The sequence below is a fragment of the Rattus rattus genome, chromosome 3 (assembly GCF_011064425.1).
Source record: "Rattus rattus isolate New Zealand chromosome 3, Rrattus_CSIRO_v1, whole genome shotgun sequence".
NCBI lineage: Eukaryota > Metazoa > Chordata > Mammalia > Rodentia > Muridae > Rattus > Rattus rattus.
The window spans coordinates 24,491,212-24,563,300 of record NC_046156.1 but is presented as its reverse complement, the minus strand read 5'-3'; the positions used below and the strand labels follow the sequence as shown (position 1 = coordinate 24,563,300).

The following is a 72,089-nucleotide window of genomic DNA, read 5'->3' as shown; positions in this document are numbered from 1 at the left end:
TTTTTGATTTTATAACTTTAAGGTATTTTCATCTGTTTCATTCTTTACTGCTCAATACTATAGGCTATCTAATAATTCTAATCTCTGTATCGTTACATATTACTGTTTTATTTTCTCTGTCTTTTGTGGTGATCTTTAATGGCATGCGAATACTGCTTACTCATAACTGATATGAGTCTTGGAAGCTAAACGATGTGTTCATTTCTCAAAAGAAATTATATTTGCTTCCAGAAAGAAGTAAACACTAGTATCAACACAGGCTCAATTAAACACCTCCCCCCCAACATCCAGACTTCTGAAGATTTTGTTTCCACATAGATCAAAGGAGCAAGGTAAATTTAGCAGGTATTCTTAATATTTCTAATTTGCCTATGAAGCAAAATTGTTCCTAAGCAGTACTGAAGTGAGTTACTAGTCAGAGATATTCGGCATAAGTTTATATTATATTTAAGCAGGTAAAATCTATAACATTTTAATATCATTGTCAAAGAAAAAAAGAAACTATCTCTACAAGCCATCTATTTGTATCATTTGTTGTAGTGAGTGTCATGTGAATAACACAGTTAAGGTTGCTATACTCCAAGCCACAGCATTACGTGAATCTTGTCACTAAACACATAATGGTTGGCAAATTGAAAATACATGAGCATTATTTTCCAACAAACCAACAATTAAATTGTAAGAGTTCTGTGTATTATTCATTTTTCGTTCAACTGTACTGTCTATTTAGCATTTTACATTGGTCCCTTATTTCAATGCTTTTGCCTTTTGAAAAGTGGGTATCTTGCCTGGGTATTTAATTCCCAGTAGAGAATCCCTTGTAGTAACAATCTTTAAGTTCTTAACCATTTAAGACTATCATTCGTTTGAAAAAAATGCATGATTTAGGAATAAAAATTTTTGCTTCCATGGTACTTCTTCAGGGCCCTTTTCTTTCCTGTATTTGCTATTGGCTCTGTGTCTCCGCATCCTTTTGTCCTGATCTTTTTCTATTCTCAGTGCAAGACTTGGTTTTACAAGTTCCTAGAAACAGTTGAGTGTGGGGAACTTACAGAAGCCACACAGCACAAACAAAGGCCAAGGGAAATCACAGAGGGTTTAATCGGGTCAAATATGCAGCAAGTGCTGGAGATCTTACTCAGAGGGGACTCTGCATTTCCCAGGGCACACAGCTTCACTAGAGCATTGGAACGCATTCTGATGGTCAGCAACAATCAGGTCAGCCCAGAAAATCTAGGATCTTCTGCCCAGGCTACTGCCATGAGGCTGTGAGAATGAATATCTTGCTTTCATTGTCCAAAACCTCTTCTAATCCAAGGGGCTCTTGACACTCGGTATGTTTAAATCTCAGAACAGGAAGTAGTCCTGAAGGGGTGCAGAAGGAGAGAAGAGAAAATGTAGGGGTGTTTTTTAGAGTATAAAACAGAAACTAAGCCACTTGGATTTAAGTTATTGAAATTCCTGACACAATAGAGTGAGCAGTATTTATCCTTCCTTCTATTGAAAGGATTGAAGCAAACCATTCTGACGTTGTCACTGGAAAATATTAAAATGACAGCATTTAGAAAGGCTTTAGAAATATTACATTGTTAACATATTTTCAGGAAGAAATACCCAAGAAAGTGGGGAAATGAGAAAGGAGAAAGTGTAGGAGGACAGATTATTATCTTAGAACAGCAGCTACTGAAAAAAATAAAATAATAAAATAAAGTAAACCAGCTAGTGTTTCCAAAACAGATTAAAAGACAGAAGATCTTTGAATGTCCTTTTCTTAAAGGATCCAATGAAAGTGAGGGGCAAGTTTACGTAAATTCAAACTCCTAAGTACAAAAGAAACTGAAATCTTAATATGTAAATATTCTCAAATGATTTATGATTTATTTAAACTTGGTACCAGTTAAACATGTGACAACATAGTATTAGTGACGTTTCTGCACTATTAATATGTATACATGTGATTGTGTTAATAGTCTGTTTTCAGTGTTTAGGGAGTTTTCATCCACTAGTTGTACTTGAGTGCATACTGCCCTTTCACCAAAAAAACTTTGGGAGTTTCCCATTTATCTTAAGGATGTCATTCCCCATGGTAGGCATTAATTATAGCTATTTCCAAATGAGTCCACAAATTTAAAGGTATAATTTACTGTTTACTTGTTATGATAGTGTTCTAGTTTTGTTTCTCCTTCTGTGATAAAAGATCTTGACAAAAAAAGCAAAATGTGGGTCAGGGGCTGGAAAATAGATTAACAGCTAAGAATACTAGCTACTCTTCCAAAGCACCTGGGTTTGATTCCCAGCACCCACATGGTAGAACACAGCCAGGGGTAACTCCAGTTCCAGGGGATCTGAAGCAATATTCCAACTCCAGCAATCAATTTGAGAATTAAAAACACGCTTTAGCAATTGTTTCACTTATTTTCCATTACATAGAAGATTATAAAGTCTTCCTTCACCAAATGTGTTTTATATAACTTCCAACAAAAGGAAGAGGAGGGGTTCTGAGACTAAACGTTTATTATATAACTGCACAAGTTATTCAGTTTACTGGAGATAAGCTACTTAGGTTGGGTGGCCCCATATATTCTTTATATGTCTCAACACAAAACATTCGCTACCCTTCCTCCCTTTCTCTCTCGCACTTTCTCTTTTTTCCAGGACATTTTCTATGACATTCTTAATTACTTCACTCTCTCCATGGGCTTCCATTTCTGTAACGATTTTCAAGTTTTTTTTTTTTACCTCATTGAGTTCAAGCCTATTCTTTCCATTACTTGACACTTAATGTAGTTACTGTTTTGTGTTTCCCAACTACAGATTCTCAGATTGGTTCTTGAAATTCCATGTCCACAAGTTTCTGCACATGCATTATTGTGCTCTTCCTTTCGTCATTAGAAACACCATTTTTTTTTTTTTTCGGAGTTGGGGACAAGTTAGGGCCTTGTGCTTATAGGCAAGCGCTCTACCACTGACTAAATCCAACCCCTAGAAATCTCTTTTTCATTCCTTCCCATGATACATGTTTCTTCCAGAAATTTTGAACTGACCATCACTATGCATCATTCAATCCATCATTGAGAATTCATGATCTGTTTTTGGAACTGCTCCTTTGCTTTTATTTCCAACTGCTTAACACACATAGCTGGGAAAGACAATCAAATCTAAGTATGTCTGAATCTCTATCCATCCTTTTCACTGGACCGTGATGGAAGCAGAGTCAGGCCCACACTTGCTGGTCATATTCTGTAGGCACCTCCTCCAAACATCAAAGGTTCCTTAGTTTATTCAGATAATTTTTACACAATTGTTTCTCATGGTCCCAAGAACTACAAATACCACCTCCTCCCTTCTCAAATCCCCACCAATTCTTCTTTTCTTGATCCTTAGACAATACCTTGATTTCTTGTTCTACTTGAAAATGAGAACGCAATCTTACAGAGAATTCCACACCCTACTTTAGTTGGTATAATTCTATAATTCTCCATATCCATTTTTTTCTTTTTCCTTGGACATTAGTTCTATTTTTAGCACATTAAGAAATATATTAAGATAAGAATGAAGTTCTTGTTATACAGATCTTTCACTTACTTGGTTAGAGTCACACCAAGACTCTTGTATTTTGTCGAAGGCTTTTTCAGCATCTAACAAGATGATCATGTGTTTTTATTTCTTTGAGTTTGTTTATATAATGGATTACCTTGATGGATTTCTGTATATTAAACCATCCCTGCATCCCTGGGATGAAGCCTACTTGATCACGTTGAATGATGGTTTGGTTTTTTTTTCTGTTTTAATATTCTTTGTATTTATTAAAAATAGCAGAATCAAGTGAATGAAAAGTATTTGTCATAGTTGGATCTCTCTTACTTCTATATATACTAGAAATACTCTCAAAGTTTTGAGGGTAACTTCCTTGCTAACTTCCTTCTGTATAAAAAATTGTACTGCTTACTTGAGAAATAAATGATATTACTCTTTATATTAAAAATAATCTGATCATTTATATATACTTTCCCTCTAGTCAATCTTCAGGGAGTTGTGTTTCAAACAGGTTTGGAATAATAGACTGAATTGGATATTGTTAGTAAAGAGTGAGGTTGCTTGCTAGTGAAAATGTTCTTGACTATGGCCGGAATATTGACACTTGCTATAGGTTTGTTGTAGCTGTCATTCTGAATGATGGTTTTGATGCGTTCTTGGATTCTTTGATTGGTTCTTGAATATTTCCACATTAATATTCATAAGGGAAATTGGTCTGAAGTTCTCTTTCTTTGTTGGGTCTTTGTGCGGCTTAGGTATCTGTGCGATTGAATAGAAATATGTATCAGTGAGGGATAGGGAACTGGTGGTAGCCACTAGAAAGTCTCAGACATCAGGGAAGTGAGAGGCTACCAGGACCCAGTGGGGATGACTTTTAGCAGAAATACATAACAAAGGGGAGATAGAACCTGCAAAGACCACCTCCAGTAAAGAGGCCTACAGTTGAGGGATGGGGCCACCCACCCATCTCAAAATTGTTAACACAGAAGTGTTCCTGTCCAAAGGAAAGACAGGGACAAAATATGGAACAGAGACTGAAGGAGAGACCATCTAGAGACTGTCCTATCTAAGGATCCATCCCATCTGCAGACACCAAACCCCTACATTATTGCTAATGCCAAGAAGTGCTGGCTGGCAGGAGTCTGGTATGGCTGTTCCCAAGAAGTTCTACCAGCATTTGACTAATACTCATGGCTAACCATGGAACTGAGGCCAGGGATCCCAATGGAAGAGCTAGGGGAAAGACTGAAGGAGCTGAAGGGAATTGGAACCCTATAAGAAACATAATATCAACTAATCAGACAACCCATAGCTCCCAGAGACTAAGTCACCAACCAAAGAGTACACATGGAGGGACCCCTGGATCCAGATACATATGTAGCAGAGGATGACCTTATCTGACATCAGTGGGAGGGGAGGCCCTTGGTCCTGTAGAGGCTTGATGCCCCAGCATAGGGGGATGCTAGAGCAGTGAGGCACAAGTGGGTGAGTGGGTAGAGGAGCACATTCATAGAGGCAAAAGGAAGGGATAAAAGGGGGGAAGAAATAGGGGTTTGTGAAGGGGTAACCAGGAATGGGTATGTCATTTGAAATGTAAAGGATTAAAGTGATTAATAAGAAATGAAATAATTAGGGCTGGGGATTTAGCTCAGCGGTAGAGCGCTTACCTAGGAAGCGCAAGGCCCTGGGTTCGGTCCCCAGCTCCGAAAAAAAAAAAGAACCAAAAAAAAAAAGAAAGAAATGAAATAATTTGCATTAGGTTACTAAAAGACAATTGTCTTTTATCAACTTTTCCATTTCCTTTGTTGGACTAAATCACACAGCCTTGCTAAATGAAACACAAAGATACTTGGTAAATATAGTAATTTATTTCATTTATCCAATGGTAATTTTTTGACTAAAAATCTTCAGCAATTCTCATACTTGTTTTTGAGGTCTGATTGATTCTAATCCAACATTCTATGATGCAGCACCTTCTGTCTCCATGCTCAGTCTGCTAGTTTCTTTTTATTTGGGAATCTCAGAGCATCAAATTAGACAATGGATTTCAACCAGCTTCCAACTTATCCTATCCACAAGACACTATCCACAGTGTTTTGAGATAATTCAGCATACTTTCTGAAACCCTCTTTTTGTCTCATTCCTCCTCACCTGTATGGTGATAGAGAAACTATTTAAGGTGATATGAGGCATAAGCACAAGGCTTGAACTGGGAGAGATTCCAAATATACATGTAGTTCCGTCGATTTGCTCAGCACTAGACAAACCATTCAACTCCTTTAATTCCTAAAATCATCTTCTCTAGGTTGAGAATGATGTTATCAGTAATAAGGTTAATGTGGGATAAAAAAAACTAATGATTATGAATATTATTTAAAACTTTAATAGAATTAGATATAGAGAGTTTCATTGGGTAATTAAATCTAATCTAAAATCATTACCTGTGTGCAAAAATGTTGGTGTCCTGCTTTTTGTAATAGTTTCATTGAGATACAAGTTACATACCATAAAATATTCACCTTTATAAATCACTTAATTCTGTTCCTTTGTTCTTAGTATTACCTTGAGTTGTCAAACCATAATTAATATCTAATTTTAGGACAACTCCGTTCATCAAACAGAAATCTCCAAGCCATTAGTAGCCATCCCCCACCCTTGTTATTCTTTCTTTATAGACCCACATGCTCTGGCAGTTCACATAAAAGGAGTCCCATGACATATGCCTCACTGTCTCTTCTTCTTGGAATGTCCTCAAGATCTGTCTTTGCTGCCTATAGGTAGCTGTTATCTATTCATAGGAGGTACCAGAAGCTCCCGCAGGCCAGCCTCATAATATTTCTTTTTAGTCTATGTATCTTCTTCTCTGTCTTCAAAATCACCCTACTCACTAAATTTTCTCCACAGAAACACAGGTCCTGAGATGATTCTTTGTACAGAGTTGAAAGAAGGCCAACACTAATTGCTGTGTCATCAAAAATAGAGTAGAGTGAAATAAATGTACTCTGACAACTCCCAAAATGGCCTTTAAGAAATTTTTAATATCTATTCCTCGCCCTAGGCTATACAATTATTGATCAGGAAATTTTATAATTTTAGATTTGAAGGGTAGAAAAATACATTTCACAAAAGAAATAAGAAATAAAATAATGCATAGTTATACAAAGATACAGTCGACAATGTGTATTTAAAGTTAGGATTTGCAATGTCTGAAACCCCAAAATGTTTCATTTTTTTCATGACATCTGGTCAATACTATGTATTAAGTTATTCACAAAAGCAATGACTTTTCCTTAACCAACTATTTTATTTATGAGTAAGATGAAAAAAAAAGGCCTGTGAGATGCATACTAAAAATATATTGCCTGGTTGCCATGAAATGTTTCTTTGTAGGGAATTAGCTCTTCTTTCAAAGAATGTCTAGAAATTATATATGAATTTCAATTTAATTTCTCTCACTTTCTTCTCTAGCTGTCATTATTTTGCTTGCTTTTGGCAGTCTCTTACACTCCCTGATTTTTTTTGTTACTTTAGTATATAATGTTCATGTTCTAACACACATTATACCACTCAAAGGTTCACATTTCCTGAATTACAATTTTTTTCTAGTTCACATTATGTTGTGGTATACAAAGAACATTTTATTGATAACATGCCAGGAATAGTGATTTATGATTTTGATAGATGCTAAAATGAAGAAATGTTTGTCATTTGTCTTAATGACACTTTCACACATTTGGGTGGATGTCATCCTTATTTTTCTCCTCTTGAGTCTGTAAGCTACATGGATAGTTTCAGTTAAAATAAAACTCTTATGCAAGCAAGAGTGAATTTTATCATTTACTTTCATAATTATTGAAAAAGTGGCTTAGCTCACGCAAAGGGCAAATCTAGATTTGAACTACGTTCAACGTTTTCAAAGCTTTACCCACAGTTATGTAGGGATATAGGCATGCATTTCTTTGTTTTAGTGAGAGATATGACTGGGAATAAATTGAAACACCATTGAGTAACACAGTTCCTAGGATATTTATATCTTAAACTCAAACCTGGAAGTACTATACCTCCTCTGGGACAAATCTGATATTTTACAATTTTCTCCAAAATGAAACTCAGAATTATTTCTATGTAAGTCATCTATTTTCAGAAGCTATGCCTCCCCATAACATTCAGTAATTTTTATGCCTAAAACAATCAGCAGCTGGTAGAAACATACTGAAGGGGCACTCATTCACTTTATAGGTGTTCTAAAGTTTTAAGTTCAGCATTCAGTACCTGTAATGTTATATTATTATGAAGATGGTAAAGGATGGTTTGAACAGGTTTATCTGAATTCATTCAATTTCAAATATCATGGAGAAATTTGAGGATCATATTTCATTAAGTCAGATTTGTAGAATTTGTCTATAGTCACTAGTAAACAGAGCAGCTAGAATATGGGCCAAGTCAATAATTCCAGCATGTTGAAAATTCCATTTTGGGTTGCTTTCACTTGCTCACTTCGTGAAACTTTGCAGAATAGTAAATGCACCTTTGTAAATGGTTCCTATGTTTCAAGCATCCCGAAAATATTCCCTGAAGACTACAGTAAAAAAGTGTATGCCGACATTTAGAATAATGTATTGGGATAAATTCACGAAGCATAGATTAGGCAAGAAATGGTGGAAAAACTAAAAGCACAAAGTCCATTCTGGTTTAGATTATAGAACACTCAACATGGAAGTAAAACAGTCCTTTTATTTCTATGAATGTAGCCTCTAAATCGGTGCCCATTCCCCAACTCATTTTACTTCGTTGTAAACACAGTTGCAGAGGTCAACTTTGAAGGCTTTTCTTGAACCACATCCTCCAAACTTCAAGGCACTGGCATCTGTTTTTGGTGAGGCTGTAACATACAGCTTTGGAACGAGCATTGCTTTAACCCGCTTATAGACCATCTCCCATAGCTGGTATCTGCTCACTTGAGCCAGTAAAGTAGATAAATACCTCTGTCCACTTACCCAACCTGCTCCTGATAGTAGTTCCTATTTGTCCATCCTCCAGTCATACGGAATAGAGAGAAAAAATCCTAAAATTTACTATCCTCAATTGTGATGTTTCTGTTTTGTTTTTATACAAATTATCTCCTTAACTTCTTTCTCTCTGGCTTAGGTTTCCTTTAACAGCATTTTGTGGCATTTCCTATAACTCTGACATTTCTTCCTTCCTTACATGAACACACTATGTGGTTTTGACTGTTACCTTTATAATTCATTAGAAGTTTTCCGGTTATAAGTTTAACCTACATAATAGTCTATAAATAGGTCAAGGTTGTGAATGGGACTTTATTTTTGTGTCTCTTCCACCTTGCTATTCCGGGCACATTGTAGATTTCAGTAAATGTCTGTTGAATGACAATGGACTGGTTCTGTGAGACTTGCTTGTTATTCTCCAGTGGATACATGTCCTACTGAGAGACAGCTCTTTCTAGTTTCTTATTTGCTTTTCAAGTTGCTCTTTTTCAACTCACATGTATAAATATATATCATTTCAGATCCCACCAAGGAAATCACTTTCTGATTAAATCAGAATACCAGGGAAAGGATTTTACAGGAGAAATAAGTTCATCAAGGAAGACAGAGAAAACAATAGAGATTGTGTTTTGCAGCCAGATACACTGAAGCCTACAAATTCTGATGGAGCAATTCTGCCGTCCAGGAAAAGTTCCACCCCTAGCAGAGTCTCATTCAGTGGGCCGGGGGCTGGTCTCACACTGTTAGGAACTTAGGAAAAATAGGCAATCACTAATTCCCCTGTAGTTATCCTACACCACAGATAACAAAGGAGACACAGAAGATATGCGTAATCTTCATCACAAGCCCCCCTCCCAACCCCAACACAACCGTACAAAATGATGGCGGTTAAAAGACTGGTAATTGGTAAGACATAGGGCAGAGGATGGCCTAAACTTTTTCTTGATGTCACCTGTTCCTATTTACCTTCATCTTTGCTCTGTCCTCTGTAATCCTGGCCATGATTTAGTCCCCGACATTAACAATAGATTACTGCTTTGGAATAAAAAGTTAGTGTCTCACTTTGTAATATAATTACTTATCATTCTGGATTACTCATTTATATCCATAAAATCTACTCCAGCTCTACTATAATGGCAATGCCTGGTGTCCTGCCATCTCTTGTGGCTTTGGTTTCATGCCCATGACTCTAGCGCTATATGTGCTTTCATTTGAGTTTTTACTTAGTAACAAACCCTTATTATTTCATCTCATTGCTTAACTTCATTCATTCTCTCTTCTTTCCTTTCTTTCTTCCTCTTCCTCCTCATCTTCCTCTTCTTCCTCTTCCAACAGAGAAGTTTTCTATTTTAACTGAGAAGTTGTTCATACTCATGGTTGGGAGAGCTTGCAACTCAGCTTGTTAACTGAATAGGTCGGGAAACCGACAGCTAGCCTGTAAGAGGTCAGTCTATGAGCCTTGTGACCTGCCATTATAGCTGTCTGTCTACCAGAAACACCATTATCCTAAAGTTTTGCAACTTCCCAAAATAGTACTATCCCTAGAGTCCAAGAGTTCAAATGTGAGCTGGTGAAGGACTTCTATACCCAAACCATACCACTTTCTTCCCTCATGGGCTCATGGCTGTCTAATAAAAAGTTTACTCACTTCAACTTACAGAATTCCCATCTCTTGGATGTTTCCAACCTTCCAAATCAAGTCTAATTCCAAATCTAAAGTATTTTCTGAGGTTTAAAAAAAGCAATAACAACAACAAAAGCAACAAGAAACAAAACCACCTTAATTGTGAAATCTGTGAGATCAAAAGAAAAAGATATTGTTACAAAATAATTAATCTCATTCCAATGACAGGGAAACAGGCTATCAAAGACAATAACTAAAGCAAGTCCAAAAGCCAGCAAGGAAAATATTAAATCTGTTTCTCCAAGCCCAGTATCTTGGGTACTCAAGACATCACTTGATCTCTATTTGGACTGGAAGCCTTAACTCTGAAGCCCTACCAAGTGTGTGTGGCCTCTCTCATGGGGCGGCTTCCCCCTGTACCTACAGCCTTCCTTGGCAGTCATTCAGTTGTGAGTCTCTCTGTTAATTCCCATCTATTGCAAACCGAAGCTTAAGTGATGTGGGTTGATTGAGACTCTGACCACCAAGTTCCAAACTGTGAGGCAGGCTCCATGCTCAGGGATAGGTGGCTTACACAAGATGAGCCCAATGCTATCTTTTGTACACTATTGTTTTGATTTTCTTTGATTCTTCTTGGTTGTTGTTAGTTTTTTGTTTTGTTTGTTTGGTTGGTTGGTTTCTTTTTTTTTTGCCTTGACTCATATCTAGGTTTCTACCAAAAGTTACATTTTATATTGTCATATGGAAAGAGCAACTGTAATGTAACTATTAGAAATGATTCTCATATGAAATACCATATGAATGCATTTTTAAAATTATAAGCTGCTATAATTAATTTGTATAAATTATGATATAGCAATGTAGTTTTCACAAAATTCAGCTGAAACATAATGCCTGTTGACAGTAATAACTCTTTTGTACATATTTTGTACTTGACTATACAATTACACTAGGCCTATTTTTTCATCTCTAAGTAAACATTTGAACAAGTATATTTGTTAATGTCCACAGTATGTTTATTATCATGGCTGGAGTAGTAGACAAGGAAATTTTTTAAGACCTCAAATCTTATATTTTATTTTTCCTTTCATTGAAAATAGATTCTTTCTTCATATAATACATCCTTTTAAGGTTTGCCCTTTCTCTACTCCTCAAAGTTCCTCATCCCTCCAGATCTATGTCTTTTCTGTCTCTCATTAAATAAGAACAGGCTTCTTAGAAACAGTAATTTAAAAATTGTAATAAGGTAAAACAAAAACTATTAGATTGAAGTTGGACATAACAAACCAACAGGAGGGAAAAAACTTAAGAAAAGGCACAAGAATCAGAGATTCATTCATTCACACATTCAGAAACTCCATAAAAACACTAAACTGGTGGTCATAATACATATGCAGAGGACATAGTTGCAGACCCACACAGGTATAAATGTCTCCTATTTTCTCTGACGAAGGAATGAGATAAGAAATATACCCAAGCTGTGCCAATATGTGGCTTGGGCTGAGCCCAGAATGTTTCTATCTAACTATCCATAGGCCTAGGCCTGAAAGCTTCTAGTCTCTGTACCATCCAATATTCTGCCAGCCTAGACCTTGAAGGTTTCAGTCACCAGCCTTTGTTTGCTACCTTAGGCCTAGAATGCTTCAACCTCCAAGACTTACTGCTGAATAAACTCACCCTTTCTAGCTCTTTATAAACTCTGGGTGGCTGGTTCAACCCTGATATTTTAGATCAAATTCTTCTTGAAGCTGACTGGTTCAAATTGGCTTCTCTTGGCTTCTGACTCCATTGATCAGCTTGAAAAACTGCCTCTGAACTGAAGTGAATTAAACTCATTGCAATGATTAAATAGAACTATAAAAACTGAACTGAACTCAAATGCACTTAACTGAACTCAGCTGAACTCCCCTCCACTTCACTCCCTGCACTGATCCTAAGTAGCCTCTCTTTTTCTGTCTGTTCTAGTGAGCGTTGGGCATATCCCATATTTGACTCATTCTGTCAAATCTTTTTCTGACTCATCACTTTATCTGCCCCTCAAATAGGAGTTATTTTGGGGGGATTAAAAATATGTAATAAGGGCATTCCATTATCCTAGCCTATATTCATGTATTCCTATATTCCTGCATTCTGGTATTCCTGTATTCCAAAATAATCACCCCGACACAGGTCTTTGATGTTGTCACTTGCCAGAGTAGCCATGATGCTGAATTAAAATGCCTCCACATCTAGGCCCTGTACATGCTGCTTCAGTCTTTGTGAATTCATTTGAGCTTTGCATATGTTATTTTTCTTGGTTTCCTTCATCCCTCTGGCTCTAGTAGTTTCTGATTCCTCTTCCTTGGGTTCCCTGAGCTCTAAGTGAAGGATTTGATGAAGGCATCTTACTTTGAGTTTTTCAATCTCTCTCATTCTCTCTCTCTCTCTCTCTCTCTCTCTCTCTCTCTCTCTCTCTCTCTCTCTCTCCTCTGCGTGTGTGTGTGTGTGTGCGCGCATGTGTGTGTTTCTATGCATGTATATGCCTGTGTATGTCCATGTGATGTCTGATTGTGGGTCTATGTATTTGTTCCCCTCTGTTGTATAAGCAGGCTTTCTGATGATGACTGAGCAAAGCACTGATCTATGAATATTACAGAACATCACTGGGAATCATTTCATCACTAAGGTTTTGTTTGTCTGTTTGTTTTAAAACAAGTAGTAGTTGATATTATCCTAGATTCCTGGGATATCTGGTCTATGGTTCTTAGTCACTCAAGCAGTGTCAGGTATGGATTTTATCACAATTATATGTTGGTTGGTTACTCCCACAAACTTCTGACACCATTACCCTAGCATGTCTTACAGGCAGTGGTTGAGGCTGGATTAGTGTATGCTGCTTTTTTGTTGGCATTAAGAGTATCCTCCTGCACCAAAGACTCTAGACTGTAGGGGTAATGTTGTGGTTTGCCTTGGGGTTATCTGTATTTTGATGCTAATTCCACTACCCCATACAGCTGCCTAGTCACTACTCAGGTGACCTCACCAGAACCTTCTCCCCATTGAATTTGTAAAATACAGGTGAGGGGCAGGTACAGGATAGAAGGAGGCCTGTCATTGAAGGAGAAGGAAGGATGGGTGGGAGAGAAGTTTGAAGGAAGAGGAGGAGACTGAAACAGAGAGGAGGAGAGACAGGAGGGAGAGGGAGAGAAGCCATGGCAGGTGATGTTAAGATTCCACTCTGTGTATTTACAGTTGTTATTAATGTTCTTAAGGGATGGATGGTACTGGGCTTTATATGTTTAGGTGGGCAGTTATATCTTATCAATTGGGTCAAAGATTATTGTATTGTGTGTTCTTTTATGTGACAGTTTGAGTGTAGGAAAGTGTGCAGCGGCAGGAGACACTGGGCCACCGTGGAGTTGGGATGTGTTTCCGCCAAGATATCTAGCAGATATCTTGGGGCACTGCAGTGCCGGACCTAGTGCGGATAAAAGACAACCTTACTTTTTTATTTTTTATATTTTTACAACAATAGGGTAAAGTTTCTATGTAGAAACGAGTTTGACTTCTCCATGATCAATGAGCTGCGTAAGCTCACTGGGGACTTGCTTAGACAAATTATTGAAAAAATTTAAAACTGTTTGTAGACTTTATCCTCTACTTAGAAACAGAATACAAACAAAGGCAAAAGAAATAGGATATGAGGTCATAGTGGTCATACAAGCTTTCTTTTAAGAGCAATGGGTGTGGATTTAATAAGATGAAACAAAGCGGAAACAATTGAGAAGACTAGAAAATAGCAGTTGGAGTCCAGCAAATGAGAAGTGGTGAGAGTTTAAACCTAGGATGAGATGGTCAATACTAGGAAACTAAGTTCTTGGTATATAGTTAAAACAATCCAAAATTTTGTCCTGATTGACAAATTGGATGTACACTAAGGATGTTGCAGTAAAAATTAGGAATATTTTCTATCAGTTCCTGAGAGCCAGATCTGTTCGCTCCAGCTGTTACTCCACCATGTGGTCTGCAAGCCACCCACTCCTGGCTGTCTCCCTTTTAGCTGCTTTCTCTGTGCTGTCACCTAGGCAGTAGTTACCACTCCACACACACACACACACACACACACACACACACACACACACACACACACATCGACGCACACTTGTTGCTCTCTCACTCCACTCGGGCAACAGAACCAGATCTGCATGCTCCAACTGCCTAACTACTTCTTTCACACACAGTCCTCTTTAACCTGGTAAAATCAGAGTTCCAGAAACTTTAGCAATTTAGCAATTTTTCCAGTAATTTAGCAATTAGATTTACATGTTAAATTTTCAATCCAAAATTCATCCACACAATAAATTCACTGCCTATCAATCAACATATAAACCACTCACCCAGACAAGAGAAAATCGATCTCGTTCACCTACATCTGAACTCTGTAGACTCCATCTTGATCTCCCTCCTTCGTCCTCACTCCTGCCTTACAAAAATGTTGTCCCGGCCGCACTCTACTGTTCAATCATGTATTGCCTTGATATCAACCTATATAAGGGCATAAATAATATTTCAATGTCTAAGCAAACATTTGCTAGGGTCTCTAAACTTTATCCATATCAACAGTAGAGAGAAAAAGGTTGAATATTGATGAGAAAAGAGTAGATGCTGAAAAGCACCTGTGGCAATTCTGAGCATTTAGACACACACACACACACAAACACACACACACATACACACAACACACACACACTCACACACACACACACACAATCACACACAAACACACACACACACACATACACACACAGACACACACACACATACACACACATACACACATATACACACACAGACACATGCACACACACACACACACATTTAGAAGCATACAAAAAACGGGAGAGAGAAAGGGGGAAATATCATGACATAATTGCATAATTGTTGGGGTATGACAAGGAGGAACTACATTCAGGGGAGTACAGCAGGTGTTCTCAGACCACTGGAAGCTAGAGTAATAAAATTAATGAGAAAAGGAAATGAGAACAGTAAGGTGAATTTAACAATTTGGTAAGTGTTGTAGAGAGTAGGTAATAAGTTGGATATAAGTAGAATTGATATTGCTCAAAATATATAAATATCAGATATTCACAAAATATACTTGAATATGATCAAAATGGCTGTTTGCCCGAGGAACTGAAAGTGTACAAGAGGAAAAGTAATCACGAGTAGAAGTCAAAGTGAGAAAAACTGGTAGGAATAAATGGTTGTCATCCTCTAAGTCAACATGTGAATAAATTAAAGGATATCGATCTCATCTTTCCAGAGAAAAGGAAGCAGGAAAGTGAAAATGACTTCCCTTGGATCCATCAAAGAACTAAAGTTGTAGCAAAAAATGCCACCTCAAAACATGTACAAACAAATACATGCATAAAATAATTGAAGAAATTTGCCTTCCTGAAGCAGAGGGCAATGGAGTAGTGCCTGGGACCCCAGTGTAGCAAGCACAGAGGGACATTGGAGTCAGTCACAACACAGAGCTCAGCTATGACACAGATGTTGGAATAGCTAAAGAGAATTTTAAGTCACCTAATATGTATGGTATGTATGCTAAATGGGAAATATACAAGAATAGATGTAAAGTTTAAGCAGATATAAAATGTCTAAGAGAGACAAAAGGAAATATGGTGGGAAGAACACACACCATAATAGAAAATAAGCCCTTTAGTTGAGTAATCACTGAGTTTGAATCAAGAATTTAATGTGCATAAGGGTTTGTGTGCATAGTAACTCTTAGATGGAAATGGAAAGAGGAAAGAGAAAATGAAACAACATATCGACATGGGGATGTACCTCAGTGCTGCAGACTCATGTGGATCTAGGATTTGTCCTTCACCCTGCAAGGAAAAGAATCAAGTGAATAAGAAAAAAACACCCCCAGAAGAATTTTAACCATAAAATAAATTTGTTTTAAGTCATACTCAATTGATAGATTTTATTGGGTCTGTAGTAATATGGAAGTGAAGGCATTAATAAGGGAGTTGGGGCTTTACGAATGCTTAATATAAAATTCCAAAAAAAGTCATAGTTATATTCCATCCTTGGAACATAGTTTTCCTCCCTCTTCTTAGGCCACTTCTGTACAGAGTGATTCCCTTACACAGAATGGGGAAATAAAAAAGAACTTCATAGTGAAATACCCGATAAAATATTCTAAGTTGGTGTCCTGGATAGTTTCATGTCATCTTGACAGAAACAAAAGTCATGGGGAAGGAAAGAATCTCAATTAAGAAAATGTCTCCATAAGATCTGACTATAGGCATGCCTATAAGACATCTTCTTAATTAGTTACTGATGTGGAAGGGCCTAGCCCATTGCAAATGATGCCATCCCTGGAGTAGTCCTGGGTGCTATAGGGAAGGTTGGACAAGACAGAGTGATACTGTTGGGGTTTAAATCTCAGCTCGTGTCTGAACAGAACACACCAAGCCAACATGATTCCACATGGAGAGGTTTAATGAGAGAAGAGTAGAAGAGGGGAGGAACAAAGGAAACCAGCCATGAGCACATGAAGGGAAGGGTCTGGGAAATGGGGAGAGAAGGAAAGAAGGGGAAGAGGGCATGAGAGCAGAGAAGAGAAGAACAAAGAGAGTGAGGAGGTGGTGAGCAGCCCCTTATATAGTATCAGGCACAGCTGGCCTGGTATCTGTGGGTTGTAGAGCATAGACAGAATACCAACATTCCCCCATTTTGGTTTAATGCAAAAGAAAAATTAGAGGTGATGGTGCAACAAGAATAGGGTCACCGTGATCTCTGACTACTTCCTGCTTGCTCTGGAGTGATGTGTCTCTAGGGAACCTAGAAAAATGGGTATGGGATGTTTGTCCAGTCATAAGACTTGGCTGATTCCTTGTTGTCCAGGGTCTGTGGAACCATCTGAGGATAGATCAGAAAGAACAGGTCCAATAGAAGTGTCTGTGTCTGTGAGAGGAGATTGGACATCTGGAGGTCACTGGAACTATCCCAGGTGTAGTCAGCACCCAGACTTGACAAGATAAGATGCTGGAACACACACACACACACACACACACACACACACACACACACACACACACACACACATACATATATATATATATATATATATATATATATATAGAGAGAGAGAGAGAGAGAGAGAGAGAATAAGATTAACTGCATGAACATTCTTTAAGATAAGCTTTTTTGTGGAGCAGAAAGAACAATTTGTTCTACAGAACGTGTCCTAGATGTCTTAAAACAGTTTACCATGACAAAAAGACAGATAGAGAAAGCAGTTTCCAGATCCTATTTTGAAAGACTGTTTAGCCACAGACGGGTTCTGGACCTCCCAGACTTGGGGTTCTGCCTGAGAAGCTGGTAAAGGAAGCAACATGTCCGTGTTAGTAGGTTGGTTGGCTAGGAGAAGGAGAAGGGCTGTAGGCGAGCTTGAATTTAGGCAAATGGGTGGAGCAAAATAGAGGCTCCCAACTTAGCTAAAAGATCCCTTCCCAATAAGGGGATAGGGCATGTTGGTACCACCAAAAAGGAAGTGGTGAGAGGTACACTCCTAAAAATGCAACTAAGTGGTGGGGTTTGAAGATAATGTTGCCCCCCTACCCAACAATGGGGAAACGGAAGAGAGAAGTGCGCCCCCAAAACTCCGTTGTCCTCCCCACTGTCCAAGAGGAAGGAGATGGACTGCCCACAAACCATGACAGTTACCTAGGGCTCCCTGCTGGTGATGGCAATGATCAGGTCAAGGGAACTCAGGCCCCTTCAGTTGTCCATAGCCAAGCCTAGGAGATTGGCTAGAGGGTTATCTGGATATTCTGTCGCCCTGTCCTGTGCTACTGAAGGGCAATAGACAGCCCAGTGGCCCTCTTGATGGCACCTAGAACATAGTTCCCTTGGCTTGCAGAAGTTAGGGCAAGCATTTGCTCAATGACGTTGTTGACCTTGTTGATTTGTAACAGGGGCCTAGTGGACTCTTAGCCTTAGAAGACCAGGAGTTCCTGGCAGGGGCTGCGGCTGGTTTAGTCTGTTAGCCTTCTCATCTCTCCCATGGTACACTTTAAAGGCCGGCACCAAAATTTCTGCCTGTGGAGTTAGGGGCCCCCTTTCTAGTGTTTTAAGTTTTCTTTTAGGTTGGGGTAGCTCTGAGAAAAGAAATAGGTCATCAGAAGTTGCTTACCTTCTGGGTTTTCAGGGTCTAGATTAGTGAACTGTGATAAAGCCTTGGAAAGGCATTCTAAAAATTGGGATGGATTTTCTTGTTGTTTTTTTTTCCTGGATGACTTCTTGTATTTTCAAAATTCACTGGTTTTAAGACTGTCCTGTAAAGACTGGCTAGGAGACAGGTCATGAATCTATCTCTGGCTAAAAATCACCCATGGAATTATAATTCTACTGGGGATCTTGGTCAGGTACTGCCTCAGATCCAATTGGGTATGTTCGTCTGCATGTATTCTCGCCTGCTCCCAAACTCACTAGCATTCCTCAGGAAGTAAATTATTAGTAAGGATCATATGTCAAGACAGGATAGGAATGAAAAATCTAGAGCAAGGGAGACGAGCAAGTGTGTGTGTGCAGGCACACAGCTGGGACACTGGCACATGGGTGTTGGTGTGAACACATTGGAAAAGACAGTGTGAAAGCTGTTTTTCTCGAGGCTGTGGTGCCCTGAGCACAGAAGCAAAGTCCCAGACAGAAAGAGAGAACTCGCTTGCACACCGGTCTTAGCAAGCAGAATACCTGGCAGGACGCAAGGGACTTGGCCAGACTCGCTTTTCCTGCTGCTGCAAACCATGAGCTGCAGCGACAGTCAGAGCACAGAAGTGAGTGAGCAAAGTGTAGGGGTTGCATGCATGTGGGAAAGCAGGTCTCACAGAGTCCCTGACAGATGCAAGGAATGGGGCTGGATCTGCTTTTTGTGGGCAGTGAAGATTGATAGACCCATGGGTGAGAACAGGGATTTTTAGTTGCCCCTATCAGTGCTGGGGCTACACTCAGAGCCAGTGCTCCTGAGCCAGAAGGCAGTTTATCCAGGCCCAGCCTGGCATTTTAAACTGTCTCAAAGAGAGGGAGGAAAAAATCTCACCCAAGGGAAAAGGTCCTAGAACGAGGGTCAGTGAAAGGATCCATTCCCAGGGGCAGCACAAGGGTAGCTCCAAGCTCAAGAATGTTCCCCTGAGACCATATGTACATCATGGAAAGTCAAGCTCTGAGGTAAAGAAAGCACACAGAGGTCGAGTAGGTACCGCTGACATGCTCGAAGAGGGCGCTCTCCTTGGCAGGCAGCTCAAGCAGGGTATCAAGGCAATGAGGAGGCCTGCTGGACTGACCAGCCAGTACCCAGGACACAGGTTACCTCAGCAGGACGCCACAGGAAGCAGAAACACAGAAAGGTATATGGATATTTGGGCATAAAGAACCTCCTTTCATTTACCAGACTGCTGGTAATAATTATGAAGATCCCATAAAATTGAGGAATTTAATGTGCTGTTATGTGGCCATTTTGAATTATTTTCTAATGAATACTGGGTCCAAACATTATTGTAAGGGTGTATCAGTTTGATGTACTCAGGTGAAGCATTAGCTTTAAAGTTTTGAAATACTCCAGAAAACATAATCTGGAGATACTTTCAAAGACAATCAATAACTCATTGGGGGAAGTCACCAAGTAATTCGCACCAGAGTCCTAGGAGGAATTAATGGTAACAGTAGCACTCTGCCAGTTCAGGTGTTTGAGTCATCACTTAGACTCCTGGAAGATATAAACGACAGATCCCAGACCCGCCAGAAAGCGTTCCTACCCAGGCCTGGGATTCGTGATCGGCTGCAAGAGCCTGGAGGGGAAAGGGAGCGAGGAACTGCTTTCAAGGGAATCTCTGCCCAGTGATTGAAGTCCTATCTTGTATATTAGCTAGGGGCATTCCCTTTTTCCCACGAAGGCTGGCCAAGCCCTATCTGGGAAATCCAGGGTTCTCCTTGCCAACTGGAATAGACCTACCAATTTACCAGTGTTTGCGCAGAAATTGTAGTTGCAGTCTGGTAGCAGGAGAAGAGGCACTGTGCGGTTGATGGGGGCCTGTCTAAGTGACCCATGTGGCAAGAGCTGGCACCATGTGGTGAGCCATGAAGGGCAGCAGCTCACACAGAAGTCTGCATGTTTGCCAGCTGCAGCAGCGACTCACGTGGTGGAAGTCCTGAATCCCAAAGCAGATAGCATGCGGCAGTATCCAATGGTGCAGCGAACATGGTGGATGCAATGGTGGGACGTGCAGCAGTGATCAGGTAGCATGGGGCGGGAGTGGCACTCATCTCCATCCCTCCTTGCCACAGCCCCATGCGAGCTCACAGCCCATGCCAAGCAACCTCGACTGCTATGGTGGGAAGGGCCTATTCTCTGCATGGAGCGCCAAGCCATGTAGTCAGGGAAATCAATCACTGTGTGCGGGTCACCAATTTGGTGTTTAAATCTAGTCCCGATTCTGAACAGAACACACCAAGCCCACATGGTTCTACATGGAGAGGTTTAATGAGAGAGAAGAGGGGAAGAACAAAGGAAGCTGGCCATGGAGGGAATGAGGGAGGGGAATGGGGAGAGAAGGGACAAAGGGGAAGAGGGCACAAGAGAAGAGAAGAGCATAGCGAATGAAGAGGGGGCAAGCAGCCCCTTATATGGTGTCAGGCACAGCTGGCTGTTGCCAGGCAACTGTGGGGTGGAGCATACCTGCCTGTTGCCAGGTAGCTCTGGGGGCGGAGCTTAGACAGAATACCAACAGAGACCGCCACTAAACAGTACACCTCCTTGACTTCTGCATCAGCTCCTGCCTACATGTTTCTACCCTGTTTTAGTTACTGTCTTGTCTTCCTTCAGTAATGGACTACAATGTGGACGTATAAGCCAAATAAACTCGCTTCTTTTGGTCATGGGGTTTCATCATAGCAATAATAACCCTAAGATACAAGGCAATTCAAGGTACCCTGAAGAGTGATAAGTCACATTCATACTAATTACTCTTAATAAAATGAAAAAAAAACATTTTAACTTTGTGGTTTTCTTTCCCTCCAATAGTAGCCTCTGTATGGTCAAAACATTTAAATAAATTCAAGGAAGAGACAGTCTATAACATTCCTGTCTAATAAATCTCAAACCTGCGAAAGTTCTGGTGTTACTAGAAGACACAATGTCACCACAATTCCCTGATGCTCTGGCTCTGACAATTTTCCATGCTTACTTCTGCAATGATCCGATATTTATGTGGCAATAATTCATGAAAAGGTGGGTTGCGGATTGGAACAAGAGCAAGGAGGTCTATGTGAGAGGGTTTGGAGAGAGAAAAGGAAAGGGGAAATGATGTGATTTTATTATAATCTCAAAAATAAAAGAAATCGTTTAAAGAGGCCTGTTAAGGTCATCAGAATTAAGGGAACCTGAGAAACTGGCAGTCTAAAATATAATGTGGTTTCTTGACTGGAAAACTGGAGCACTATAAGTCAGCATGCTTTCCCTCTTGTTGAGTGGGTCTTAAGAACAATTAGAAGGCTGTTATTTACCACCAAGGTATGCATGCTACTACTGCACAATTAGAATTCTCATACAATGCTGGTCATGGTTGTGGTTCATAGGCTCATAGCTAGTGTCCTAATTAGGATTCTATTTCTATAATGAAACACAATGACCAAAACCAACTTGAAAACAAAAAGGGTTATTTGACATATACTTCTCCATCACTATCCATCACTGAAGGAAGTCAGAACAAGAACTCAACGGGGCGGGAACCTACAGCTGGATTTACGGAGGCATTTTCTCAATGGACGTTCCCTCCTTTCGGGTGGTTCTAACTTGTGTCAAGTTGACATAAAACTGACCAGCGTAGCTGGTACGCGTATATATTGTGTGGGTGTTTGCACAGGGAGCAAGGTTTAGGGAATGCTATAATTCTATTTCAAGCATTGAAAATATTAACTTTTTAGTACTGAGTTCTGAAAATCATTTTACAGTCACTAAAGAGAAAATGTTCGTGAGAATAGCTGAAAGATTCAGATTCACCGAATGTAGCACAGAATTTTAATTTCCCTCAATAAATGAGGAGCTGGCATTCAATCTCTCACCTACCTGTATTGAAGCTTCTCCGTCTTACATAGCCATGCTAAGGGCGTCTATTGTTCGGTTCAGAAACCTCAAGTGCATCTTCAGTTTCCTTCTAGCATTTCAGAAGCTCAGCTACGCTGCATTCCATTCTGCATTGTATTTAAAGGTAGAATGTGGTCATCAAGACTCCCTACATTGACCGACTTATTTAGCCTACTGCATGAATATATTATACTGTCTTTAATCGAGAGTCTCATAGTCCAGAGCTTCAACAAAGCATTACATTGAAAAGATGTTTTGAAAGCCCAGGTAAACGCCTCATTCATAGCCGCTCCTTCAATAAGGCATAAAAGAAATAAAGTACAGGTGTGAGCTTGATGCTGACCAAGAAGCCCGCTCACTACTGTCACATGCTTGTTTTTGTTTTAGATGCTTACATCAATCAAAACAGCTTTTAAAGCAACATTTTTTAAAAGGACGTGATCATTATATAAACAGGAACTTCAAAAACCAAAGTATGCCAATGAAAGTCCTGTTATTTCATATAATAAAATTTGACAAAGTATCTTATGGGCAAAGAGGAAGGTTTCATTGTTACTTTTGACATCTGGGACTCCAGGAGGGCTATATCTCATGCAGAGAACACACTGCAGAGGGATGAGGGCATAGAATCTATAAAATAGCCTTGTGTCAATAATTATTGAAGGAACCTGGGATGCATGTAGAAGGGCATCCTGGTTTTCAGAACAGAAAGATTTTAAATAACAACAGCCACAGAATTTAGTAATACCACAAAGAAAATTTAACTAGAACTTTAAATATTATCAGTTCAAAGCTAGGAAAATAACTAATAGTGAGCAGAACCAGGAGGAATATAAGAAGTGCAAAATAACACGAACGGATCACATTTCATCGAGGATCAGCCAGTATTGCACTCCCCAGTGGAAGAGGATCCAAGACTCAGGTTCTCAGTAGAAAAAGGTGAAAATGTCATCACTTGTGATGAGGTTACAGTCATGAGAAACTCATTACAAACTGAAATTACCAAAAGTCGAAAGAGGCAGCAATCTTCCTAGCAGACTTCGCAGCTAGCCAGACACCATGCCATAGCTGCACAGTATCCTGCAGCAGCCTCCCTGCTCACCCTTGTGACAGTGTGACTGCCTGGGAGATACAACACTGACCAACAACCCGAGGGAGCTCCTACTTTGCAGGACTAGCCCAAGAGGAGAGGATACTTTAAATTTTGAAGTGTGATTTCTAATGAAAGCTCATTGCTGTTTTACTATTCAGATGCTGAAAACATTGGCAAAATATTATGTCTGGGGCAGTCTATTTTGAGAATTCAACAGTAACCATGTAGAGCTGGGAAATATTTAGCAATGTCATGAGAATTTAAAGGTGTGATGCTTCTGGGTTTGTCTTAGGAAGCTAGTATCTTGGCAGGACCTTCTGGCCTCTAGTTTTCCTTACAAACCAGTGACTGAACAAATGTCTATGGAGGTCTAATTCTGGTAGAAATTTGTCCTTTCAACCAAATGAATTTTCAGAGAAGGACTTTATCTATGACCCATCTGCAGTTGGCACTTTTGATAATGGAAAATACAAGTCAAGTTGGAGCATTTATATAAGAACTCTCTCTCTCTCTCTCTCTCTCTCTCTCTCTCTCTCTCTCTCTCACACACACACACACACACACACACACACAAACACCACATAATTTTCAAAAGTTCATATATATATGTGTATATATGTATATATATGTATCTTTTAAAAAATAACCTGTTGATTTGTTAAGATTATAACATAGTTATGTCATTTCTCATTCCTCCCTCCAAACCACTCCAGATAATGTCTTCCCCTTTTTTTTTTCAAATTTATGAATTCTCGTTTTTTAATTATTGTTATATGTGATATGGAAATGTGTGTGTGAGCATGTGTGTGTGTGCGTGTGTGTGTGTGTGTGTGTGTGTGTGAAAGAGGTGGGGGACAGACAGAGACAGAGACAAAGAGAAAGAGAGAGAGGGAGAGAAGAGACAGAGACTGAGATACAGCGGGGAAGAGAATATTCCTCATATAAAGTTCATACAATGTTACTTGTATGTGCATGTATGTGCTGACAATTTGACATTGGATGATCAGTCAGTTTTTTTTCTTTTCTGAGAAAGATTATTTCTCTAAGTCTCAGGTTTCCTTGGCTGCCCCTAGCTCTTTATCATACATCTTTAAAACACATAAATGAGATGTTGCAAAAGCAGCAGAGTCCACAGTCTAAAAATAGAAAACTCAAATAGAACCTTTAAGAATCAACATTTTCAGATTCTGGTAAACATCTAAATTTGTTGCAAGTGAGTCATAATTTTTTAAAAGACAACTTATCTATACTCATCAGAACAGATCTGTGGCAGTATCCTTTGTCCTGGCCCTCCACCTCTCTGGTGCTTGCTATCCTGAACTGTGTAGCCACTGCTGCCCAGACAAGGCCCTGGAACTAAACTCTAGAAGCAGGGGCAGACCTTAACATCGAGAAGCTGCTTTTCTGTGTTCTAACCTGCCTCACCGACAAAGTGCTTTCTTCTTTTCTGTCTAATTCAGAATTCAGAAAGAGAGGAAAAAAATAGAGACTTTAGTATGGCCAGCAAACTACCCTTCCATTCTTTAGAAAGATTCTAGAGCAGCAATTCTCAACCTGTGGGTCCCACCTGCTAGGAGGGTCTAATGAAGTTTTCACAGTGGTCACATATAAGATATCTTGCATTTCAGATATTTACTTTATGATTCATAACAGTAGCAACATTAAAGTTATGGAATAGCAACAAAAATAATGTTATGGTTGGGGTCACCACAACATGAGGAACTGTATTAAAGGTTCATAGCATTAGGAAGGGTGAAAACCAGTTCTCTATACTGACAGATTAATGATTTATATTGATTTTGTTTATTTAACACGTGTTGTAAAATTATTTCCCTGTTCCAAATACTTTGATCTTATGACCTAGGCATTTCTAATACTTTCTCAGACACTGTGACTTGAGCCTTTAGTTTCATTAGGTAAAAGTCCCCACTTTCAATAAAATAGCATGTATTCATCACTTTATAGCTGATGTTTCAAGACATAGGACCTATAACAAATCCAAGAAGAGTTCGTCTGCAATACACTCAACCTCTCTGCTCTTTGATCCTTTCATGTTTAGAGCCAAACTCTCACTGAAATAGTTGTTATGTGGCATAAAGTAAAAGACCAAACGTCACTTTGCACCTCGTGGGACATCCAGCTCCACTGACTGAAAACATCGTAAGTTACGAAATTAGGGATCATTAATTAAACGTCCAGTGCTACTTTTCTGGACTTTAAAAAATAATGTTCCAATGCTCTCCCTTACCCAAGTTGAGCCAAAAATCATCTCTAGAAAGCTTCCTACAGATTCATCTTCCCTTTACTCTCAGTAAGCAGTCGTCTTCATCCCTGTACCTCAGGGTAAGTCACATACATGTGATCATCTTAATTCCTATGCAAACTAACCTTCCCCATACATTCTTTACCAGTTACTGAGAGATGCCCATAAAATCCCGTGTTCTGTTTACATATTTATATATGTTCCCTTTTAGTTTTTCTTACACGGGATTTACATGTTTTTAAAATTGTGCTAGAACATGATTTAAAATTTATAATTAAATGGTAAATTTCAGGCTCATTTATAAAGTCTTTCTTCAGATTTATTTTTGTCTGAATGTCTATTTTTCACATATTTATTCATCTGAGCAATTTTATTTTTGTTTGTACATGAGATGAAATATGCATCTATTTACTCTGCTCAACTTTTAATATTTATTTCAAATCTCTATAGTTATTGTAAACTTGACATTAGATGTCCATGAACTCTTTTGAACATGATATTTAATCCATTATTCAAGAATTAATGAACTTGGAAATTTTTACCTTCATAAATAGACAGTAGGGGTATTTTATTTCCCATTGGAAACTTTAGAAATTCCCAAAATTACTTAATCAATTAATTGATTTTTCATAGAGTTGCCATTTGGTGAGGCTATTCTCCTTTGTATCATTTCTTTGTGTGCATGTCTGAACGTTTGAAGAAGTAGTTAGTGGCTCTCCAGTCTTTGCTGACTGTCTTTATCTGGAAACACTCTTTCCCCAACACCCCATCCCGACATGCTGATAATGGAGCATGGTGCAAAGATTAGCTTGTTGCTGGGCTCTTAGTAGATTGGCCTTTTGCCTAAATTCATAGGTGGGTGAGTCTGAAGTCCGTTTCTACAGAAGTCAGTCCTAAGCTCAGAACCACAGGGTACACCCCTTGCAGCTTCAGAACTGGACTTGGATCGCTATGATGAGTACAGTCCTGGATCCAGCCACCTCGGGGCTTCCTGAAGCCTGATTCTGTAGAGTCTTAAAGAGAAACGAATTTAAGAACATAAATAATATCCACTTGTTAGTGAGAACATACAGGGCAAGTCCTTTTGGATCTGAGTTACCTCACTCAGGATGATATCATCTAGTTCCATCCATTTGCCTGCAAAACTCAGGATGTCCTCATTCTTACAGATTACCCAAGATGTAGTCACTCAGAACTCAACAAGCTGAAGGGCCCAAGTGAGGACTCCTCAGTCCCACTTGGGAGGGAAAATAAAGCAACCACAAGGGGGGAAGGAGGAAGGGAAAGAGGAGGGAGGGGGTTGGGGGAGCACTGAAGCCCTGAGGGCCAGCAGAAAGAATGAAAACAGGCAACCTCGGGAGGAAGGAGGTTGGGAAGATCCTCCAGAATGTACCAGGGACCTGGGAAGTAGAAGCTCTCAGAACTCAAAGGAGAGGGTACCCTAGATGAAATGCACTACAGTGAAGAGAGAGGGAACTTGTTGATCCCACCTCCAGCAGAAAAACAGGACATCAAGTGAGGAATGAGGTTGCTATCCCACAGTCAAAACTCTGACCCATAATTCTTCCTGTCTGAAAGAAATGCAGGGATGGAAACGGAGAAGAGCCTGAGGAAAGGAAGCTCCAGCGACAGGTTCAAAGTGGGATCCAGCTCAAGGGGAGGCCCAAAGTCCTGACACCGTTACTGAGGTTCTGGGGCACTCACAAAAAGGGACCTATCATGACTGCCCTCCAAAAGACCCAGCCAGCAGCTGAAAGAGTCAGATGCAGATATGTGCACCCAACCAACAGAGGCTGCTGATCCCTCTGGTTGAATTAGGGAGGGGAATAAAATCTGGAGTGTAAAAGTAAAAAAAAAATAGTAAATAAAAAAGAACATAAGTAAGCCCTAGGAAGGAGTCATTGATAATTGACAGCAGCTAGGGGAAGAAGGGTCCATTCCCCTTAGGGATGGAGCTCAGCCTATGCACACAGGCGCACTGTGTAGACTCGGGGGTTTTCAAATGATCACATGAAGTTGGCAGTAGAAAGCAATGGGGATAGGAAGAATTAAAGGAGTAGTAAAACACATAATATTGCAACTATAAAATTATTGAACAATAAAAACTTAAAAAACAAATATTTTATTAGCTAATGTTTGTGTAGTGTATTCAATTGTTTTGAAGGTCTTTGCATATGAGACGGTAATCATGAAGGGAAATCTCTAACAGCAAAAGTAGTGAACGAATTTAAACTCACACTCCTTGTTAAATAGGATTCTTAAACTAGAAAGAATACATATATGTGTTGTTTTGTTTGAAATGGCAATTCAGTGAAGATACATTATAAAATGTTATTTTTTTTTACACTTTAGACATCCTGTTTTGGAAAAGAAGACCATAAAAAACACTATTTGGAGTCAGGATAGGAAATAAGGCGGGTCACTGAACGAGTAACATAAATTTTATTACCATTATTATTTTGGGGTGGTGAGGTAAAGAAACGAGAATGTTTGGCAAGTGTTCTACTGAGCTGTACCCCTGGACAACAGAAACCTAAATTCTGCTTAAAATACAACTGTCATAAAAGAAGTAATCTTTTATAATTCAAGAAGTCATCTTAAGGTTGATTCTAAAGTACTGTGTAACTATAGCAGAACTAGGTACACGAAGGCAAGTACTTGTTTAAACACATTTGCTTGAGGAATTGTGGGGAAATATCATTTATGATTTTATCAATATCCCTTCATAGTTGAAGGCAGAGAATTTTCCAAATCCATTTCAGACAGAATATTTAGCAATGGGGTGAACGATAATGTTCCTGCATGTAAGCCTTTAAAGTGGAGTACCACAAAGCTGTTGGCTAGACACGGGTAACTCTGTCTCGTGGCCAAAATGTTCACTCACATCTCAGCTTAACACTAATAAAATTACTACCATTTTTAAACTCACCAAAAAATAATTCTTTTAATTTGTCTGATAGATTGGAATTGATCTTCACATGTATGAAGATATTTATCTGCTTTTAGTTTAATCAATCTTACCATTCACATAATGTAATATAAAATATGGACTTTAAAATTTATTATGAAAATAGAGGGCGAAAGGCTACTTAATAATGGTTAATAACCTAGGTATACATGATAAAAGAGAAGAAAATATTCATTATTGCTAATCATTCTTAGAGCTAGTTTTGAGAGCATCTTGGTGTTTTAAAACCTCTGATCTGGGCCAGAGAGCAGACAGTTAGCTTAGCTCTTAGCATTTGTTGCTCTTATGGAAGACACAGGCTCAGTTCCCAGCACTGACATGGTTGGCTCACACACATCAACAATTCCTGCCTCAGAAGATCTGAAGCATTCCTCTGACCTCCAAGGAAGACACACACACACACACACACACACACACACACACACACACACACACACTGCACATGCATATATGTAGACAAAGCACTCATCACATAAAAACAAATCTAAAAATCCTTTACCCACAATTAATTCAATATTCCATTCACCTTTAACCAGGTCCAGACTGGTTGACAATTTCCACTATTAGGAAATTCCAAAATGTACTCTATTGGTCACCAATTATTAATTATTTTTATTACATCCTAAAAAAAGTCTGAAAACCTCTCTGAAGAAGCTCCTGGACTCTGGACTGATTGTTTTACACCTTCAGGAGGCAGCAATTAGACCTCCCACTGCTCATAGCCAGTGTGCTTGTCATCTGACCATGGTTTGATGGGACTCCCAATGCCCAGACATTAATTCCAACTTTCAATTCAACAGGACAATTAGTTGTAAAGTCTCTGGGGGTCATTTTGTTGTTGATGAACTTTTGTTTGTTTGTTTGTTTAGAGTGTACATCATTAAACATGCAGGAAAATAAAGGGCTAGGCATAGCTGAAGGTCTCCAATCTCAGAGTGAGATTTCAACTGATAGGTTAACATTTTAAAAGTATAAAACTGCTTAGTCGAGGAATTTAGAATGTTAAATCATTCTACGTGTAAACCATAAATTATGTCAACATTTATATACTTATCAAACCACTCTTGTTATACAAACTTATTCTTGTTTAGTTTAGTTCACACTGTCATCAGCTGTAAGGCTACATTGTAATAGAAAATAATCACACTGTACCAGGATGTATGTGTGTGTATATTTGTGTGTGTGTGTGTGTGTGTGTGTGTGTGTGTGTGTGTGTGTGTGTGTGTGTGTGTGTTTGATACAGGGTAATGGTTTGGTACAGAAATATGGTTTTCACTTTCACAGAGTACGAAAAGACAGCAGCATGTGCTTATTAAAAAGGCAGAGCAGGAAGCACCAGCAGGCTAAGTGAGCGGCTGTAAAACTACTGTTACTTCAGTGATGTAAGAAATGGGCAACCTGACAGGTCTGACCTCAGAAGTCATCTACACATGAAAAACTGCATGCAAGAGGCATGTCTGAAATTGAAAGCACATGCTGGGTGCAGTGGGCAGATTTGTTTCTATTCTTGCTTTAAAGACGTATTGTAATTTGACTACAAATGTGAGGAAAAAAATACTCTGTAGAAAGCTAAAGAAGCAGGGTGGGGACTTAGGTGGAAAGAACAAACACGAGGAGATGCTTCCTTGTTCTAGTTAATAATGTGGAACGTGAGCTTCTTTTTCCATTCAACCTTCTCCATACTCAACCCACTGCCAGGTACCTCAAGTGATTTCTCTGCCCTTACGAGTTGAAGTATTCCGCTGACTCCTTAAAACTGAAGATACTTCCCCACTTTAAAAACTCAAAGAACTGAGAGACAGATCTGTTAGTAGGAGTACCTTGTGTCCATTGTAGGAGCCATTAGAAGTAGCAATCGTTTAGAACAGAGGCAGAAGGAACACCCATACAGAGCCTGCCCCACATGTGGCCCATACATATACAGCCACCAAACTAGATAAGATGGGTGAAGCAAAGAAGTGCAGGCCGACAGGAGCCAGATGTAGATCTCTCCTGAGAGACACAGCCAGAATACAGCAAATACAGAGGCGAATGCCAGCAGTAAACCACTGAACTGAGAACAGGACCCCCTTTGAAGGAAACAGAGAAAGGACTAAAAGAGCATGAAGGGGCTCGAGACCCCATATGTACAAAAATGCCAAGCAACCAGAGCTTCCAGGGACTAAGCCACTACCCAAAGACTATACATGGACTGACCCTGGACTCTGACCTCATAGGTAGCAATGAATATCATAGTAAGAGCACCAGTGGAAGGGAAAGCCCTGGGTCCTGCTAAGACTGAACTCCCAGTGAACTAGACTGTTGGGGGGAGGACGGCAAGGGGGGGAGGATGGGGAGGGGAACAACCATAAGGAAGGGGAGGGGGGAGAGGGAATGTTTGCCCGGAAACTGGGAAAGGGAATAACAATAGAAATGTAAATAAGAAATACCCGTTAATAAAGATGAAAAAAATAAAAGTGAGAATTTAAAGAAAAAGAAGTAGCAATCGTTAACTGCCATTGACGATAGGTGAATTTGAGGAATCAACATAACATGTCTGCTTTTACATATGTTTAAAAGTCCTTAAATAAAATACCAAGCACTAATGAACAGAAAGGATGCTACTACCTAGGTGAAGAAGTTGGTCAGGAGTAGTGATACAAATTTACCCAGGATGATGAGTAACTACTGAGTTTGACTCTCAGCAAACATGGCCCAGGCCATGATGCACATCGATATGTGTGTGTGTGTGTGTGTGTGTGTGTGTGTGTGTGTGTGTGTGTGTGTGTGTGTGTGTGTGTATGTGTATGTATATGTATATATGTCTATATATATGTGTGTGTGTGTCTGTATATGTATATATGTGTATGTGTGTATATATATATTTAAACAGCAGAAAAGCAATATACCGTACCTCTACCTTTTGTTTGGTGCTATTTCCATTTACTTCGACAAATCAGTTTATTCTGTTTTGCTATTTTATCTACAGAAATAAACTAACAATGCTTTCAGAATTATGCCTGAAGAGTAAAAGGAAAATTTTACTTTTGAAATCACTTTTCTAAAAATTGTTAATCAACACAAATGTCCAACAGAATAGAGAAGCCTCAATGCTTCTCTAGCTATAAAGATTTTTGCATGTTATTATAACAATAGATCATAGCAAAACTAATTTTTAAGTCGCTGATCTTGAGAGATATTGGTTAATGTCTCCTTCTTCTTTGAGAAGTTGATTATTCCTTATGGGTTGGTGGATATGCTGCTAAGGGGAGGAAAATCCTGTTCTGACTACACACTCATAGTCACGCTCAGGTCATAGACGGCAGCACACAGTAAATGACGTCATTGCTTCTCATCTTGTTTAATTCTGAATGTTTAAATGTGCAAACAAGAAGCAATTACAACACAGAAGTACTATTTTCAATCTCTAAGTCAGTGATGAGGCAATCCTTGGTGCTGGGTTACTTTTACTGTTCTGGAGTATTTTCTGAGTTTAAAGCAGGTACGATTTTAAAATAAACTTCCTATTAGAAGGGACTTAGATACAGATACATTGGGAAGACATTACAAAGGGTCTTCATAACTTTACCCTTGGTGTTTTCAGTTACGAATGCTATATTGGTGTACACACCCTCCACAGCCAGTGAGTCAATATGAATAAATTGCTATTTTGTTTTATTATATTTAGTTAATATTTTTGACTAAAGTTTAGAGTTTCCTCTTGTTTTACCTTTGTGTTTTTTCTGTTCCATAAAAAATACCAAGCTGCATGTCTTTGGGGATTCTCTTATGTTAGAGTTTCTTAAACTTTGTGTTTAGATGACCTGTCTAATACACTGTCCTTCAGATGAGATTCCATCTGGCATTTTTCTCATGACAAGAGGGGCAGTATGCATATTGTCACAGAGAAAATAATAAAAATTGATTAACTTTTCACATGATATGAAGGGGTTTATACCACCAATGTGATTCACCAGTACTGACACTGACCCTGGCAAGTGTCTAATTTTGTTCACTATAAAGTCAATAGCACCCAGCATATAGAATACATGGAGGGAAAATGATTGGCAACCTTATTAAAACCTTTCACTGTGAAATACTGAGAACTCCTAAAGGATAATAAAATAAAAGTGTGAGGGAGGGCATATTTACAAACCATGACCCAACAGAAGAATGGGTAAATAACACACAAATATGGAAAGAAAAAGAATAAATGAGAAAATTAGTGACAAGTAGAAGACATCAAGAGACAGCTCAGTAAGAGGAGTATCCAGTAGGTACATGAGGAGTTCTGAGCATTTTTGCCATAAGTAGTGCAAGTTCCAAGTGCAATGCCAATTGCCACTCACCATTAAATGAATAAAATAAAGTGATGCTACCAAATACATTTTTGGTAAAAATTATATATATATATATAATTATATAATATAAAATATATATATATAATATATATATTACTGTATACAAGTATATAAAAAATTTTTGCAGGTTCTTTAAACTGCTAAGCAAGCAGCTACCAAAAGAGCCATCAATGGTCACCTGAGCAGATATCATGAAGGATTTAAAGCTCACTCTCATCTTAAATGGTGCTTAGATCTTTAATAGATTCTTGAGTTAGTGTATTTATTTTCTTTAAACCAGACATGCAAAGATGCTTAATCATGGGGGCTGTGTAAATAGGTGGTGATATTATTAATACTTCCCAGGCCCTCCCTTGTCTACTGTAGTTGTGCTTGCCCATGAGGAGAACATGAATTGTACCCTAGATGTCTAGACTCAATGATGGATGGGGTTCTACAGTTTCTCTCCACAAATTCAGCACCAAGTCTGTCAATCAGAGACTGAACACAAGTGAGTCAGTATTGGAGGCTGGGAAAATCCTTTCAGATGACAGAGCATGTGAATGCAATGGGGTCTAGTCCTTTTCTAGGCCCCGGGAAAGAGGCTGTAGCTGGACCCATGCTGTTTCTCAAGCCTGTCTCAGCCTGCACTGGGACAAGGAACCATAGAGTTCTTTGGTCTGGTCCTCACAGGTGCTTATGTCTGGTGTTGAGCTGAGGATGGTGGGAACCTGATGGGTGACAGCTTTCAATGCTAGGAATCCATCTGAGATCAACCCTACCTTGTGGCTCAGGAAGCAATCCCTCTGAGAGCTTAGCTTTTGAGGTCGGTGTACTTTGTTCCCCTCTACGTCATACCATCCACTCTACAGTACTTGTGGTACTCTGTGCGCTTGTGTCTGACTTGCCAATGAACCAGATTTGACTCTTGCACTAGCTTTCTACTGAATCAGTTCAGCAGATATCTGTGGATTCTCAGAGATAGGCATGTGTAGGGAGCATACATGCAGAAGAGTTAAAGATGTCATCGAAGGATATGCCATGCATCCATGTTTGTTACAGCACTATTCCCAATAGCTAAGATATGGGACCAGACTTGCTGCTCTCAAGAGATACACAGGAAAAGAAGAAAGCACATGTATACACATGTAAATATATACAGATATAACAGAGTTTCATTTAATGAAATCATGCCATTTTCTACAAAATAAATAGTAGAGGAATCATGCTATGCACAATAAATAAAAGAAAAACAAGTATCACATGCTTTTGTATGTAGACATAAACCCAAAATGAATGGGAAAAAAGAAAGTAAACCCAGCACAGAATAATAATTATGCAGGAATGTAAAGGATGCTCGCAAGAGGTTAGGACAAGAAATGAAAGACGCCTGGATGGTTGTGACCAACGCTCACTGTATTTATGGAATACCAAGTGATTCCGCTAATGTAGATGTTTTAGTCAAAAATGGATGTTAAAACACCTTAAATCTATACAATGTTTTATCAATGCCACCCCCAACAAGCTAAGTAAATAGGCTCGTGGGCTCTGAGTTTTCCTTGGCAACAGATTCTACAGAAGGGATTCAATTGCCATCTTGTTTCTAGCTGCCAGGAAGGTGGGACTTTCTTACACACCGTCTTGCATGTATGTCCTACTATACCTTGATCTTCTTGACAATAATAGGCTGAACTGTTGAAGAAGCCTCTCCCTCCCCATATTTATAATTGAGCTTAATGCGAGGATAAAATTGAAAAACAGAGATGTTTGTGGAACTTCTGAAAATGTTTCTTTGATACTAAGCATGAGGGAAGTGAATTGCTAAAGTATTTTGGAGGAATGATTGATTGCTAATTCGTTAGTGATAACATTTTTCTCACTTGTAGGACATAACTACCAATGGGTGGAAGTGGAATTTTCCTCGGCAGGTTACTGTACAGAGAGGGCAGAACCAGTATGTAATTTTCAGGGAACCATAATCACATTACATTTTAGAGATTGACTTTATTCAAGTTTGTATTTGAGTTTGTTTATAGCCAGAAACTAGAAACAATCTAGATATGCCTCAAATGGAAAATGGATAAAGAAACTATGGAAGATCTATATAATGGAGTCCTATTCCACTATTAAAAACAAGCACAGCGTGGATGTTTGCAGGGAAATGGGTGGGACTTGAGAATATCATACTGAATGAGGTAACTCGGTCCCAAAGGGATATATGTGGTATGTGCTCACTTATAAATGGATATTAACCAAAACATACAGGTACCGTGCTACACTCCACACACCCAAAGAAACTAAGCAAACACTAAGCTTATATTCTTGAAAATTTGGGGCGAAACAATGAATTTCAAGTCCTTCAGAATTACAAAATTACATCAAAGTTTTTCTTTTTATTAATTTTTATTTATTTATATTCTAAATGTTGCCCCCTTCCCAGTCCCCCTCCCATTTGCCTCTGAAAATGTGTTCACTCACCCACCCATCCATTCCCCCTTTCCAAACTACCTAACCCTACATCACCCATCACCCTCCGCCCAGCATCCCCCTTCCCTGGGGCATCACGTCTCTACAGGATTAGGTGCATCCTCTCCCACTAAGGCCAGACAAGGCAGTCCACTGTTACATATGTTCCAGACAGGCCATGGACCAGCCTATGTATGCTCTTTGGTTGGTGGCTTAGTCTCTGGGCACTCTGAGGGGTCTGGGACTTGAGGGCTCTCAGGGACAAAAATAGAGCAAAGAAAGGCCATCAAGTGACCAGCCCAACTTAGGATCCATTCCATGGACAAGTACCGAACCCTAAGGCAATTACTGCTGCTGTGTTATCCTCTTTATTTAAGCACAGATGAAACTGAACACCATTGTGCTTCAAGTTAATCAGTAGCCTATGCAGTCTGTTCACTAAACTACTTTCTAAATTCTAACAGATCTAAACAGTGTCCAGAATCCAGAATCCAGACTGAGTGTACCCTGCTACAAGTTGAAGGAAATAATTTTCATTTATCGGATAACTACTTTATATTTCGGTGAATTTATTTTTACGCAGGCATGTAAGGATCATTCTGTTTTCTATTAATCTATATCTAGTCTTTCTGAATGTGTAGATGATAGTGACTGATGTACTCTTCAAACACAGATTTTCACACTATAAAACCTTCAGCATCACTTCTTACTATATGGTCACACAGACCCTCCGTGATACATTGTTTTGCACAATACTTGGGAGGTTGCATAGGTCCCCTCCTGATAAATACTATTAAAACATTTTATCTGGTAATTGTCTAAATTCATTTTGAAGCCAAAACTATGAATAAAGTTTGGAAATATTAAAAAGCTATTTTTATTAAAACTTTGAGAATCGTAATGTATGTGTGCAGTAATTGATTAACAATTTATGTATTTATTGAAGTCAGTATTAATAGGATATTATAAAATTGATTTCAGATTTGGGCTGCTCTGGGATCAAATGTCAGCCCCCACTGTCCATGTTTGTAGATGTATATTCACCACTAAGATGTATATGCATATATACATATCATCATTACAAAATGTACACACTAAAATAGTAATATCAGTTCTACGCTAAGAGATCACATCCTTGTAGTGCTAAGTATTTGAAATGAATAATAAATAAATAAATCTATCAACTAAATGCAAATCTATGTTTTCTAAATAAGGCTTCATGGCCTTAAGCAGTGCGCAAGGCATCATGGTGCACACGCCTGATTAATGCCAGTAATATAATCTGCCACAGCTTGAAACCAGCCATTGCCTGAGGACTCCTGTCCATGCGTCTCTTGCTGCCATAGCTCACTTTTAAATTCTCGAGGGTGAATTCACATGAGTCCCTTCTGATAATTTCCCCCTCTGCCAGAAATGACCAATGTTTCCTTAAAAATACCTACAGAAGTCCGCTGCCCTACAAAATGTCTGGGTGACTATGATGATCTTCATGGCTTCAAATAAAACACACAGGGTTGCAAATAACTCTCAGTGTTCCTTTTCCTACAAAACCAGATTTAGCTTGCCCAATTGTTCCTGATCTAACCTACCTTTCTTAATGTTTCAAATGCTGTATTTAACTCATCTCCCTCTGCTCTCCTCCTTATCAGCATTAAGTCCAGTTTCTACTTCTCAGGCGTCCATTTGTCCTTCGGCAGAATAGGGATTCAAAATCAAACATAACAATCGCAAGTCCATAGTTACTGACTGATGGAGCCATTCATCTGATTCTATTTATGGACAGCAGGTATTTTAGCTATGAAGTAAGAGCCCAACCAGCTTGGTTCTGACACCAGCCCTATCAATGACAGGCCCAGTAAGTCTTCGTCATTCTAATCTTTGTCTCCCACTAACAATACCCCATTTCACTTCATCCAACATAAGGCTTTCACATTATAACTTTTGGAAATCAAAATGCAGCAAACGGTGATGATGTTGAATCTTGACACCGACATGTCGGTGGTGTTGACGTTTTGACATATCTTATATCGCTCAGACATGTGGAAACAAATATACACACATTGAACCCAGTCACTCAAGGGCTACTTCCCCTGAGTCATTTACATTATATCACAAGTCTGAAAAATTATCTAACCGAAGTTTGAATTCCTAATTCTTAATTTTGACATCTTCCGAACAGTAACCCAATAATCACACCCTAAAACAAAGCTTGCCAGTGCGGGTGGGATAGTGTGACTAAGGCGTGCCAGGCCTAACTATGGTAAATACAAACAGGAGGAAATCTTAAGGAACCCTGTGTGATTGTCAGGACATGGATGAGGTGGGTTTTGTGACTGAATTAAACATTGTGAAGAACCATCACCGTCATTAGTATCAGTTTGTTCAACTGCCTACTGACTTTTCCTAAGTGGCCACATTTCAGAAAAATATGGCTTCAATTCATGAACACATTGTATCAGTGTAGCAAGATACAAAAACCCCATTAGAGTTTAGATACATCTTTCAGATTTGTACATAAAAATGTAACAAATAATTTACACATAGTGTTTGTCAAATCTAGAAACAAAGAAATCTTTGCTTCAATTTTACAGATAACAACATTAAAACTGATTAAAAACTGAATTTGAGTAATAATCAGAAAGATGCTAAACTCGTGGAAGCCTTGAGACTAAATTTTTTAATGGAAGTGGATAGTTACGAATGCGAGGGGGTAAACATTTAGAAGATATTTTTTTTTAAAAAAAAAGTCAATTGAGAAGGGTTAGATCTAAATAAAAATTTACAGGTTAAAAATGTCGCAATAAGAATGTTGTAAGTAATGCTTATATAATTATTTTTCTTTTCAACCCTAATAGCTGGTACAAATTGACGAAGCATTCTATAATTAACAGATCCTAACATCATTGAAAAATGGTGCTACCTATCTCAAAAGTCATCCTGAAAGATAATCTATCATGAAAACTAAGCCGAAGGAAACACCCACTGAATGTTAGTTAGAAATGAGCTAATACATGGGAATTGTCTTTTCTGTCTGATAACACACGGGCTAATCATAAAGACAGTCATATGGGGCAGGTCGTTTTTCTTAACCTACCTGACATTTGTATGCATCTGATATTTTAGAGGGTGCTATGTCTACGACTGTGATGTGCCAATGGGCAGAAGGTGAAAGTGAATTCCAACAACCAATGAAGGAAATCCCCGGGGAGTTTTCAAGTGTGGATGCCCCTGCAGAATTACTCCCAATTGAAGTCAATGGGCCAGGCCTTTGTACTCCTACATCAAACAGTTACTGGATGTGTGATGCCCTGGGGAAGAGGTAAGGCAGTTTCCTGCAGCTGAGAGCAATTCTCAGACAGGGAGGGACCTGGTCGCAAGTTGCCAACAATAAAGCTGGGAGAGTGAATATCTCGGCCTTGAAATGTATCAGCAATATAGCACACCAAAGCATCTATTGTGCACACAAGCAGAGAGGAATATAGCAAGACGCAATGTGCTTTATATTGCTAAATTGTCCTGTGCTGTTTCAGCTAATGGAGAAACTGATTCCGAAAGTGGGGTTGCCTTCCCCCATTTCAGACACAAATGCTTGCTTTGAAGTATCCTCAAAAATTCCCTGTCTTCGGCAGGCTTCCCTCTTAAATCTGTAGCATGAAAAGCAGCAAGCAGCTAAGAGTTTTAAACAATGTGTCTAAGAGAACAGCTAGGAAATAAATCATTTCCAAGAGAAGTCGCTATTAGTTCATCCCATGATATAAAAGATGCGTTCAGGGGTGAGGTGGGCGTGGGGCAGGGGTGAGTCAGAGGATCTTGCATGGAGGGTGCTCTACCGTGCTTGGACTTTTCCAGGTCATTTAGGGGATGAATGCAACTCCTGCTTGATGCTGTTACCTATCTTGTACTGCTTTGCGTTCTTTTCCTTGGGAGTCTCACGGAAGGGGACCTTGCTCCATCCTGGACTGTAGAGCTGGGACTCTGGCTGGCTTCCTCAATAGAATTTCCACAGCTATTTCTACTAGGTGCTGGGAATGCCCACTCTGATGGTGTCTTATTATCTACTTGATGCCTCTTTCTGATGCTCACTGATTATGTTTTTATTTTTGCTTGATATGTACTTAATTAACTCATTCAAAACAGACAGGGAAGCAGTCATAGATTGTTTTCTGTACCCTAGAGAACATAAACCCCAGTAACAGAAGTGTAAGTAAAGGAAGTAATGTGAAAAACCTGAAGAAACAGATCTGTTAGACTACACAATTTAAATTACACAGATCTAGTAACCCCTGGGGAATCTATCAAATGTGCTATAATTAATAGCAACACACACACACACACACACACATATAAAACTAATAATATATACACTATATTCTAAATATACATAGTACATATTATATACTATATAAAGTATGTGATATATTTAGTATATAATGTATTTAGTATATAGTGTACATACTAAAATTTTGCTAAGGGCACATTTTGTATTAAATAGTCATAGGACCAAGGGGACATCTTGGTACGGTGAGCTACTGAACACTACACTAATGGTTATCTGTGCTGAGGCTGGAAGTGTGGTTCAGTGGTGGAGTGCTTACCTAGCATGCACTCACTGTGGGTTCACCTACCATAGCATTGCAAAAAAGCAAAAGGAACAGACAAAGGAAGGAGGGGGAGAGGGAGAGAGGGGAGAGAGGGATTGATTCTATCAGCCAAGTCACTCTGTCATTTCTGCTCAGTGGTGCTTAGTTAATTAGGCTTTTCTGCTCCCAATTTGATTGGAATGCCAGGTCCTTCACTCTTCCCAGTTCCACCCTATGCCTCCCACCCCATGTCCATTGCTTTTCCCTTTCCCTTATGTAAAGAACAGGCCTTCCGGGCATATCAATCAAAAGTGGCATAGCAATAAGACAAGGCACACACGAGGCTGGACATGAGGGCTGGACTATGCAGTAGGAGGGAAAGGGTCCCACGAGCAGGTTTGCCTCAACTTCCATCTGCCCAATCAACTACCTGACAAGTTAAAACACACATTTGAGAAAATGTACTCATTTTAAATAAACGCTCCTGGGGCAGGAACTTTTTTCGCCTTAAATATGACAACTTAGTCAAATGCTAATTTTGTAATTGAGGTCTTACTGTTTTCTGTTAGATCAGTAACTAGGACATCATGGAGAAGGAAGCTTTAGCCTTTTAAGGAAAACTAGCACCACTCTTGGCAGCAGGCTCCAGGCTGGACTCTGGGTGCCACAGAGGCCTCCAGGATAGACTCCAGGTCTCAGCTCTTTCTTTACAATGGCATCGGGGGTTAAGGAGCTTGATGCCAGGCAGCCGAAAGCCTTTGATTAATTTTCACAGTCCTAATGATAGACGATTCTGTTACTTTCATGGAAGAATCTGTTTGGAGGACTATTTTACAATCATTTCTAATAATCCATTAGTAAGAATCTGGAGTCTTTGGGACTCTTTTGCTGGAGTCATTTCTGTACGTTTTACTTTTTGATGAGCTTTTAAACAGTATTTTATATGCTAGTCCATTTCTTCACGTAAATAACTAATAATTTTTACTATTACTCATCCAGATATTGTGACAAATTCAACTAGATGCAGTGATGCAAGTCTGGGGATTCACCTCTGCTGAGTGGTCAGGAAGCCATTTACCCGTTATAGACTGGGAAGTACCTGTTCTTCCCTAAGGAGTAACCAAACGCCCTCCCTTGTTCCGGAAGAGTGTCTGTTCCCATGAGCGTGTGTAATGGCGGCATTTCTCCAGGATGTTCAGGTGCGTTATTAACATCGAGTCACCTGGAAAAATAAAACTGTCACTTTATGAATACAGTCATTTCAGAACACATGGCTATATTCATGTGTATCTAAATTCATATCTATAGTTTATTCATATATGTAGTTAATATATCCTAAACATAGAAACACATCAATGACAGAAAACTCCGATTTATCTATAATAATTAATTTATCTATAATAATTTAATTTATCTAATATAATTTATCTATAATAAATAATTTATCTATAATTATTTAATATGAGTAGATTTGGAGTAACAGATGAGAATGTAGTGTGGTGGGGAATGTATGTGTGTGTGTGTTTGTGTGTGTGTGTGTGTGTGTGTATGTGTGTGTGTCTGTGTCTCTGTGTGTGTCTGTGGGGGGATATATGTGTGTCTGTGTGTCTCTGTGTGTGTGTGTGTCTGTATGTGTGTCTGTGTGTATCTGTGTGTATGTCTATGTGTCTGTACATGTGTGCATATCTGTGTGTCTGTGTGTGTATGTGTCTGTGTGTGTGTGAGTGTCTGTGTGTGTCGATATGTCTGTGTGGGTCTGTGTGTCTATGTGTCTGTGTGTGTATCTATGTCTCTGTGTGTGTGTCTGTATGAGTGTCTGTGTGTCTGTGTGTCTGTGTGTGTATGTGTCCGTGTGTGTGTGAGTGTCTGTGTAGGTCTGTGTGTCTATGTGTCTGTGTGTGTATCTATGTCTCTGCGTGTGTGTCTGTATGAGTGTTTGTGTGTCTGTGTGTGTGTCTGTGTGTGTCTATGTGTTTGTACATGTGTGTCTGTGTGTCTGTGTGACTGTATGTCTGTGTGTCTGTAGTGTGTCTGTGTGCCTATGTATCTATGTGTGTGCATGTGCATGTATGCAGTATTGGCTGGAAAATAGAATGAAAAAATAATAACAGAGGATGAGGAAAAACTAGATTATAATTTGGTGGCATTGCATTCTTAAGAATCAAATGTGTGGGTAGAAGGTGCTGGAGAAAGGGTCACATTCAGCCTCCAAAGTTAAACAATGCTGATCTCTCTTCTCACCTCACTATGTGCTTCCTATCTTGGCTTCCTTGTTCTATTTTTTCTCTGCTCTTGGCTGTGTTGACAGCTACTTACTTCACTTTCATTTTTTTTTAATTTTTTTCTATTTTTCTTTTATCGAAAATAGATCTTTTTCATACAACATATTCTCATTACAGCTTCCCCTTCCCAAATCCTCCAACGTCCTCCCCACCTCCCTCTTACCTAAATCTGCAACTTTTCTATCATTAGAAAACAAGGGCTGAAGGGACTTGCAACTCCATAAGAACAATAATACAAACCAACCAGAGCTCCCAGGGACTAAACCACTACCCAAAGACTACACATGGTCAGACTCATGGCTCCAGCTGCATATGTGGCAGAGGATGGCCTTGTTGGGCACCAATGGGAGGAGAAGCCCTTGGCCCTGCCAATCCTTGACGCCCCAGGGTAGGGGAATGTCAGGGCAGGGAGGCAGGAAGGGGAAGGTGGATGGGTGGGGGAACATCCTTATAGAAAAAGGGGGAGGGGGATGGCATAGGGGGTTATGGACCAGAAACTGAGAAAGGGAATAACATTTGAAATATAAATAAAAATATCCAATTTTTTTAAAAGTAAAAAAACAAGCAGGGGCTTTGCAGATGCTGCTGTCCCCTGCAGCCATGGTCAACCCCACCGTGTCACTTGACAAGTTGTGAGTGGTGAGCCCTTGGGCAGCATCTCCTTCGAGCTGTTTGCAGACAAAATTCCAAAGACAGAAGAAAACTTCCATGCTCTGAGCACTGGGGGGAGAAAGGACTCGGATAGAACGGTTCCTCCTTTCACAGAGTTATTCACGTGACAGGCTGGCAACGTCACATGCCATGATACCACTGGTAGCCGTCCATGTACAGAGAGGAACTGGAGGATGAGAACTTCATTTTGAAGCATACAGTTCGTGGCATCTTGTCCATGGTAAATGGGGAACCAAACACAGCCGGTTTCCAGTTTTGTTTTGTTTTGTTTTTGGTTTTTGGTTTTTTGGTTTTTTTTTGTTGTTGTTGTTTTGTTTTGTTTTTTTGTTTTTTTGCTTTTGTTTTTATCTGCGCTGCCAAGACTGAGCGGCCGGATGGTGAAAGCAGGCATGAGCATCGTGAAAGCCATGGAGCATTTGGGATGCAGGATAGCAAAACCAGCAAGAGGATCACCATTTACGAGTGTGGGTGGACATCTCTGATTCTTTTGACTTGTGGGCGGGCATCTTACCCACCAGACCATTCCCTCTGTAGCTCTCTCTGCAGTAAAGTGGGAGAGCATGCATGACCCCTCCCCATGTGCTCTTTGATCTCTGCTCTAATTAAGTTTTTTGGGTTCCATATTTCCCTCATCCCTTCCAAGTCTAGCTAGATAGCAGATTTAAGTTTATGAATAAACACTAAATATGAAAAAAGAAAAATATGTATCTTAAGAATAATAGTAAAATATAAAAAAAAGGTAAAACAAAGAAATTGGAATAGGACAAAACAGATACAAGAAAAATGCCAAAGGAGAAGCAGGAGAAACACGCATTTGTAGTAGTTTCTAAATAGGGGTAAAGCAAGCAGTTAGAAGAGAGTTCTACTCATTGCACAGAGTTATTTTTGTGAAAAAAAATTTGCTGTAGGGTGTGAAATTAAAAAAAAAACCACATACAGTCTGTTAATCAATTTAAATACATTCCCTGTGAACTTTTTTTTCTTTCTTTTTTTTAAAAATTTTTTTTCTAGCAGTTTTTTGAGAGCAGTTGCATGGTGCTAGTCTGTGATTATTTACTTCCTAGTATCATTGCCCACAGACTACATACACATTTTTAAACGTCATTCAAAGATTCATCAAGCATTTTTTGCTTATTTCCTTTTCCTTTGAAACCTTATGGGTTAGGTATTACTGACCTGGTTGCCAATGGCACAGATCATGAACACACGGGGATCTTCACCCTGAGAGGAATAAACAGACATATTAGATGTGAACACTGAGAGAGGTTGCAGATAGATCATATTACTTTAGTAGAAGCATTGTGTCTATATAAAATAAATGTTTTGAAGTTAACTCGATTGTATAATTGCTTATAACACATTGTTGCTAGATGATTTAGATTTAGAACGTTATTAAGTATAAATATGGTATAAGTCTACACCAGGAGCAGCTCGTTACTTTCAACCTAGATCTTGAAAACATCCTCAATGTTGCAAGATAAAAACCACACAGGCTATAACAATAATTATAAAATTTGTCCTCACACAGGGCCTCGTAATACACTCAGAAAGCTAAGACCCGTTAATTCATCTGAGTCTCCCATGAATCTTTGCAGTGGGGATTAACGTAAGTCCTCTTTCACAAAGGAAGAAAATAACGGTCAGATAAGATACTGACAAAATGATTCAGATAGAATCTAGTAGCTAATTTAGATCTGGGGTAGAAAGTTCCATTGTGAAAAATTACATTTTATTTACTCATTGTATTGGGGGTACGCTCATTACGGGGCATGACTGCAGAAATCAGAGGGAGACTTACAGGGAGCCAGTTCACTCTGTACACCAGGAGTCCTAGGCATCAAATTCAGGTTGCCAGACTTGTCATCAAGGGCCTTTACCTACTGAGCCACATTGTTGGTCCCTGGAGAAGAATTTTCTGACACCATATTCATGCCTGTCTTTTTTTTTTAATTGTGTCTATGTTTAAAAATGTCTCTGGGGAGGATTAGGGCTATGTAACTGGGTCTAGCCTTTAAGCTCTTAACAGTAGACTCTCACAGCTTACTCTATAGTATGTGTCTGTCCTGAAAGCCGAGAACAGTTGTTTTAGAAGTATACCAGCAGAATATTATCTTTGGATGTATCGTCCCTGGGCATCAAGGATTTCTGAGATGATAAGGGACCTGACATGCTGTTAAGGGGTCAATCTTTACCTTACAGTATTCTATATCGAGTGCTTTGCTTGTATAAGTGTGATGTTATTCTCACCAATCGAAGGGGAAAAATGAAAGAAAAAAACCAGTGGATATGTTTAACTATTCTTTGAGATGGCTCAAAAAATGCATACTAGTCATACTAGTCCACTTCATTAAAATATACTATAAAATACTATAATATCGCAAGCCAGTCTGCTAGCATACAAATACCCAGGCAAACAAGTAATATCGTGGCTACTAGTATTGATCACAAGAAGAACTTGAACGTTTTCAGACAACAGACGCACATGGAGGAGGCAGTTCCAGGGCTGAGCTGAATTGGCTGGACAGCACTGAGTTCTGAATAATGCATTTCATTCTGTTATTAAAAATGCAGTATGTGTCAGTCACACAAAACCCGGTTTTCCTAGAGAGAGCATTTCCCATCCCCACTGTGGCTCACAAGGAAGAAAGCAATTTTTCAGAAATTAAGGGTGAAGTCCATAACAATCTCCTCATTTTTCTCTCCAAATTTCTGCCAAAAGATTAAATCCAATACGTAGTTGAACTTAGAATATTTGTGTGTGTGTGTGTGTATGTGAGTATGTATGTGCTTGTGTATGTATGTGTGTGTCTGTGTGTGTCTGTGTGTGTATGCATGTGTGTATGTATGTATGTATGTGTATATGTATATTGGTATGTGTGTATATGTGTGTCTGTGTGTGTATATGTGTGTGTATGTGTGTATGTGTCTGTATGTGTGCATGTGTGTATATGTGTGTGTCTGTGTGTGTATGCGTGTGTGTATGTGTGTGTGAGTCTGTATGTGTGTGTATGTGTGTGTGAGTCTATATGTGTGTGTATGTGTGTGAGTCTGTATGTGTGTGTCTGTGTGTTTATGTGTGTGTCTGTGTGTATGTGTGTGTATGTGTGTGTGTGTGTGTGTGTGTGTGTGTGTGTGTGTGCTTATGTATGAAGGACTAGTTTAAAGCTGAATAGCCATAAAAGAACACAGCAGAAGAAAAATAGTTCATTTTGTGAATGGGCCTCACCTTGTCTCTTCTCTCTTAATAACACTTAGTAATAATTACTTAATCTTAATAGAACAAATTAGAATTAAAGGTTAATTTTATATATTTCTCTTACAGTCAGACATTAAGAAAAGAGGAGTAAAACAAGTGGCCAAATTTCTAGCTTATATAATTTCTATATTTCTCTATTAGAAAGGCATGCAAGGAAATTAACGCTAAATTTTGCAAACAAGTGGTAGATTTAAGCATATTCAATTGATAATTTGCTATAGGAATTCCCTGTAAAAATCATTCCGACTTGATGCTATTTTTCTTCGTTATCTAGGTCCAGAACTCCTGGCCTGCCTCACTGTGTTCAAGTGTCGACTGCACCTCCCTGCTCACTGCATATCTGTGATGTGTTCAGGAGTTATGCCGTTCTTCCTTCCCTCCATGGCTACCTTGCTTTCTCCATTGGCTCCCAGGATCAGAACTAGCAATCGCTTTCTTTCCTTTTTTTTTTTTTTGTTTTGTTTTTTTATTCCATATCTTTATTTTTTCCACTTTAATTAAATTCAGAAATAGCAATCACTTTCTTTTCACATTGTCATAGTGAATAGAAGGATTCTGATCCCACAAGGAAGAAAATGGTTCAACTTTCTGAAAAAGGAAAATCTGGTACTGAGATCAAATATGCCAATCTTCTGCCTTGTGTTGGTTCAAGGGTCATACCTTGGCAGTTCTGGGATTCATTGTGAACTCTGGTTATATCACTCACTTCCCTTCTGAGAAAGGTTTCCATATATACCTATACAAAACTGGCTCTACCAAAGGGATGTTCACCTCACCATAGTTCCCCTTCTCTTTGTAAAGAGCACAGTGGCTTTTGATGATGGCTGACAATGATACCTCCATCAGATAATATTTCCACCTACCCCCTCCATCTTGGGTTTTCAAATGAGAGATGATTTCAACTTAATAAAAAACTTCATATTTCTGGACCTCCATATAACACCATGTATTCAATTCCTTGATGACTTGCTCCCCCACACAAAAATCTCACCTGTATCTACGTGTCTGAAATTGAAAAAAGAATTGAAAATGGTTTTTTGACTATAATTTTGATAATGGAAGAATGAAAAAAAATCTATTAAAATTGGCTAAGTTATGCCACTTTTAACCTTATGCTTTCTGTGTGTATATGATCCAATCAACTGCCTTTACAGATTCACACAAGAAAGTGTCAGTGTAGTATTTAAACATTGCCTACTCACCAAATAAGCAAGCTCCATGAAGGCACAAAGTTGCGATGCACTGTCTCTGCCTTCCAGGTGGACAGCATTAGGGAATTTCAGCGTGTTCCCTCACTCTTAAATTAATGCTGCAAGGACTCTGCAGTCTGACCTGAACAATGAGATGTGTAACCTGTGCAAGAAATATTTGCTGGGGAAGAGCCAAGAAGAACATGAGAAATAAGACAAATCGTCCTCTTGCCACGTTAGCCTTTGTGAGCCCTGGAACATCGGACTGTGTTCTTTCGAAAGACGAGCGTTCTTGAAAATTGCATCTGTCCATCATTGCCTTTGATAATTTTTAGACTTGGCCATTTTGCCTTGTGGTAGGCGACAAAAATTTCAAATTCTTCTGTTATTTGAAGCAGATATTTGGGTATATTATCACAAAAATGTATACAACAGAGCAATCAGAGTAACAGTTTCCAGTTTCCTGAATTAATGTACAGTGATACAGATCAAGGTATGGATGTGACGTTAAGTGTTTCTGAATCTTTGTCCTGCTATGTGATGTTTAGAAAAATCAGATCCACATAACGATCGTCCTGAGAGTCTGATGGTTTACTTTGTTTAATGCCGTGCCTACAACTAACCATGTAGTGACTGGCCAATTCAAACATAATTTGAGACCAAATTATTAGTTTTTCAACTGAATAATTACCTTCCTTTAGTCTTAATCACTTTACTCTTAAATTTTAAAATAGAATCAAGGTGAAATATTTTATTATTAATCATGACTTTAATTTGGGATTAAATTATACATATGCCACTATATATCATAAAATATTACTACTGTATTTTTGTGCATGTTGGATCCATGTTATTTCTACTCTTTCATATGACCAGATATTTTGTTTAATCACAAATGCATCAGTACCCGGATAATTGACAATAGCTTGTAGATTCAATTAAAATGAGACCATACTCATTGGCTCAATATTTGTATACATTCTCGTAAAATCAAATAGGTTAAGCAGCTGGTGCAAAGTTTGCTCTATTATAAGCCCACCAAGCTCAGAGAATTCACAAAGCTATTCCTTGCCTCACGGTTTACATGGGTATGATCTATGTGACTTAGCTGAGTGTCTGCGACTCTGAAACATTCAGAAGTCTGCCACTGAGGTGTTCACGACGGTTGTCCTCATCTGTATTCCTGGCTGGGGATAATACACAATTCTTAGTCCACTCACACACTCAGCGTCTTCTGGCCACTGACAGAAATCCTTGCCACTGTGACATTTTTTTTTGTACAAAGATCTTGATTCTTTAAGAACATGGCAGGGTTTGTGGGGGTGGGGGAGGACAAGCATACGACAAACAATTTTATTAGGAATAAAATTGCTGTAAAACATGTGCAAATTCGTATTTTAACACACAAAGTAGTGAGGTAAGTTAAGAGGCACCTGAAATAAAGAAGATATAATATTGGAGGATTCAATTTTTGTTAAAAACTGCTCTGTATTACAGAGTCAGTAATAACCATCACAATCTTAGTGAATGAACGTTTTTTCATGTACGGATAAGCAACATTTAAGGTTAATGTAAACATATGAAGAGCTCTGAATGTTAGACATCAGAGGTCTTTATTACATAACTGCCACAATCAAGTCATTATGGCATTGACAGAGAAACAGGCCAACAGACCTAGAGAGGAACCTGGAACTATGGTCACATATATATGGCCAAGTGATTTTTAATTAAAAAATCTATTTCAATGTAAAAGCTATATGTGACCATCTACTGAAAATAAATAAGATTAATCAAAAGCTTAAGTGAAATCTAAAACTATGAAACCCATGGAAGAAAATCACTATAATCTTAAAGTAGAGAAATATAACTTAGACATGATACAAAAGAAACATCTATAAAAGACGTTAATAAGTTAATCTCATCAAATTAAACACTTCTCTTCGTAAGATAACACAGAAATAAGTGAAATTATAATTATATCATCTTATAATAAATCTTGTAAGATTTTATATAGATATATAGTGAATTGCTGAAATTTTATAAAATATTCAAACAAAGTTTTGATTTAAAAATAGATTTGATAGCTAAATAGCAACATGAGAAAATATATTGGCTATAGACAGATATTTCATACATAAAGGGGGAAATGCTGCCATAAGCAAATAAGCAAAAGAAAGTCAAAATCATTAGTGATTTTCAATAAATGAACGATACTTCTGTGTCTGCGGTGCAAGTGCCTGCACGGTAAGCATGAAGGCCTGGGTGCTAAAAAAAAAAAAGAGTAATTTCAACCTATTAGAGTGATTAAAATTAAAAATGTAAATGAATGCTTAGCATAAGAAGTATTTTCCAAAAATGACACAAGATTCAATTTTCAAACATTTTGGTAAAAATGTAGCGCGATTCGGCTGTATTAAGAATAATTTTTACAGTTTCTTTTTAATTAAGCAGCAGTCTCTTATGCAATCTGTTCTTAATCACTGAAAACTATGCCTATAAAATGGCATGGTAAGTATTCAGACTAGTTTAAAATTTTAATTTCATTATGCTTTTGTAATTTGTTTAATGAAAATATATCATTTCCACATCCCTTTTTCCTCCACCTCTTCCCAAGCTCTTTCCCTCCTAAAATGCGTCCCTTTTCTTTATTATTGCTTTATATAAAACATATATATTTAATTATTGTGTATACGTTGTTATATATAATTTGTTTATATTATATTTAACAATATGCATCATTTTATATAAACACACACACACACACACACACACACACACGATCTGTAAAGACAGACTGCTGAGTCCATGTCTTCCTCTGGCTCTTAAAATCTTCTCATCTCATGTTCTACTTTCCCTGAGACTTGGGTGTGAGGCTGTTTATCGATGTGTCAATCAGTTCTCAGTACCCCGCCATCAGCTCTTCTCCCCATTTTGTCCTGTTGTAGCTTCCTGAAAAGGTCTCTGCTACAGAGAGACCATGCCTTCGGGCATGAAGAAAAGTGTTTTGAATGCAATAAGAAATTGTACCAGTTTAGGAAATTGTCAGTAGTAGACTCATCTAACAGTCGTGGTCTCACCGGCCCCCACTAGTTGGCTAGGTTTCCTGTACCAACACTGATTTCCCTCCTGTTGAGTTAGCCTTACATCTACTGAGTCACCCAGCGTTGGTTATGGGATGAGATCCAGTACTGCACATTTGTGGATACTCTGTTGTGCTGTCTTTTGCTGTGACTCACAGGTGTCACAGCTGCATGGGGCTATTGTTTTCTTTCCTTGGTAACTTGTAAAGCACCTTCTCGTAATAAGAAAGTCAGGGAGGGTGAGATCCAGTCCAATTTGTCTAAGACCTGTGTCCAAAGTACTTGTTGTCTTCAGCAACAGAAACTCCTCGTAGGAGACAGGCAGGAGCAAGTGTAATGGTCTACATTGTTTGGGGATTTCTGGGACCAACAACTCAAAAGGTGATTTCTCAAGCCTGGTACTGAAGCTTTTGTGAGATACTCAATGGCTCACAAAAGGGAGGGACCATTATCACTCCAAACGGCATAATTTCATTAAAACCATATGCATATATAAGATATGTGTATGTGTATACTATATGTAACCATGACTTCTATGGCTTTTTCAAGCAGCCTTAGTGCTATTTATCCCTATGCCATGCCCCCTTCTCTTTGATTTCTCTCTGCTTCCAAATTAAATCCTCCATGTTTTTCCTTTCCCCCCTCAAATAACCTATATCCTATTATATGCTATTCTCCTCTCTAGTGCTTCACCCCTGTGATTCATTTTTAATTTCCCTATTTCATAGTTGCTTCAGATTATACATTCATATCTGAAGATCTGGAGCTGGAAATGACAGATGAGAGAAGATAAAGCATTTGTGTTTCCAGGTCTGGGATACATCCCTCAATATAATATTTTCTAGTTGAAACCATTTACTTGTAAATTTTATGATTTTTCTTATCTTTACAGATGAATATTATTTCATTGTTTATATTTAACACAATTCATTTCTGTTCATCAGTGGAAGGACATTTATGATGTTTCTATTCCCTAATTATTGTGAATAGAGCAGCAACGAACATTGCTAACCTAGTTCCTGAGAAGGAGGATGTCAAGTCCTTTAGGCATACGCTAAGGAGCGATATGGCTGGGTAATAAAGTATTTGCTTTTTGAGAATCCTCCACATTGATTCAAGAGGAGCTGGACTAGTTTGCAGTTTCACAAACAGTCAGCATGAGTTCGCTTTCAAATGTCTTCTTGAGCATTTATTGTCCACTGTCTTGATCTTGTACATTCTGAATGGGATATCATGAGACCTCAGAGTTGTTTTGATTTCCATGTTTCTAATTGCTAAGAATGATGAGAATCTTTTGAGGTATTACTTAGCCATTTTTATTTCCTCTTTGGAGAACTCACTATTGAGGTCTACAGACATTTTTAAATGGGTCATTTGTTTTCTTGACACTTTGTTATTTGAGCTTTTTGGATATTAATCCTCTGCCAGATTTATAGCTAGAAAAGATTCTTTCTACTAGGGGTTTTCTCTTTACTCATTGATTATCTCCTTATCTCTCTCTCTCTCTCTCTCTCTCTCTCTCTCTCTCTCTCTCTCTCTCCCTCTCTCCCTCTCTCTCTCTCTCTCTCCCTCTCTCTCTCTCTCTCTCCTTCTCTCTCTCTCTCTTTCTCTCTCTCTCTCTCAGAGCATAATAGGGCTCTCACCTACTTCTTCACCATGTTCTCCATGATAATAACAATGGACTAAGCCTCTAAAACTGTAAGAGGTGTAAGCCAGTCCTCAATTAACTGCTTTCTTTTACAAACGTGGGCTTTCATCACGGGGCCTCTTCTCAGTGTGTGTGTGTGGGGGGTTGGTTAGGAGTCACTTACATTTTTAGTCTCTTTTTTTCTCTTGTTTGTTTGTGCCTTTTTTGAACACCTTTAATGCTTTGATGAAATGTATGCTTTGTTGTTGTTGTTGTTGTTGTTGTTGTTTTAAGTTCTGTGTCCTGAATTTCATTCTGTTGAGTTACATTGAAGAACATTTATATAGGACTAGTAGTTTGTTTCTCATGGGGGCAGGGGGCAGAGAGAATATTATCTTGATCTTTCACAGTGTTTGTAGTTTTGTGAAGAGATCTGGCACTTTGACTTCTCTCACTGGTTCTGTGACTGGAGTGGTTAGAGCAGCCTGGGATTGAGCACAGGTTGAATGGGCCTAATATTACATATGGTTCAGGATTAAGTCAGGAAGACAGTGGGTGCTAACTGTCTTAATAAAGGATGTATATCCCAGCCTGAGCATGGAGGTTGAGGATGGGAGGATAGGGTTACCTATTTTCTTTTTGCTTTTTTAGTGCAGCTAATAAAAAATTCGAATTATATTTGTGACCTACATTCCAATTCTGACAAACAGCACTCCCATAAATCCTGGGAATAAAACTGTGCTCTATATAGGCTGTCTCATGGTTTCCAGAGGAAGAAAGTAGGAAAGACACATGGAACATTGCAGTGTGAGGTTATAAGGATACCACTAAAGAAGGCCATGCTCAACCTATTTCCATAACTTTCTGCTCAGTGTATGTGCCTTCTATGTCTATGCCTTGTATGTCAATACATAAACGTTACTGCATTAGTTACGGTTTCCATGCCTATGAAGAGACACCATGACCGAGGCAACTTGTATAAGGAACAACATTTAATTGGGGCTGGCTTCCAGTTTCAGTGATTCAGTCCATTGACATCGTGACAGCAAGCCTGGCAGTGGCCAGGCACATAGAGTGCTGTAGAAGGAGCTGTATGTTCTGCACCTTGATCTGACTGTAGTCAGGAGCGAGACTGTCTCACGGGCAACTAGGAGAAGAATCTCAAAGCCTACCTTGACAGTGACACACTTCCTTCAACCAGGTCGCATCTACTCTAAAAAGGCCACGCCTCCTACTAGTGCCATTCCCTGGGATAAGCATCTTCAAACCACCACCCAGACTCCCCATAATTGTTGGGAAGCAGAGAAATGGTGACCGGAGGAAGATGAGGAAACTGAGTGAGGGACTGAGAAAAGAGGGGTAGACTGAGAAGGTTCAAACCTGGGGTGAAAAAAACAACCACCGGACAGATGCTTACTCTGAAGAAGTGGAGAGAGAACCTAGTGAATTGTCTAGCCAACGGTGGTCCACACTGCTGGCAGAGTGTGCCAGTTCTCAGGAACTGCACAGTACAGAACCTGAAGCTTTCTTCCGGTGAAGCATAGATAGCTTATACTATAAAGGTAATACCATACTTTTATAAAGGTCACCTACTATAGCACTCCTGGAGTGCTCAACGAAGCAGTCTTGCTTGATAGGCATTGACACAGGCCAGGTGTGGGAATAACTCCCTGCTTAATAAATGGGCCACAGACTGCAACAGCTATGAGCTAGGCATCACAGGGAAATTGGCCCTCTGGTCTGTGCTGAATAAAGAAGAGAGAATCTGAATCTCAATATGACACACTTCAGGGGGTGCGAACAGAAACGTCTACCCAAGACAAGAATGAAATCTTTAACTTTTCTCCAACATAAACATATTTTTTTTCAGTACTGAAAGTCTTATAATTCTTCAGCTGTCATGTGTCACACAGAGCGAGACTACAGAATGGTCTTCAAATGACAGAAAACATCATTGTTCCTAGCCCTTTCATGAGATGTAAGAAAGGTAGCAATTCAAAGAAGAGCGCTCATTAGTTAGACAGGAACAAAAGGCAATGGTATGTATTTGTTGATGGTCCCATCTCTGTTTGGTGAGAAATCAACTGTAGAGTTAGAAAACTAAAAGGTTAATAAATGTCAGTAATGATATAATGCATTTAATTTAATGAACAATAGCATGTATTTCAATATGAAAAATACCAAGCATTTTTAACAAGCTCCAAACTAAAATAATTAAGCTTCTTTTTAAATGGGCACTCTATACACTGACACTGAAATACTATTAAAAAATTCTGTGTTGCAAAATTGTGTTTGTAACACAAATAGATAGAAACGGGGAGAGCGATAAAATTGCCATGGCGGATTTGCTGTTAAATCTTGGAGTAGTTGCTTTCCTAACAGGAATCACCTGGGAGCGAAATAGGAGCTTCCCTCCCAGAGTCAGACTGCAACCTCTACAGCTTAGCCATGACCCCTATTATTGAAAAAGATGAACTTAGCCGAGTATCCCGAAGTCAAGAAACATAAGACAGTGATGCATGAATGTGGGGATATTTAAATAATATGCAATGGCTCTTGGGAAATATACTCTTTCTGTTAGGAAGAAGAAATGAGAGGCAAAGAAGAGGGAGAGACAGCCATCCCTTCCTCTTTTATTCTTTTTCTTCTATGAGATGTCAGTGCCATAGCGGAGTCTCAGCAGTGTTCTCTATGACATTACCTTAGCTGCTTTCTATTTTTAAAGCTCTACCATAACTCTGAAACTTGGCTAGATGCTTTTCACTGTACGAATATTCTTATTGCTTTTTTTCTACTCCCTCAATCACTGTGGGAAGCAAAAGTTTTAATGATGTTTATAAAAAATAGCATTTTTCAATGATCATGGAATAAAATCAATTAGTCCTTCCAAATATGGTGGAGAAGGGGTAACCATTGAAAGGAAAAGAAAATCTTCCAAGGCAAATAATTTTTCAGTCACTTTATGGTGTCAGTTTAAACTGAGTAGCCCTAACAGGTAGCTGTGAATATCTGAGCCTTGTTGGGCAATTTTTAAAGTCATGTTTTAATATCTATTTGAATTTAGCCCATTGATAGAAGAAAAAAATCATAATTTTCTCAAATGCTCTAGGATTTTTAAAAATACAATGACAGGTTTTAGAATGAACTGATATCTCAGGACTACATAGATCTTATTCTGTTTACATACTATGTGCTAAATATAAGCAAGGAACTTTTTAGAACATGACTTAATGTGAAAATGTACATTTCTAGTTTCTTACACAAACTTAAAATCTCAGACCAATAAACCAATTTCTTCCCGAAAGTCATCAATTGAAACTGAACATTGTCTCTATTTCTTTCTAAGCAGGGGTTTTCTGAAGATCAGCTTTCATCGGCAGCTTGATTCCCAGCATCTTTTTTTAGCATAAAATTTATTATTATTAATCATTCCATTCATTTACATCTCAAATGATATCCCACTTCCCCATTACCTCTACACAAGTTCCCCCATCCCACAACCCGTCTCTCTTCTCCTTCCCTTTGTCTCTGTGAGTATGCTATCCCACCCACCGACACTTTCCCATCCCACACCTCCAACATCTGCCTACCCTAGGTCATCTAAACCTCCACAGGATACAGAGCCTCCCCTCCCATTGATGTCAGACAAGTTCATTCTCTCCTACCTATGTATCTGGAGCCATGGATCCCTCCCTGTACACTCCTTGGTTGGTGGTCTAGTCCCTGGGAGCACTGGGCGGTCCTGCTAGCTGATCTTATTCTTCCTATGGGGTTACAATCCCCCCTCAGTTCCTCCAGTCTATTTACCTGCTCCTGCACCAGGGTCCCTGAGCTCAGTCTGATGGTTGGCTCCAAGCATCCACATCCGTATTGGCCAACTGGATTGGCTTGCTGAATCTCCCTAGGAGCAGCAACACCAGGTTCCAATCAGCAAGTGCTTGTTGGCAAAGGCAAGTGTCAGGTTTGGTGTCTATAGATCCCCAGGTAAGGCAGTCCTCGGATGGCCCTTCCTTCAGTTTTTGCCCCATTTTTGTCCCTGTTCTTCCTTTGCATAAGAACATTCCTGGGTTAAAAACTTTGAGGTGGGTAGGTGGCCCCATCCCACCACTGGGGGCCATGCCTATCTACAGGTTCTATCTCCCCTTCTCTGCTAAAATCATCCCCTTTGGGTTCTAGAAGCCTCTCGTTTCCCTGGTCTCTGGGACCCTCCAGTGGCTATCCCAGTTCCTCATCCTCCCCTGCTAGATATTTTTATTTGATTCCTAACCCTCTGTACCTCTCTCCTGTCCCCTCCAGTACCTGAAACTTCCCCCCTTATTTCTTCCCCCTCCTCTTTCTCTCCCAGGTCCCTCCCTCCCTCCACCTCCCACAACCATCCTGTTCCCTCCCTCAATGCAAGACTAAAGCATCCACACCCAGGTCTCCCTTTCTCCTAAGCTCCATATGGTCTGTGGGTTGTATCATGGGCATTGTGAGCTTTTGGGTAAATATCCACTTATCAGTGAGTACATTTTTAACACTAATTAAAACCAATTTTAAGTGTATGGAAAATATACTGAGAAGATTTCTTGGATCGATAACAATTTTGTCTGTGATTTTAAGTGACTCCTGTAGACTGCAGGCACAACTAAACATAGGGAGAATGAAACTATGTTGTAATTCCAGATATGCTGAAACTAATAGAAGAGAAAGTGGGGAAGAGACTCAAATACTTGGGCACCGGGAAAAACTTCCTGAGCAGAAGACCAATGGCTTATGCTTTAAGATCAACAGTCGACAAATGGGACCTCATAAAATTGAAAAGTTTCTGTAAAGCAAAGGACATTGTCAATAGGACAAAATGATAACCCACAGATTGGGAAAAGATATTTACCAACCCTACATCTGATAGAGAGCTGATATCCAAAATACACGAATAACTCAAGAAGGTAAACTCCAGAAAACCAAATAACCCCATTAAAAAGTGGGGTACAGAGCTAAACAAAGAATTCTCAACCAAAGAATCTCAAATGTCTCAAAAGCACTTAAAGAAGTGATCAACATCCTTAGTCATCAGAAAAAAATGCAAACCAAAGAGACCCTGAGATTCCACCTCATACCAGTCAGAATGGCTAAGATCTAAAACGCAGACATTGGCAAGGATGTGGAGAAAGAGGAACACTCCTCCATTGCTGGTGGGACTGCAAGTTGGTAAATCCACTTTGGAAATCAGTCTGGTGGTTTCTGAGAAAACTGGAAATAGTTCTACTTGAAGACCCAGCTATACCACGCCTGGGCATACACCCAAAAGGTGCTCCAACATATAACAAAGACACATGCTCTACTATGTTCATAGCAGCCTTATTTACAATAGCCAGAAGCTGGAAAGAACCCAGATGCCCTTCAACAGAGGAATGGATACAGAAAATGTAGTACATATACACAATGGAGTACTACTCAGCTATTGTAAACAATGACTTCATAAAATTCACAGGCAAATGGATGGAATTAGAAAATATCATCCCGAGCGAGGTAACCTAGATACAAAAGAACACACATGCTATGTACTCACTAATAAGTGAATATTAGCCCAAAAGCTCACAATGCCCATGATACAACCCACAGACCATATGAAGCATAGAAGGAAGGAAGACCAGGGTGTGGATGCTTCAGTCCAGCATTTAGGGGAGAACAGGCCAATTGTGGGAGGTGGAGGGAAAGGGGGACTGGGGAGGAAGAAAGGAAGGGGGGGAAATAAGGGTGGCAACATCAGGATCTGGAAGTGATATGAGAGGTACAGAGGGTCAGGAAATCGATCAAAAAATATGTAGCAGTGGGATGAGAAACTGGGGATAGTCACTGAAGTGTCCCAGACACCAGGGAAAAGTGAGGATCCCAGGACCCAATGGGGGGAAGAGTTTAGCTGAAATGCACAGAGAAAGGGGAGATAGATCCTATAGAGACCTCGTCCAGCAGATAGGCATGGCCCCCGGTCGAGGAATGGGTCACTCATCCATCTCAAAGTTTGAAACTCAGATATGCTCCCATCCAAAGGAAGAACAGGGACAAAAATGGAGCAGAAACTGAAGGAAGTGCCAACCAGGGACAGTCCTACCTGGGGATTCAACGTGTTTGCAGACACCAAACCCAACACTGTTGCGGTGGTCAAGAGGTGCTTGCTGACAGGAACCTAGTTGGTGGGTCCTGAGGAAGTCCGGCCAGGAACTGACCAATGAGGTGTGGATGCTTGGTTCCTAGCCAGGGACTGACCAATGAAGTGTGGATGCTCGGTTCCTAGCATCTTTACCCAGTTATTTCCTCTGCTTGTAGAATCCTCAGACGGAACCTCCATGTGGATGGGGGAATTGAATAGCTAATAAATTGCCTATTCCCTTTCTTCAGCTTGATTTGAATAAAGACAATTAAAGAACATGGATTTAAATCTTCCCAGATGTGTTTATAGGCATTCCCGGTGTCATTTACACAATTTGAAAAATGTTAAGGTTTAAAGAACCTTAAAGGCCAACGAATCTTTGCCTTACACAGATCTCATCTAGAGAAGAGAGATGGAAAGAGTCCATCTCTAGAATGTCAATTTTAACATAGATCTATATTAATTCTATCCAAAAGCACAAACATGGGCAAAGGATAACATACGCTTGTCAATAATTAATCAACAATTCATCCCTTACCAAAGAATAGGAATTTGAAATGACAAGTCATGTAAAACGTTGTGAGCTGGGGACAGAGAAGCAAGAGTCCAGAAGAACTATCTCTTTATTAAAATCAAATGTGTCCTAGCAAACTAATGACTGCAATCTTCCTAAAGGAAGGCTGTGATTTGGACCACCAGTGAAATAAACTTAAAATTGTATTGGCAGCATCCCGGGGATACTGGCTACATCTCCATGTCCAATATTTGTTTCATTTTCCATGCTTGAACCTGGGTGTGATCACATCAGCATTGGCTGCCCTCTTGGAAAAGGATGGCTAAGCAGTGCACGGAGAAGAACGCCCGACAGAAGACCACAGAAGCAATGTGCCAGTGCTGTGGTGAGGTTTGGAATAATTTAGAGTATTAAGGGATCATAAATATTGTTTAGTCTATTATAACTTAAAGAGTCTCCTATGTGGTAAAGTCCACATGAAAGAAATCATTTCAAAGGAGAAGAAACGTGAGGAGACAGAATGAATTGGTTCAGCATCGCGTCAGAGAATGCGAATCAACCTCACGTAACGTGGCTGCTCTGAGGCAAGCATTTATTCCACCACATGCTTGACATTTAAATTTTTATTTTATTAAGTGTGTTCCTGGATATGTGTGTGTATGTGTGCATGTGTGCAAAGTAGGCAAGCAAGGAACACAAGGCTCACATGTGAGGATAAGAGGGCAAGTCTCAGGAGTCGTTTCTCTCCCATCACCGTGAGGAATCTAGGAATTCAACTCAAATCCTCTTTGTTAGCAATGACAACTCTATATTCTAGAAAACCTTCCATTTTAGCTAAACCATGACAACACTCAAAACTATTAAAATTTGGTTCCCATAACTAAAGTAACATGCTTTTCTATATTCTTTATTTTCATACACTATCTAGCCCAGTTATGAGCAGCCAGCAATGAGTGTATTGGTCACATGATATTGTTTAACTCTGGCTACTCCCTGGTTACCCATAGCTTCGTTCCGTCTCCCCAGGATTCTATTTTTGAAGTGTATACTGGGAGAAATTAACTCCTTGCTTCAGTAAACCATGTGACAGAAAGAACCACATTCTGAAGGGGAGACTCACCATGAAATAACATAACTTTATCGTATTCATCCCGAAAATTCATTACTTCAGTAGAGCACAATCCATCCTGAGGGACAAATTCTTTGTATCTCTATGATCTTAGCATTTAAACTTAAGCATCTATTCTACATAGGAGATTCCCTAATACACTTTCAACTTCTCAATATATGCCATATCTCTAATTTAAATGTTGTTGAAGACTGCATTTTGTATACTATTTTATTGTCATGGGTATAAGCTCACTTATTTGTCTAGGTGCACAGAATTAAAAAGTGAGGAGAGCCTGGCAACTTTAGACCCACAGCATCAAGTGTTGTAGAAATCATCAGTAATTACTGAATGAAGATGAATAAGAAAGGAGCAGAGGATAAGATAATAAGAAAGGATAATAAGATAATAAGAAAGGAGACAGACAATGATGCTCTCTGCATGGAGGCTTGGGCTTATGTAATCTGGTTAAAATGTAAGTTTGTACTGCCACTATATCTGTGGAAACCTTTTGAAAAATCAAAACTATCACCTTCATGTGGTCCAGTCTTCCTTCTTAGTACATACCACAAGGAATTAAAGTCAATTCACCATAGGGATACTTGCATACGCTTGATTATCATGACACTATATTCACTATAGCAAATTAATCCATCAGGCTTGGTAGGTTCATCAGTAGATGAACATATTGAGAAAATGTAGTATAAATGCATAATGGGGATTTATTGACTCTTATAAAAAAATTTCATTGTTAGGAGGAAACTACATGGAAAAAGAGAACAGTCAAACAATGAGAAGTATTACATGTTCCCCTTCATATGGACAACACAGAAACAAGGACATGAAACTGGAAAGGGAGGTACTAGATAAGGAAAGAAGCTGAGGTTTCCAGATGGGGTAGGAGGGGGCCATGCAATGGTTCAGCAACTAGAGGTGCCTGCCTTCAGGATTGGGATCTTACAGTGAGTAAAGCCTAAGGACCGGAAACCAAGTCCTTGGACTCAAGGTATCTTAGGGTTTCTCTTACTGTGAAGAGACACCATGACCAAGGCAACTCTTATAAGGGAAACATTTAAAATAGGCTGGCTTACATTTTCAGAGGTTTAGTCCATTTTCATCATGTCAGGAAGCACAGCAGTGTGCAGGCAGACATGGTTCTAGAGAAGGAGCTGAGAGTTCCATATTTGGATTGTCAGGTAGCAGGAAGTGAGCTGGATTGAGCTTCTGAGACCTCAGTGCCCATCTACCAGTTCTCCAATAAAGCCACACTCACTCTAAAGTGACACTTCCTATTAGTGCCACTCCCTATGGACCCATGGAGGCCACTTTTATTCAAACCACCACACAAGTCAAGGTGGAAGAATAATTACTACTCCACAAAGTTATACTTTGATTTCCATGCGCATGCTGTGGCATACACACACACACACACACACACACACACACACACACACACACACACATACACAATTCTACAATTCCTGCTTTAAAGGTATGCAATTTAGGATAAATGGAAAAAATTAAAATTGCAATAAAAACAACAAGAAATACTTGGGAGAAACTTCTTTACCTTCAACTTGTGTGTGTGTGTGTGTGTGTGTGTGTGTGTGTGTGTGCTTGCGGTGGTGGTGGTGGTGGCTTTTTGTTTTTATAAATGGGATGAGGTAAAGTCAATACTCACCAATAAAATCAAGTACTGTATTTTATTTAGCAGATTGCTAGATCATTACCAGGATGAGTAAAGTTGACTGAAACCCATGTGCAGGTTGCAAATGCTTAGAACCGGAGAAAGGGCTACTCACGGATGAGTGAGGAGAGACCATTGCATAAGCAACAAGGTCAGTCTATGAAAGAGCCCTGCTTTTGACAGACAACGAGATTTTGACAATATTAAGAGCAAAGAGACTTTTAGTAGACAGTAAAACATTTTATAAAAAATAAAGTGAAAGTTATTTAGTTATTTAGTCATTGGTTAAACAAACTTAGAAACATTTTTGCTTGATTTTTATGTATTTACCAAAGACAGAATTGGCGGATGGGGAATGTAGTAGTCTCCAAAGGACAGAAGCTGCAGCACTTTGAGGAAGAATTTACAATTACGGAATGATGATACCGAGTGAAACCGAAACCCTGGAGACCTGGGATCTGTACAGAGGAGTCGATAAATCACTGTCTGCTCAGGTGTAGCCTGAGAAGAAGGATGGACCGGCATCACACAAAGGCAGATCACGTGACTGTGGAACCCAGCCAGCTGGGCCAGATCCACCTTGAACGCTAATCTAAAGATCCCAAAACACAGGACACGGAGTATTCCGGAGCCCGGGACTTGCAGTTTTATTATTATTCAGTCTTCTTCCTTTGCTTGTTTTTCTTTCTTTTTAACTTTAATTTTTTATTTATTCAATTTACATTCCACTTACTGTCCCTCCCTCCTACTCACCCCCTCCCACAACTCTTTTCCCCCCGCCCCCTCCCCCTTCCCTTCTCCTTTGAACTGGCGAGGGTTCCCCTGTGTATCCCCATCCCACCCTAGCACTTCAAGTCGGCGACTGTAGTGCTTCCCCTCCCACTGAAGCAGTCAAGGCAGCCCAAAGAACATCCCATGTACAGGCAATAGTAGGGCTTGAAAGATAAAAAGCAGAAGAGCCCAAGATCCCAATGACCACTTGGGGCACAGCCCCAGTGACTTATTTTCCTTCTAGTAAACCTTGTCTCTTAGGGAATCCACTAACCCTAGTAGTGCCATCACAGTGACAAGCATGCCTTTACTCTATGGGGCTCTGTGACACACACATTCCAACCACAGCACCAGTGTGTAGAAAAGAGTTTATAACAGTATGTTCAATTTGCATGCTCAACAGCACCCATAGAGCCACCGGAAGAGGCGGGAACGCACTGAGAGTCTGCGCCTTGGCCTTCTGGTGCCTCCGGGTCGCCACGGGAGAAGAGGAGCAGACCGAGGGAACAGGGCTGGTGGAGACTTCCGAAGGTGCATTGGGAGACAGCAGGAGCACAGACCGGCTGTGGGGGCTGCCGGTAGAGGACACGGAGCACAGGCCTTAGTACAGCCATCCCCAGAAAGTATGCTTATCCATACTCTGTCCACTCCAGAGCTCCATTCATTCGTACATAATCCAGCATCCAGCAGAGGAAAGAAAGCAAAGTGTTTCTCACAGTCCCTCGGCAAGCAGCATGCCTTCCACCAGACAAATGCACAGCCAAGATGGGCCGCCGCTTCAGTAAAGAGCGAGATATTTATTGAACTTTTCAACTTTTTCCCGGGACTCTGGTGCATTATTATTATATCCAGGGGGCAGAAGCTACTAATTTGGAAGAATTTATATTAGACTGTCCTGTTTATCCTTCCACAATCATCCTCATTGATGGTACATGGAGCCAGGCTAAGGACATTTTCTATAAGAATTCCTTGTTTTGGCTTCCCACGGGGGGGGGGTGTGCAGTTAAAAACTAGCGTTTGGGGGCTGGGGATTTAGCTCAGTGGTAGAGCGCTTACCTAGGAAGCGCAAGGCCCTGGGTTCGGTCCCCAGCTCCGAAAAAAAAGAACAAAAAAAAAAAACAAAAAAAACAAAACTAGCGTTTGTAGTCAGTAAGTAATTCGAATGCAACCAACAAAGAGGTGCTTTTCTACCCCGGAATGTGCTGCTGCTGCTGCTGCTCTTTCCATTTTGCACACAAGAGACTCTGCTTCGCCCTATTCCAGCCCTGTGCTTTTTCCAGCTTCCGCGTGGCGCTCAGATTCGTCTCAGCAAGGAATGGCTTCTGAAAAAAATGGATTATATCCAAGCCAATGCCAAAGAACAAACGCAAACTCAGGAAGACGGAGCCGTTAATGAACAGTGTCAAAACTTAGCACAGTTGTCCCTGTGGTGCTAGTTTTCCTGTCATCGGCTGACAAGACTGTGTTACATCTTTCCCAGTTTAGGCTTTTCCTCCGAAGAAGGAGCGCTGGCCCATTCTTGTGCTGAAGGACGAGGTCTGCTCCATGGCATCTTATGGTTCACTTCCATTGACTGTGAGAAGCAGTTTCACGCTCTTTCTTTTTTGTTTTTGTTTTTGTTTTATTTTCAAGACAAGGTTTCTCTGTGTAGCCTATGGACCAGTCTGGCCTCAAACTCAAGAGATCCGACTGCTTCTGCCTCCCAAGTTCTGGGATGAAAAGCACGCCCCATTTCTGTCCAGCTACAGCATTTGCTTTTAAACATGTGTTTCCAATACATTTTAAAAAATCTTTCAAAATATGATTACTTGTTAGTCGAGAATAAGGAACTGTTGTTTGTAAAATGAGGAAAAATTGTGTCTGGGAACATGTTCCTCTCAGTGTTTATAGATACGCAGGTCTAGATCAGTGATGGGAAATATCGCATGAAACTAATGATTCAGCCTAGTGAATGAAATTCAGAGAGTGAGGTAAGTGACACAGAGGGCTGTTCATTTTATTAAGTAGTAAAGGAACAGGGAAACTTTAACGTTTAGGGTTCTACGTGGGCTCAGCAAGTGTGACTTATATCTCCTGTTAGTGTCTGCATTCCTATGGAGTCCATCTAGTTTTGAAATAGCCTATGTTCTCAGTGAGAGATGCTGTGCATAACTTTCAATTTTTCTGTGTTCATTGAACAAGTTAACTGGTGGTAAGAGGTTTTTGATGAAGTTTCTCCTGGAAATGTTTGAAGTAAAATACAATACAGCTATTACGTTAAGAATATTTTTCTATAAGTAGCTGTAGTTACAGTTTTTTAAAGAGGAAAAAAACTTTCAATGTGAAAAATGTATTTCCTCACCTTATTAGGAGAATATTTACTGATATCTTGTATAGAATAAGAGAAATTTATACGTTGTATATTTATATCCAATTCACAGTTATGCACACACTTTGGCAAGATCAAGATGTTTCATTTTGACTGTTGTTCACATTTGCTAAAGTTTCCTGAATCCAGTGTGAAAGTGGAAGGAAAAACCAAGCATGCATTTTAGTGGTGATTTTGATAAATATCTCTCTGCGTGGCAGGAACACACCAGTTCCTGATTATTTTATGTTCCTTTGTTTATTATTGGCTAAGATCAGACACTCATTAAGAGCTGGGCTGGTCTCAGAATGCTAATAGATATGTAGAAAATTATGGGAAAATATTAAAATTTAGGTTTGTCTTCAATCGCTGACTTACATTTGCATTTAAAAATAAGTTTGTCTTTTATGATCTAAATGTCCAGTGTCCATTGATTATTTGTGTAATAATGAAAAAAATAGTATAACATATAATGGTTTCTTAAGGAATGAGTTAAAAATCATCTCATAATATTTTTTTACTTTGGAAATAAACTTTATAAAGATTAAAAAAAGATCCGCAAGCTCTCTGTTTCCAATACCAAGATCCAAATTTGTGAGATTTGTCTATCTTCTAGAATGTTCTTTTTCTATCATTTGAAATCTTCTGATAGTCCTCTAGATCCAGTCTAATTGAAGGTATACTTGGGCAGATTTAAGTGGAAAAGAAAATCTATCCAATATCTCTGGCCCTTAATTTGCTTCATGTTTCCCATAGATCTGGGTCATTTCCTCTGATAAACATAACCAGAGCTATTCCTGACGTCAGTATCCCTCTGCTCTAGATCATTCCCTCCCAGCCAATCTCTGTTTTGTTTTCTTTTTTTTTAACCTGATGCTGCTTATATCATTCTTTATTATTTTATAATATAATAGAGATATTACATAATATAAATATTATATTACATAGAATAAATAAATACAAGGTAAATTATATTTATTGTTTATCATTTTATTTCACATACATAGAAATGTACACATTTCCCTGAACAAAAATAATATACCAACCTCCAAATTGAAAGAATAAATGATCCGTCTCTACTGTTAAAAATCCAAATTTCACTGCTTCATTGATGCTTCTTCGTGAGACAGAATCGTGTTAGCTACACAAAACCTCAGGTAGATATTTCTGAAAGCCCAGTAGGCACCTAAAATCCAATGAGGATGTGTGCCTCGCTTTTATTACACACGGTGGGTGTTAGGACCAATGTTGGGATAGAAATCTCGGCCCGTGTCCAGACAGAACACACCAAGCTAACATGGTTCCATGTAGAAAGGTTTAATGAGAGAAGAAGGGTAGAAGAAGAGAGGAAAGGAGGCCGGCCGTGGGCACGCGGAGGGAAGGGGGGATGGGGAGAGAAGGGACAGGGAAGAGTAGAGAGGAGAAGAGCAAAGAGAGAGAAAGAGCTAAAGGAAGAGGAGGGGCAAGCAGCCCTGTTTACAGTGTCAGGCACAGCTGACTGTTGCCAGGAAACCGTGGGGTGGAGCTTACTTGGCTATTACCAGTTAGCTGTGGGGGTGGAGCTTAAACAGAATACCAACAGTGGGTCACTGAGACCGCAGTGTTCAGGCTCATCTACGTCTTCCAAACCAATCAGACAGACGTGAGAAAACTGGAGACAAGACTTGAACCCTGGTCCTACACAATTCTTGAGTTTTAGCTGAGGCCTTAAACGCTTAGAAATTAATAAATGAACCATCTTTCCAGTACCATACATAGTTCTTAGGCCAAAACATTACATTTGTCTTGGCATTAAAAAGTAATTACTTTTCGTAGAAAGTTTGTCTTTCGCAACTAAAATGCATCTGGTAAAACGATTAGCTGTCAGAGCAACTGCTAGCCATGTAGGCTCGGATTCTGTTTTTTTCCTCTAGGTCCGTGGTGCTTTCTTGCACCTTACAAACCACTGTCTCTGGGATCTGTCCCTATCTTGGTTCACATGGGCATGTTCTAACCAGATTCCATATCCCAACTTACTAGGCTATTTTGCTTTATCATGTAAGATTTTATATGAAAAATGACTTTAAAAGTCTATGAATAAAAAAAAAATCTAAAATTCAAAGTATTTCAGAGCTACAGAGATGGCTAAGCACTTAAGAAAACTTGCTACTCTTGTAAAGGACCCAAATTTCATTTTCAGAACCCACGTGGCAGTTTACGAACACCTATAACTCTAATTTCTGGTGGATCCAGTGCTTTCTTCTGGCCACTAAAGACATGAGACACACCATGTATGTGCATGCATGTGGGTGCATGTAGACACACATACATGTAAGCAGACATTCCTACACATGAAATTAACATAAATAAAAATTTTAATGTCCATGAATGTTGCTGATCTTGTTGCAATGTTCTTGTATCACTAGCATTTGTGATGTAGAAGCTATAGGATCTAGAGTTTAAGGTCATCTTTAGTTATCTAGAGAGCTCCAGGCTAGCCAAGAAAAAGAGACCTTGCCTTAAAAAATATTTAAATCAAAGGTAAACAATTGAGAGAAAACATGTCCATGAAACCCTTTAGTGAATAGATATAGAATAGTATACTTTTTCCCATCCATATAACTATTTTTAACTAAAAATGAGAGTATGTAAACACCAAAGAAAATTTAAATTATTTTTAAATTCCATTATAAATCTCAATACCAATTCTGTTATTCTTAACTGCTTCAAGAACAAAATGACTGGGATGATATCAGCAATGATGAATTCCTTTGGGCCAAATAAACTCCAAACTTTGGTGTTCATAATCAATAACATTAGCTTGTTATGGTCAATAAGATAGAAAATATGATAGGAATAGTTTTTTAAAAGTTACATATTTGTATACTTCAAAAGCAAACATTCTAGGGAAGTATATTTGCAAATACATCGATATTCTAAAGAGATATTTTAAAAATTATTTTTATATTAAACTTGCAAAGAAGTGTTACATCACGCGTATCAATAAAATCTATTCTTAGGATGCTCAATAAATGTCTGCTGAGGGTTATTTAGCGAGGTGCACAGAAGTGTCTCCATGGGTGGTGCCACACACACACACACACACACACACACACACACACACACACACACACACACACACACACGCACGCACGCACATGAATTTTCTTAGAAACACAGCTCCACTAGGCAACTTTAATATTTTGTCCTTAGCCACTAATTATCTTTACCTGCCAAGTGGAAATGGGATATCTTTGTGGAGAGTTTTCTTTTTCATTGCTTTATGGAACAGTAAGCCTACACAATTGAAAAGCAGCTGTTGAAATCACTGTGGAGGAGATTCAATCTTGTAGCAGGGATTCTCCAAGTTGCTCAAAGGAGATATGATGTTTCAGGGTAAAACCTTGCCACGGGTCACAATCTGGGAAAGGACAAGCAGACGTGAAGTCACCCCATATGAAGACACTCTCAGGGAAGTGTGCAGAGGGTGAAGGACAAAGGACATGGAAATCTACCGTTCCAGGCAGTTGAATATAGGAATAAGATGGGAAACTGATTAGCAACAGAGGATGAAGCGGTAGCTGTGATCAATAAGATAGTAATCAATTAAGACTTCAGAATTAAAAACGGCATTAGCATTACTGCAAAGAAAATGCTAGCAAGGAACAAGTGTATCATCAAGACATTAAATTAAGGATGAAATGACACAGGGGAAAGACACACTAGAGCATCACTTTATCCTGAACACTGTGGTTTACAAATGGAACAGTTGAAAGGAAGGCTAGCAGATAACCAACAGGTTGGAATGTACATCTGAATCAATGTGTACCACTGGTACACATATGCATGTCGTGCACCAACAACCAATGTGAAAGCAGGGCAAGACAGAGGTCTTCTGAAGGATGATGTTATGTCTTTGCACGCTGCATCGACAAATATGCTAATGATATATATATATATGTATGTATGTATATATATATATATGGATAGAAGAAAACAGTATGAATTCATTAACAAGCAAAGCGCTACAGAAATGCAAACCACTCCATTGTTACTTTTTGTTTCAAAGCACGTGTTCATACATATAGAACCAATGTCTTGCTTTGATGGAATAGATGGGTGGGGTGAAGGTAAACTGGATGATTTTTGAAGAATTAAAATGAGAAACGACAACCCAGTGCATATCTGAATATATGTTTCTAGGCTACTTAAAGCAGTTGAAATTAACAACAATGTAGAAGAGAACCAGCTCCCCTTACTTAAAAAATTTAATGTGTAAAAGATATAGAAAGTAGATTTTCAATATTTTGTACATATTGAGTTTAAACCATAAACATTCCGATCATTAGAGATTTTTTTAATATATAATTTCTCAGAAAATTATGATTTATGTTTTTCCTTATCCACTAGGGGGGAAACATACTATTTTCAATTATCATTTGATCAACCTTGTCGACCCAAGTTTTAGTATTGCTCTGGAAGTCAGAGCAATGCTCTAAGCATTGAGTGGACTGTGGGATAAAGTCAGGTGAGCGCAGTGGTCATGGAGTCTGCCGTGAAGAAAGAAGCAGCGAGTGAAGCTAAGCAACGGATGTGAGAGCTTTGTGTTTCCTGAGAGGACTAGCTACGTCTGCAGACTCATGACTGAAAACATGGCAGGCTTTTGTGACAACCTCCCCTAACCCGGAAAAAAAAGAAACAGTATAGACAGGAAGCTATTGAAGAGAGTTTTTTAAGAGCTGTCATACTGAAATGTAGCTCTACATAGTTGATGGTTTCTGGCTGTGTGTGTGCCTATGTGTGGTGTGTGTGTGTGTGTGTGTGTGTGTGTGTGTGTGTGTGTGTGTGTGTGTGTGTGTGTGTGTGTGTGTGTGTGTGTGTGTGTGTGTGCCTGTGCCTGTGTGTGTGTGTGTGTGTGTGTGTGTGTGGCGGCTGGGTGGGGGGTGTGTATCTAAGTTTTCTTTAAGGGGTTGGCCACGGGCTTAATTTTTCTTTTTGGCTGGGAGTTTTATAACTACTTCTGCTATTTCCTTAGGGGATATGGGCCTGTTTAGATAGTTTACCTGCTCCTGATTTAACCTTGGTACCTGGTATCCATCTAGAAAATCATCCATTTCATCTAGATTTTCCAGTTTTGCTTTTGTAGTAGGACCTGATGATGTTTTTTGAATTACCTCAGTTTCTGTTGCTATGTTTTCCTTTTCATTTCTGATTTTGTTAATTTGGATACTGTCTCTGGGATCTTTAGTTAGTTTGGCTAGGGGTTTATCTTATTGGTTTTCTCAAAAAAGAAAGAAAGAAAGAAAGAAAGAAAGAAAGAAAGAAAGAAAGAAAGAAAGAAAGAAAGAAAAGAAAAGAAAAGAAAAGAAAAGAAAAGAAAAGAAAAGAAACAGCTTTTGGCTTTGTTGATTCTTTGTATTGTTCTCTTTGTTTTTAATTTGATTGATTTCGGCCCTGAGTTTGACTATTTCTTTCTTTGTTTTGTTTTTTTATTATCTTTATTAACTTGAGTATTTCTTATTTACATTTCGATTGTTATTCCCTTTCCCGGTTTCCGGGCCAACATCCCCCTTAACCCCTCCCCCTCCCCTTCTATATGGGCTTCCCCTCCCCATCCTCCCCTGATTACCACCCTCCCCCAACAATCATGTTTACTGGGGTTCAGTCTTGACTATTTCTTATTTCCTGTTTTCTACTTCTCTTGGGTGTGTTTGCGTCTTTTTGTTCTAGAGCTCTCAGGTACACTGTTAGGTTGCTAGTATAGGATCTATCTAATTTCATTACTAGGGCACTTAGTGCTATGAATTTTCCTCTAGCACTGCTTTCATTGTGTCCCATAAGTTTGGGTATGATGTGTTAAGTTTTCATTAAATTCCAGGAAGTCTTTAATTTCTTTCTTTATTTCTTCCCTGACCAAGTTATCATTGAATAGGAAGTTGTTCAGTTTCCATGGGTATGTGGCTTTTCTGTTGTTTTTGTGATGGCCCCATGGGAAGATCAGCAGTCTCAACTGACTGGGACCCCCAAGATCTCTCAATGAGCCACTAACCAGGCAGCATACACCAGCTGATATGAGGCCCTGACATATACAGCAGAGGACTGCCTGATCTGGTCTCAGTGAGAGAAGATGCACCTAATCCTTGAGAGACTTGAGGCCCCAGGGAGTAGGGAGTCCTTGTGGGGTGAGGGTGGGGAATGTCTTGGAGACAGAGTGGGGAAGGAGGAATGGGATGGGGAGTGGTCAGGTAGGGGGAGAGGCAGACCAGGAGGGGGATGAAGACTGGATTGTAAAAATGGACTAAAGAATTAAAAAAGAAAAAAGAATAAAGAATTCAAAGGGGGCAGGGGGCTGGCCACTGGGAGTTTGACAATACTCCAAAGAGAATATGGGAAACAGAAATTCAATTTGGTGAGTTAATTTTTTTGTTTTTATTTTATTTTTGGAGGGTAGGAGGGTGGACCTGGGAGGAATAAAAAGCAAGTGGGCTTGGGATCCATTGAACGAAATTCCCAAATAATTAATAAAAATATTATGTTGGGGAAAATGTATTTAAAAGAAGGGAAATAGGGAGTTAAAAGTCCCTGAAAATTTGCTTTCCAATAGGCACAATGCAGCTTACAGAGGTACAAGATCTAAGACACGTCATTTTTATCCTCATGGAGGTCCTGAGCTGCCCTATTCAACTCGGACTCCTAAAGGCAAATACAGCAGACCACAAGGTGGGATAACAGACATTTCTTCGTCACCTCTCTGAAGGCCAAAAGAATCTCAGCACCACTTGCCCGTTCGTGGACTCCCCACGCAGAGGCTTGCAGTGGCCTGGTTTCCATGGTGTCTTCCTGTGAACAGCCCTGTAGCGCCAGCTCTCCGGATGGTTCCTTACATCAAAGAATTCTGTACAGTGGGTCAGAACGTCACCCTTCACAACTCATCAAATCCTAATTGTGCCCCATAGATGTCATTTCCAAAGACCAACACAACAGACGTGGGGCTTCAATTTATACACTGGCCAGTAGGGGTGAGGACACGATTCACTCGACAGAAGGAATCAAAGCGAGAAGTCATGGTTTAGAAAATCACCGAGCTTGAGTAAATCAGCTAGGTCAAAGCCCAGAAGGGTCCACTGTGGCCTTTCCAGTCACAACCAGAGTGGACTCTAGAACTCACAGTGTACATGCCAAGATTCAAAACCTGTAGGCACCACTGTGGTGTGGCAGTTCTGAATACGCTGTTTTCATGTGAAAATGTACTGTAAGTCGTCTTCGCATTCTCTTTCCTGTGTGCTGGATCTCTCCTGTTGTGACTTCCAGCCTTTATTTCCCTGAAGAGTGATGAAGCGCAATAACTTTACTAGATTTATTGCTGCTCTTCGTGCTTTATTTTTCTCCGTTAATTCTCAGGCAATTTTTAAATATATTGTGCATATGAATAATTCGTCAGTTATAGG

At 39.4% G+C, this 72,089-nt stretch overlaps 1 pseudogene; it reads left to right on the top strand.

The window, feature by feature from the left end:
• Positions 1–38,546: 38,546 nt before the first annotated feature.
• LOC116895240 lies at positions 38,547–63,728 on the top strand (annotated as a pseudogene).
• The last annotated feature ends 8,361 nt before the right edge of the window (positions 63,729–72,089 follow it).